General features: G+C 56.3%; 7 protein-coding genes across 10 annotated transcripts; 5 read left to right on the forward strand and 2 right to left on the reverse strand.

Annotated features, from left to right (window-relative positions):
- Nucleotides 1-5,165: 5,165 nt before the first annotated feature.
- Nucleotides 5,166-8,194, forward strand: ALDH3B2 (aldehyde dehydrogenase 3 family member B2). The gene is given in 9 exon segments (XM_021685137.1): nt 5,166-5,199; nt 5,404-5,520; nt 5,688-5,773; nt 5,896-5,977; nt 6,218-6,604; nt 6,936-7,102; nt 7,641-7,680; nt 7,683-7,739; nt 8,010-8,194. Coding segments are annotated over 9 exon segments (1,155 nt in total).
- Nucleotides 8,195-9,998: 1,804 nt separating this feature from the next.
- Nucleotides 9,999-20,736, forward strand: ACY3 (aminoacylase 3). Its single transcript, XM_021685274.1, is given in 13 exon segments — nt 9,999-10,089; nt 11,537-11,651; nt 16,600-16,682; nt 16,685-16,820; nt 17,039-17,048; nt 17,207-17,276; nt 17,279-17,326; nt 17,485-17,561; nt 17,564-17,608; nt 19,456-19,462; nt 19,509-19,607; nt 19,610-19,743; nt 20,587-20,736. Coding segments are annotated over 13 exon segments (1,065 nt in total).
- A 4,266-nt stretch (nt 20,737-25,002) lies between these two features.
- On the forward strand, nt 25,003-29,072 carry TBX10 (T-box transcription factor 10). Its single transcript, XM_021685273.1, has 7 exons — nt 25,003-25,430; nt 25,543-25,644; nt 26,079-26,250; nt 27,519-27,674; nt 27,979-28,046; nt 28,261-28,355; nt 28,783-29,072. Exons 1-7 carry the CDS (start codon nt 25,003-25,005, stop codon nt 29,070-29,072), a joined length of 1,311 nt encoding a protein of 436 aa, XP_021540948.1.
- Nucleotides 29,073-30,484: 1,412 nt separating this feature from the next.
- On the forward strand, nt 30,485-32,626 carry NUDT8 (nudix hydrolase 8). Of its 2 annotated transcripts, none has more exons than XM_021685135.1 (4): nt 30,485-30,803; nt 31,437-31,569; nt 32,103-32,180; nt 32,274-32,626. In XM_021685135.1, exons 1-4 carry the CDS (start codon nt 30,610-30,612, stop codon nt 32,499-32,501), a joined length of 633 nt encoding a protein of 210 aa, XP_021540810.1. In that variant the 5' UTR covers nt 30,485-30,609; the 3' UTR covers nt 32,502-32,626. The 2 variants fall into 2 exon arrangements, with proteins under 2 accessions (XP_021540810.1, XP_021540811.1); XM_021685136.1 differs by having other exon boundaries at nt 30,485-30,637.
- A 1,538-nt stretch (nt 32,627-34,164) lies between these two features.
- On the forward strand, nt 34,165-38,477 carry LOC110576204 (double C2-like domain-containing protein gamma). The gene is made up of 10 exons (XM_044919507.1): nt 34,165-34,972; nt 35,145-35,224; nt 35,301-35,372; nt 35,588-35,697; nt 35,790-35,925; nt 36,058-36,111; nt 37,485-37,636; nt 37,733-37,814; nt 38,000-38,096; nt 38,172-38,477. Exons 1-10 carry the CDS (start codon nt 34,567-34,569, stop codon nt 38,300-38,302), a joined length of 1,320 nt encoding a protein of 439 aa, XP_044775442.1. The 5' UTR covers nt 34,165-34,566; the 3' UTR covers nt 38,303-38,477.
- A 405-nt stretch (nt 38,478-38,882) lies between these two features.
- On the reverse strand, nt 38,883-44,477 carry NDUFV1 (NADH:ubiquinone oxidoreductase core subunit V1). Of its 3 annotated transcripts, none has more exons than XM_021685134.1 (10): nt 44,278-44,477; nt 43,118-43,200; nt 42,868-43,038; nt 41,969-42,152; nt 41,054-41,243; nt 40,224-40,436; nt 39,866-40,032; nt 39,519-39,600; nt 39,144-39,289; nt 38,883-39,042 (listed from the first exon to the last, which is right to left on the reverse strand). In XM_021685134.1, exons 1-10 carry the CDS (start codon nt 44,347-44,349, stop codon nt 38,956-38,958), a joined length of 1,395 nt encoding a protein of 464 aa, XP_021540809.1. In that variant the 5' UTR covers nt 44,350-44,477; the 3' UTR covers nt 38,883-38,955. The 3 variants fall into 3 exon arrangements, with proteins under 3 accessions (XP_021540809.1, XP_044775617.1, XP_044775618.1); XM_044919682.1 differs by having other exon boundaries at nt 44,305-44,426; XM_044919683.1 differs by having other exon boundaries at nt 38,883-38,982; nt 39,171-39,289; nt 44,278-44,426.
- A 13,831-nt stretch (nt 44,478-58,308) lies between these two features.
- Nucleotides 58,309-61,531, reverse strand: LOC110576050 (glutathione S-transferase P). Its single transcript, XM_021685133.1, is given in 8 exon segments — nt 58,309-58,571; nt 58,735-58,764; nt 58,766-58,843; nt 59,915-60,018; nt 60,391-60,478; nt 60,592-60,698; nt 60,986-61,021; nt 61,368-61,531. Coding segments are annotated over 8 exon segments (633 nt in total). The 5' UTR covers nt 61,369-61,531; the 3' UTR covers nt 58,309-58,382.
- Between the last annotated feature and the right edge of the window lie 5,582 nt (nt 61,532-67,113).

Below are 67,113 nucleotides of genomic sequence, written 5' to 3' on the forward strand. Positions count from 1 at the left end.
AAATAAAACATTTTTAAAAAATTTAAAAAAAAAAAGATCCTTTTCCCACAGAAGATCTCATTCACAAACTCCCAGGGTTAGGGCATGGACATGTCTTTGTAGGGGGCAGGGGGAGGGCACCGTTCAACCCACTACACTCACTGAAAAAAACAAAAAGTCTGAGAATACCAAGTGTTGGAGAGGATATGGGCCAAGGGGAACTTTCATACAATGTTAGGGGAAATTTCAATTAGTCAATCTCTTTGGAGGCAACATCCAGACCATCCTAGACCGGGAAAATTGAAGATGAACATACCACCTACACATCTTAATCCCAGATACACACCAAAGAGAAACTCCAAGAGACATATATCTGATGTTACTCACGGCAATGTTTGTAATCACCAAAAAGGGAGCACTCTCTAAATATCCACCATATGGATTTTGGAGGAATATCATTCAGTCCATAGGAGTCTGTCAAATCTCAATGGAAGGTCATAGCCAAACCTCCAAGGCCTCAACCAGAGCCGCTGTTCTGTCCTCAGATTTGTCACGCCCAACTTCCTCCCTCCCCCACTCTGGCTGGTGTTACATCATAGAAAACACAGAAGTCCCCAGAGGGAATCCATCCCTCATTTTCTGCCCCCAACTCTGTAAGCCCTCACCCCACATCCACACGCTCTGCCCCTCTACCTTCCCCCGACAAGGGCTTCCCACCTGGTTCATCCCCATAAACACCGATATGTACCCCCTGGATCTTCCCACTCTCCACCCATCCCACCCCTGAGCCACCACCCATTCTTGGCTTCCTTATAGCAATAGAACTCCTGGAGAGAATCATCTGGGGGCGCCTGGGTGGCTCGGGGAGTTAAGCGTCTGCCTTCCCGTGGCTGTACCCATCCAAGGATGTGCCGGGCCTGTCCCCCCACCTTCCCCCTGCTCTGTGTCACTGATGCGCAGGCGCGTGGGGCTTCCTCTTGTCCTGGGGGGTTTTCACTGGTGTCCCGTCTGCCCGGAACGGACACTCTTCCCTCCCAGCTGCGGATGTCTGGCGGGGAAGGACTCTGCCCTGGAACTGAGGGAGGAGGCATGACCCTGATTTGGGACTTCTGGCCTCCAGAGCCCTGAGACGATACATTTCTGCTGTCCTCAGCCAGCACATCTGTGGCCCTTTGTCAGAGCAGCCGCGGGAAACTGGTAAAATGGGGCAGCAAAGACGGCTTACAATGGTCTTCTTTTACGTTTTGCCAATCCCCGCGGAGGTTGAGCTATTCGGGCTTCTTGGTTCCGTTTCGTTTCGTTAAGGTACAATTCATCCATCTGAGGTGCGTATCACCCAATGGGTGGGGGGCAGGAGGCCTCCTCAGCTGCCACCCCCACCCTCTGCTCTCAGATGGGCCTTGCCGGCCCCGAGGCTCCCGTCCCGGTGTCCTAACACCACCCCTATCTCCGGCTCGGGGCCCAGACTCGGGCCTGGGGGCTGTGGTTCTTGGCGGCTGCTGCTGAGCTGACTCCAGTCACAGCCAAGGACGATCTCGGGGCATCCGGTGGGTTGGCCCACGCTCTGCCCACAGCCCTCCGCAGTGGGTGGCCTTGGTCAGACGCGACAGAACTCAGGGCTGGTGGAGGGACGGGGTCAGACAACTGGTGAGAGATGGCGACAGCGCCTGAGCTCGGGCTTCTGCTTCCCAGGACTTACTATGTGCTCAACAAAGACCCGAGGAAATATTGGTAGCCAACATTTAGGAGCACTGACCTATCTTGTCTATTCTTGTATCTTCCTGCGTGATCCCTCTCAAGGACTGTGTCGCTCACTGTTGTTACCTGGAGAGGCTCAGAGAGGTTAAGTAACTTGCCCAGGGTCCTGCCATAAATGAGAGAAGAAATGGGCCCTGCGGGTGCCCCACGCACCCAGGCTCTCTGCAGCTGCAACGGCCCCTTCCTCTGCCCCGAGGATGTCCGTCGGAGATTTCGGAGAGGGGAAATAAAGGACCCCTTGTGGCGTGGGGATGGAGGGGGTGGCGGACATGAAGAGTTGGTGCAGAGACCTGGGTGGGCCATAAAACTCTGCTGGCTGAGGGCTTCCTGGAAGAGGCAACCTTTGCTGCCAGGGTCCCACTGATATTTTATCGTGTAACCCCCTGGGGATTTTTCTTCTCAGATAACTCCCTGCCAGCCCCTGTCAGCACATCCAGAACAGCCTGCAATTCCCAGACCTGTTCTCTGTCCAGCTGCAGCCAACCCATGGCCCCGCCTGGGGAAGGTTTTAGAGCCGTGAAGTAGGAGGCAGCTTCTGCTAAGTCGCCCCCCCAGGGCCACTCCACTGCCCGGCATGGGCATGGGGGTCTGGTAGGAGCCGGGGGGCACTGGCAGTCAGCAGGGGCAGGGGTGAGACCGGGGATAGGAGCAGAGTCAGTGCCTCTGGAAGCAGAAGGTCAGACAAAGAAGGCAAAGGTGCAGCGAGGGATCCCGGGTCCGAGCCCACACTCGGGGTTTGTGGGGCCCGGGAGTCTCCAGAGTGAAACGGGGCGGGGGGCCACAGGGCCAGGAGCTGGGCGCCGGCAGCTGGCTCTGCTCAGGGAGGTAGGCACTGGCCTACTCTGGGTGTGCCTGGATTTCACGTTCCCCCTGTGACACACAGATCCTGGGAGCACCCTCGGAGGAACCCTCCCTCTGGGCCTGGGGGTGGGGGTGGGGACAGACCCCATCCTCCCTCAAGGAGCTCCTGGGCTGGGGGAGGAGGCAGCATGTGGACAGACTGGGACCAGCCAGATGTCACCAGGGCTGTGATGGGGACGGCTGGGGAGTCGGGAGAGGAAAAGGGGGAGCTGCTTGGGAGCCAAAGCCAGAGCTGAGCCTTTGGTTTATGGTTGTAAAAGCGACACTTACTGTCTGTTTCTGCTTCTGAAAGTATTGCAGTCTCACTGTGGGACCTCTGGAAGCTACAGAAAGATGCTAGCAAGTCACTTAAAGAAGCACAGGGTACACACACTGGTGCAGGGGCTCAGCGCTCGTGGGGCGAGGGGCTGTGGGCCACACGGACTGGGACCGAAGCCACCATACAGCAGCCGTGAGGAGGGTAAATCAGGTCCCCTCCCCCAGCACCTGGGGTAATAATCAGACCAGCTGGGTTTCCTGTCTAGCCTATGCTCCCTGGTGTGCCCACCGCCCACGGACTGAGCCCCAGCGCCCTGTGTGAAAGCCCTGCCTAGCTGTGCCTCGTTTCTCAAAATCAGGCCACATGCCAGTCCCTCTGTCCAGAACCCTGGCCCTCCAAGAGCCTGCCCCTGCCCCTCTCCCGCTGCAGCTGGAGCCCGCTGGTGGGGTCCTCACTGACCTTGAAGAGCCTGTGACCCACTGATCCATCTGTGAATTGTTTTCGGTGTCATCGTTCCTCCACGTTTAGACCGCGAGGTCCGGGGGCGACTGGCCAAGTTGGTCGTGTCACCTACATGGCCCAGGCCCAGCCGAAGCCTGCCCTGGTAAACAACCAGGTCAACGAGCCCTGGGTCCTTGCTCGCCTGCAGTGGGCAGGCAAGGAGGCACCTTGGATGAGAAGCAGGAACCAGCTGCCGGCTCCATTCCCTCTGGGCATGCCCGCACCCAGCTCTGCTTCCCTGTTTATTGGGCAAGAGTGGGGCTGGGCCTGGGGATCTGGCCGTGGAAAAGCTGAGTCTGAGGTTGTCCCCAGACACTCCAAGTGTGTGCACACTGAGGACACACCTCACCTGAGAAAGGTATGACTGAGCTGAGGCCAGAGTCTTGGGATGGACATCAGGACACCTGGGTGCCATAACTCATCCCAGACTCTTCCATTCTGGTCCTTATTCAGGGCTGAGGCCTTTGGGAGCCACGGACAAAGTTAGAGCAGGGCTGATAGGACCGGGAGCTGTTTGAACCCCAGGCAGGGAGAGCTGGATGAGGGAGGGTGATGCTGGCATTCCTGGCAGAGCTTGGGGCACTGCTCCAGGTGCTCCGGGCCAACTCTGGGGCTGAGGGTGGGTGGTACCAGTGGCCCACTCAGGCCTCACTCCTCCAGGAAGTGCTCAGAAGGAAATGGGAGGGGGGCGCCTGGGTGGCTCAGATGGTTAAGCGTCTGCCTTCGGCTCAGGTCACAATCCCAGGGTCCTGGGCTCGAGTCCCGCATCGGGCTCCCTGCTAGGCGGGGAGCCTGCTTCTCCCTCTGCCGCTGCCTCTCTCTAGCTCTCTCTCTGACTCTCATGAATAAATAAATTTAAAAAAAAGAAGGAAATGGGAGGGACCCATGTGTTGGAGGGGTGCAGGGGCAGCCCCGGCCCTCTGGGGTTACACGCGAGTCCTTGTAGAAGTGTCCGTGAGCCCATAGAGGTACAGCCAGGGGCGCGGGGAGAATGCCCATGAAGGTGGGGAGCCCCGGCCCACGCTGCCCCCTCCCTGCAGGATGGACCCCTTCGCGGACACCCTGCGGCGGCTGCGGGAGGCCTTCGGCTCAGGGAGGACGAGTTCGGGGCGGCGCAGCTCAAGGGCCTGGGCCGCTTCCTGCGGGACAACAAGCGGTTTCTGCAGGAGGCGCTGGTGCAGGACCTGCGCAAGGTGGGCGGGGCTGAGGGGGCTGGGGAGGCGGGGGGGGCGGGGCGGGGGGCGGGGGACGGGTTGGGGGGCTGGGGGGGGGGGGGCGGGGGGGACATGAGGAATGGGGCCCACAGCGTCCTCCCTGAGCAGGGGACTAAGCAACCGGCAAAGCCCACCCCCTGGGGGTGCCCCTAATTCATTCCTGTTTATTTCATAGACCCTTCCCGGGCATGCAGTGTGTGCCAGCATTAACCCGTCCGAACCTGTGAGGCACGGCCCCCATGTTACTGAGGGGGAAACTGAGGTGTATGGAGGTTAAGACACTTGCCCGAGGTCCCGCAGCTAGGAAGTGGCAGAGCGGGAGCCGGAGCCCGGGTCACCTGTCCTGGGGCCCGTGCTCCTCACTGCTCACTGTACTGTTCCCAGGGGCCTGGCTGTGCTTCCTCTGGAGGCTGTCTCCATAATCCCAGAGCTGGGACTTTTGGGGATCCTGAGCACTAGATCCCCTCCCTGCCCGGGCCCAGGCCTGACCCCTGAATCTCTCTCCGCTGCAGTCAGTCTTTGAGGCAGAGCTATCCGAGCTCATCATATGCCAGAACGAGGTTGACCTGGCGCTCAAGAACCTACGCACTTGGATGAAGGATGAGCCCGTAGCCAAGAGCCTGGTGAGCGGCTGCCGGGGGCGGGGAAGCGCCCAGCGGCAGCTCCAGCCCAGGCCTCTTCACCGCCTCCGACCCACGGCGAGTCTCTGACTTCCTTGGGACCCGTTTCCTCATGAGGACTCCAGTCCACAGGCCCCTCGAGGACCCTGGGGGGCAGCTTTGGGGTGATTCCCCCGCCACGCCCTACCACGTGTCCTGCACTACAGTTCTGTGCGGCTGGACCCGGCCTTCGTCCGGAAGGAGCCCTTGGGCCTGGTGCTCATCATCGCCCCCTGGAACTACCCTGTGCACTTGACCCTGGTGCCGCTAGTGGGTGCCCTCGCCGCAGGTGAGGAGAGAGTTCTGAGCCCATGCCCAATAGCCCTTCCCAAAGGGGGCCCCCAGAATTCCATTTATGTGGTACCCCCAGCCTCTGGCACGTTCCTTGCATCTCTGCCCTGGGTGTATGGGGGGGCACTGGCATCTCCCCCATGACATCCCCATCTGTCCCTGCAAGGAACTGCATGGTGCTGAAGCCATCAGAATTAAGTAAGGGCACAGAGAAGGTCCTGGCTAAGGTCCTGCCTCAATACTTGGACCAGGTGAGGTTGGACCCGCCCCATGAGCCCCCAGTGTCCCACATCGCCCCGCCCCTGTCAGCTGGGGAGGGCCAGCTGTCCCCAGGGCCTGCAGTGTCCCTTGAACCACCTGCCCCACCTTGCAGAACTGCTTTGCCCTGGTGCTGGGAGGACCCCAGGAAACCCGGCAGCTGCTGGAGCACAAGTTCGACTACATCTTCTTCACTGGTGAGAGTAGCTTCAACCAGGGTGTGTGTGGGGGGAAGGCTGTGGAGAGAGGAGCTGGTGGCCAGCAGTGGTGAGCGTCCCATATGGCAGTCAGCCCCTGGGCCTTAGAGGGTGGAATGCTGGGGCAGCAGGGCCTGGGACAGATCCCAGCAGACAAGGTACAATGGGCCAGAATAGGTGGTGCCTCGACCATCTGACCCAAGGCTGGTTGAACATGGGGGTCAACTCCCATATCCCCAGGGAGCCCCCGAGTGGGCAGGATCGTCATGGCTGCCGCCGCCAAGCACCTGACACCCGTCACGCTGGAGCTGGGGGGCAAGAACCCCTGCTACGTGGACGACGACTGCGACCCCCAGACCGTGGCCAACCGCGTGGCCTGGTTCCGCTACTTCAACAGCGGCCAGACCTGCGTGGCCCCCGACTACGTCCTGTGCAGCCCGGACACGCAGGAGCGGCTGCTGCCCGCCCTGCAGAGGGCCATCACCCGCTTCTACGGCGAGGACCCCCAGAGCTCCCCGAGCCTGGGCCGCATCATCAGCGAGAAGCACTTCCGGCGGCTCCGGGGCCCGCTGGGCTGTGGCCGCGTGGTCATCGGCGGCCAGAGCGACGAGAGCGACCGCTACATCGGTGAGTCCGCCCTGCCGCCGCCGTGGCCACCCTGCCAAGGCCCTTCCAGGACGCGGGTCCCGCCTGGGCCGCGAGCCTGGGCCCCGCCCCCGACACCTCGTCGCCCCGCCCCGCCCCGAGGCTCCCGGAGCTGGACCACCGAGGCCAGCCTGGGCCCCCGCCTCCCTGACCTCCGCTGCACCTGGGCGGGCCCCCGCCGGGGCTGGAGAACCCCTCACCGGCCTTCCCGGGGGCTGCGGGGACGCTCTCTTCCCCAGAAGGCCCCTGAGCCCTGCCCGTGCCCCCCCTCCCCCGCCCGGCCCCAGGGCTGAGCCGTCCCCTGTGCCCGCAGCCCCCACGGTGCTGGTGGACGTGCAGGAGACCGAGCCGGTGATGCAGGAGGAGATCTTCGGCCCCATCCTGCCCATCGTGAACGTGAGGAGCCTGGACGAGGCCATCGACTTCATCAACCGTCGGGAGAAGCCCCTGGCCCTGCATGCCTTCTCCAACAGCAATTAGGTGAGGGTGCTCGGGCAGGGCTGGGACAAGAGAGGGGCTGAAAAAGGTGCAGACCCGTGACCTTCCCCTTGACAGCCCACGTTGGGAAGGTTAGGGCAGCATCACCCGGACAGCAGTTCCCTGCACAAGGACTCCTGCCAGAGGGGGCTTGGGCAAGGCCAAAAGACTGTCAGATGTGTGGCTGGGGCAGCTTCCACCAAGAGAAGAGGTGCTTTTTTCTACCCAGAGAGCCCGGTCTTCCTAAACCAAGCAAAGGCCCTGTATGGGCAAGGAGACGCCCCGGAGAGGGGAGGGGGCAGAGCCAAGCCAGGACCCGACAGTCAGAGCCAGGCTGGCCACGGTGGGGCTTGTGCCCTGCTGATGCTGGCTCCCCTTCCTGCCACGGGCTCCCCTCTGTGTGGAAAGTGCTCACAGGGGAGACATCTCAGTAGAGGATGGGAACAGGGGAGGCTCCTCTGCTCCCCATGGAATGGTTGGGGACTCAAGTCCTCTTTACTGATGATGAGCCCACCACCGGGCCTCTCCCACCTCCCCCCAGGTAGTGACCCAGATGCTGGATCGGACCAGCAGCGGCATTTTTAAGGCAACCAGGGCTTCATTCACCTGATTCTGCCGTCCCTGCCGCTGGGGGGGGTTGGTGAGCCCTGCCCTCCTCCACTCTCCAGCCCCCACCCCCAGGGTTGGTATTCCCATCCTGGGAGGGCCCAGTTTTGCCTTCACCCTCTGTTCTAACTTGATCCAGGCGCTGGGTCTCTAAAGCCCTGTTTCCCTATCTGCAAAATGGCTCTTAGAGTGGCTTGGCTTTCCCTGAGCGCCGTGCCAGCTGGGGGCTCCCGCCTGGGCAGTGGGCTGCTGCGAAGGCTGGCTGGGCTGCCTGCCTCAGGCCCTCACCTCCGTGCCCATGCAGGTAACAGTGGCATGGGAAGATACCGCGGCAAGTTCTCCTTCGACACCTTCTCCCACCACCGTGCCAGTCTGCTCTCCCCCTCGGGCCTGGAGAAGCTCAGTGAATTCCACTACCCGCCCTACACTGACAGCAGGCAGCCGCTGATAGGCTGGGCCTTGGGCTCCCACAGCTGCACCCTTCTGTGAGCTCCCCGTGCACCTCCAGCGCCCTAACTCCACCACCCCTCTGTCCTGCTACTGCCCAGGTGTTCAGTGGTCCCTGAAAGGTGGGGGTCCTGTCCGGGAGTGCAAAGATCCTGCTCTTGGGGCTTTGTCTCAACAGGCCCTGGTTGGGCAGGACCTCTGGGCCGCTGGTGCCGCCACTTTCAGGGCCAAAGTCCCCTCTGCAGCCCCCTGACAGACTCACTGACCCGACCCTCTCTTTAGATATGTCTGATGACGGAGCTCTTGTGGTTAGAAAGGACCCCTTGTATCAGATCTATAATTAGGTTCCCAGAATACAGCGCCATGTCTTTTCTTTTTTTAATAGAAAAGTGGGGTGGGGAGGCAGCCCGTGGGTGGGTGGCTGCTGGGGAGGGACCTAAGGTCGGGCTTGGGCCAAAACTGTAGTGCTGCCTGTGGCCACCGCCACCTCCAACTCCCTGACCTGGGCTGCTGTCAGGAGGACCCCCAAAATACAGAGCGATTTCTAGCAGCTCCATTCACACCTGGTTTGGGGAGCTGGGTTTGTCTGACCTGAAGTGATCTGATCTTGAGCCCGGATCTGGCTAATGGCTGATGTCACCATAACGTGTGTCACTGGCAAGGACTCTGATGCCGTGGGTGGGTGGAATCAATAGGAGAGAGTGCAAAGTTTGATTAGTCATGTCTGCTATGGGCACAGGACGGGTCGTGCACACTGCGGACACGTCTATCATCCTGCCGTGGACTCCCAGAAGGAGGTCGTGGTGGGCAGAGTCTAAATCTAGCCACTTCATCTGACATATGGGGAAAGAAACTGAGGTCTAGAGACAGCACAGGGCTGAACTGAGTTTATACAGGAAAACAGAGCAGAGCTGAACGATGGGGGGTTTTCTGAGAAATAGGGAGGAGGGGGGATCAGTTAGCAGAACAGATCTAGTCCACTACTCTTTCCCTCGTCCTCATCCTGAGAGCCCACTTCCAACCTTCCCTACTCTTACCTCACTGAGAGCCTTGGGAAGATGGGGTTCGTGGCCTGAGATTGAGGGAAGAGGGAAGAAGGGCAGTATGATGGTCCTGCTTCCCTGGGAACTGTGGGGGATGGTTGTCTCCAAAAGGCCGCAAGGTGGACTCGAAGGACGTACATAATAGGGACTTGCTGAGAGGCGCGGACACAGGATGTTCTATTTGGGTAATGGCCCAGGGGCCTCCGTATAAGGCAATAAGGCCATTTTATTTCAGGGGACAGCGCTTCTCAGCGGAGACCTGTCAGTGTTCAGGAAGGACAGGCTCTGTTGGTTATCACAAGGCTTGCTGATTGAATTTGGTAGAGGTTTCTACGTGTGCTACAATTCCTCTAAATCAGTGAAGGGGACAGAGACAGAGGCCAGCTGATAGGACTAGGGGGAAACAGAATGTGCGCGGGCCCGGAGGAGAGGGAGGGTGGCAGCTTTAGAAACTTGACCTGGTTGTGCATTCCATACATGCTGGCTGGGGAAGGCAGGACAGTCGGGCGTGGGAGATGGACCGGGGGCGGCTATGCCAGACGGGGACCCCCACCTTCTCCCTTCTCTTGGCGGTGTGCGTTCCAATCCAGGTATAGTGTGTTTCCGTGGGTCCGGCTTGCAGCAGGACAAGGGGATCCTGGGGGAGACTGAGTGGGTCCCCTTGACCCAGGGTGTGAACTAACTCACCCATTCTGACGGGGGCGTCCCACTGTAAATCCCAGTAGATAATTCCTCTCCCAGGCGCGATGGGGCTGGGTGCTCTCAGCAGCAGAGCACGTCGATCTTCGGTGAGAGTCGGGGCGATGGCTGTCTCCCACTGCTTCTATACCTCCGCCGTGTTGGGGGCCTCACTGGGGGCCCCCAGTCTGGTATATGGGGCAATAGGCCCTACTGGTAGGTTATTTCAGTGCATCAAGACCTGGGAAAGTACTTTAGTTCACCCAGCCGAGGTGGTTTCACCTGTTAATAATTTAATTTGCTGCTTTCAGGGGAGCCACTGCCCCCCACTTTGGGCCGGAGGCACGTCCACACCTTTGTCTGGGCGGCGTTGGGCAGTGCCCTCCACCCCCAGACACGCTGCCGACACAGGGTTAGTGCGTGGGCCGATTAAGGCCGGTGCCGAGTGCCAGCCGGAGCCCCTTCTCTGCAAGCCTTGTGCTCCCATTTCCAGTCCTTTGCACAAAAGCTCCCCTGTGCCTTAGCGGTCCTGTGAATGAGTAATTACAAGGCAGTGGGGTTAGGGTCTAAGGAGATGCCGCCCAGAACCCGAGCACCCATCATCATCCTTATTATCAGGCATCATTGTTAACTTTTATTGAGGTGTAACACTCAGTAAAGTGCATAAATCTTTAAAAAATTGAGCGGCGCCTGGGTGGCTCAGTCTGTTGAACCTTTGCCTTTGCCTCAGGTCATGATCCCGGGGTCCTGGGATCGAGACCCGTGTCTGGCTCTCTGCTCAGCGGGGAGCCTGCTTCTCCCTTTCCCTCTGTCTGTTGCTCCCCCTGCTTGTGCTCTCTCTCTCTCTGTGTCAAATAAATAAATAAATCTTAAGAAACTACCAAGTTTCTTTAAATTTTTAAAAAATTAAAAGAAAATGGAATTTGCTGCTTTAATACTCAACTTTCCCCTTTCTACCAACCCTGCTGCTTGCAGGTTGGAGGGGGGATGGGACCTCCATTCGGTGTCATGCTTTATTGGCTGGTCTGGCAAACCATGACCTTTGACATGTGGCCCCCACTGACCGTCTAGTCAATGAAGCCATCTCTACTTGGTGGTCAGTTTCTCTAGTTCCCTGGTCTGCACAGCAACGAGGGGCAGCTTGGGTTAAGCCACACGCAGTGTCCACACAAACCAAGGCATATATAGAGGGAGAGGGCTGACAGAATCGATCAGCCAGCCGCTCAGTGGCTGGGAACTCTGGTGGATGGCCCCAGATTTCTGGCAACTGTCTTGGGCGTTGTTTAGAGCACACAGGACCTACTATTACTGCAGTAACCACGTCACTGTACCGAAGGGCAATCAGGCATCCTTGGCAGAGTGCCATCCTGCTGGGGCACGGTGGTGGCCACTCTCCCTGTACCCGATCAGCCCTATCCACTCCAGAGTCAGTCGCTAGGGCTCGGCTGCGAGCTGGAGCATCAGCTTCCGGATTGCGAGGGCTTGTGCCTTATGCACCGAGATAGGAAAACCGGAGAGACTGCCTCAGGCTCTTGCAGGTGAACCCAAATGTCTTTCCACATTTCCTGCCCCCACAAAGCCTCATTCCCGATCTTCCCCTCAACTTCGCATTTTCGGAGCCGTAAGGTTAATCCCTTTCGAACAACCTGCTGTCCATGCAAAGGGTTAAAGACCGTGGCTCATGTGTATCACTGGCCGGACTACTTTGAGCTCAGCCTACTGGCCACTGCTCCTGGCGGCTGCGGGAGGCTCTACCTGGAGGAGCACCGTGTACACAGGTAGGAACCAGGTGCTCTCCGGGGGCGCTGGGTTTCCTCCCTCTTCCAAAGCTGGGACCTAAACCCTCGGGGCATTGTCCTTTTCTGTTCACCCTGCCACAGTGCCTGGCTCATACCTTCCAGAGGCAGAGACACATCTAACTCAGACCGCAGCCCTGCCTGGGAGATGCCCAGAGCTTTAATCTGCTTTACTAGTAGTTTTGCTTTCTCAAGGTCGGCTTGCTGCACTGATCCCCAGTCCCACAGGTGCCTTTTCTTTACCAGGTGACATAAGGGACAGGGGCACTATGCCAGGTGGGTATTAAAAGCCATCCCAAACCCCCAAATCCCTACAAAGCCTTGCACCCCCTTCACAAGCTTAGGGGCTGGATAGGCTTGCCCCTTCTCAATTACAGCTTTGGGGACAACCTGAGTCTTATCAGTCAAAACCCCAAACCTTACAGCGGTGCCCGGGTTTTGGGTTTTCTGTAGGTTTAGCCCCATCCTCTCCTTTGCAGATGTTCCAGCGAAGCTTGCAGGGTGTCCTGCAGCAGAGGCAAATCTTCCCTTGCTAACATTATGTCCTCAACAGAAAGGGCCCATCTCACTGATGTGGGGAAGGAGAATAGGGACAGGTCCCCGGCTGCCATCCCACGACAGATCGTGGGGCTAGGCAGGTAGCCTTGGGGGAGCACGTGAAAGTTTCATCACTCTCCCTCCCACATGATCTTAGTTATCAGAAACCTCTACTTGTCAGTCTTTTCCAAGAATCTCCTGGAAGATGAAGCACTTTTGCAAGAATACAAATGAGAGTTCAGTATAATGCACCTGCCAAGGGAGCCTCTCCAGCAGTCTGTATTTTGTTTTATTTTATTTTAAAAGATTTTATTTGTTTATTTGAGAGAGGGGAAGAGAGAGAGAGAGAGAGAGGGAGCCCAACGCGGGGCTCGATCCCAGGACCCTGAGATCATGACCTGAGCCGAAGGCAGACGCTTCACTGACTGAGCCACCCAGGCGCCCTCCAGTAGTCTGTATTTTAAAAACCACTTTCCTCCTTCTTTTTTTTTTTTTTTAAGATTTTATTTATTTATTTGACAGAGAGATAGAGAGAACAAGTACGCAGAGAGGCAGGCAGAGGGAGAGGGAGAAGCAGGCTCCCCGCTGAGCAGGGAGCCCAATGCGGGGCTCCATCCCAGGACCCTGGGATCATGACCCGAGCCGAAGGCAGCCGCTTAACCGACTGAGCCACCCAGGCGCCCCGCCTCCTTCTTGCCTTCAGTCTCCGTGGCCGATGTTTTGGTTCTCTCCTGGGGTGTTTACATTTCAAGCCTGGACAAGACTTAGAACTATTTTCCCAGCACACAGGGGACAGAGAAAGAATGCCAAGTTTTCTCCTAGGATTTTTGGGGCCACTGGGGTCATTTAAAAATTTTCTTGATGTGAGGGCTCAGACAAGTGGCACAACATTCTTCTCCTCATCGTCCTCCCTTTCTCAGAGATTCCACCTCGTAGGGTCCCGGGCAGGCTCTGTCACGGGCCCGGGTCTTCACCTGGGGCAGCCTGCACCCTCCCAGCTCTGCAAGCAGCACGCTGAGCTCCCCCCACCCCCGCGAGCTGGTCTGCTGGCCTAAAGCCAGCTGAGCAGGGGACGCCGCACATCCTTCTCCAATCTCGGCAAGTCCCACTTCCCCACTGGGCGCAGGCTCTGGCCCCGGCCCCGGACTTACAAACCTTACAAACGAGACTTGTCTTGGGTAGCAGCAAGACGGGTGGGTCCCCTCTCTGCCCGCCAAATCGTCAAAGTTTATAGAGAAAGAGGCCTTAACTGGGCACAGTCAAGAAGACAGTGCTGGTTTTCAACATCACCCCATCGTCTGTCTCACAGCTATGTCCTCAGGGCAGCCTCTGGGAGCAGGAAAGGCAGGCCAAACCCACATTCCAAGGACAGGGGAGGGGGTGAGGAGCCTCCGAGTGCCCGGGTCCAGTGCGTGGCTCAGCCTGCAATCCCGTTTTTCCATGACCTTCCCCAGTAATGGATGGATGAGGCGATGGGCAGTTGGGTGACAGATGGGTAAAGTGATGAGTGGGTAGGTGGCCCAGGTAGAAGGGCCTGGGTCTAAGAGATGCCCTCCCTCCCCACCCTTGCCCCAGGAAGTCATTTCCTCAAAATAAACCCTGGACTGAGAAGGGAGCCGGAGGGATCGAGAAGCCATCAGAGGGTCTCTGGGCCACAGCCTGGGCAGTGGGGCCGCTGAGCAGAGAACAGAAGACCCTGCTCATTGAAGAGTCTCAAGGGGTTTTGCTGCCCTCACCACACCAGTCTCATCCCCTTCTTTGCCCTCTTGGCCATCGGTTTCTGGGGTTCAGATCGGGCACAAAGCTCCAAGGGAAATGTGGCTCTGGGGGGCCGCTCTGGGGACAAGCAGCCCCAGAATGAGACTCTCGATCACCTCTAACTGGTGGAGCAGGGTCGCATGACTGCCTCCTGTCTGCAAGAGCCTGCCTCCCACCTCCCACTTCTACCCTGGGGAGGCGGGTCCGAGAGAGGCCACAGGCATCCCCTATTCGCTCCACCCTTCCCAGGTCCCCACTGTTGCTCTCTCAGGCGTGGCTGCGCAGGCCCAGGCTAGAGACAGTGTCATCCAGACATGGAAAAAATGTCCTGCTGCTTATGACCCAGTAACGCAGAGCTGTTCAGAGAGCCTGGGGCTTGTCCAGGTCTCGGCTCAGCTGTTCCCTCTGCCCAGGGCGCCCTCCCTCTACCTCAGCCCCATTGCCACCTCCACTTGGGGTCTGCATCTCCCGCCCTCTTGCAGCCGCTCCCCCACCTAGAGGGCTGGATCCACATCGCTCCAGGCGGGTGCCCTGGGGCCTGTCCCTCGACTTCTCGGGGTCTCCATTCCTTTCTCTTCTACAAGGGGGTTCCCACTTCCCTCTTAGAATTGGCGTGAGGGTTAAATGGGACCCCCAGTCTGGGCCACAGTGGAACCCAGACTCCTCTGGGAGCTGCACCACAGTCCTGTTGCCCCGAGGCTGAGCTGTGGTCCCAGGAGTAGGAGAACCAACAGCACTGAGCCATCCTTGGCCTCCGTCTCGTTCACGTCTGCTCCATGACCTCTCTTGGGGCCACGTGTTCTGGGCGCCTTGGAGATCAGTACCCCTACCTTAGAAATACCCGCCAGGCTCGGATCGGGGCAGGCTGGCTTTGGCCTCCCATGAATCTCTTAGAGAGGACGTGGTGTTTCCCCTCCCGACGCACAGGTGGCACCACGGGGTCTCGTTAAAGGTCAGCTGTCAGGTGCACGCGAGCCCTTTGCGGGGTCCTCCTGGGCCTGCCCTCGTTGTGTGAAATCCGCGGACTAGGGTCCAGACTTCGCGGGAAGTAACCGCACAGCAGGGCCATCGTCCGCTCGATGCCCCGTCAGGGAGTCACCCTGAGTAAACTGTGTGGGGTGGCCGGCTTCGTTTTCTGGCCTCAAAGTGCCTCCTCAGTTTGGGGGATACTTTACTGCCCCTCCCCCACCTCCAGCACCAGGGCCCCTTCAGGCGCAGAGGTCAACGTCAGGCCTCGGGGCTGGACCCGCGGTGGTAACTGGTCAGTCCAGAGTAGGTCATGAAGAGAAGCCACATCGTGTCGTTCTCCCCCGACAGGTTCTGACCCCTCTCTGGGCCTCAGTTTCCCCAGCTGTTGTGAAGAAGTGGGACCCGTTAAGCCTCCCAGTGCCTCTGGCCTTGGCCAGGCCGAGGTCTGCGGTGCCCGTGTGTTTGCCCAGCTCGCGACTGCCTCTTCCTTCCTTCAGTCCCCGCAGCTGCCTAGGCCGGGAGAGAGTCACTCCCGTTCCACAGGCAGGAGCCAAGGCCCAGAGAAGGCACTGGATCTCCCCAAGTCACACAGCTCGTCAGGGATGGGTGTCAGAGCCAACCAGGGCCGGGGTCCCCCTCTGGCTCCTGGGGCTCAGAGGTGTGACCCAGCCCTGGCTGCAGGCCCCGGGGGAGCTGCAGAGACTCAGCGTCTGCACCACGCCCGTGCTGGCCAAGCTCCCTCCGTGCTCTCCCCAAGCGGCCTGCCACCGCTACACGGGCCGTGACCTCAACCTTCACCAGCACCTTCCTCACCTGCAGTGTCCTCGCTGCTAGGCGGCCCTGCCCAGGACTGAAGTCCCCGCCTCAGACCGGCCCCTTCAGCCACCAGCAGGCCACATCCTCTGCCCAAGATGCCCCTTCTTCCCTTTCCGGTTCAGAAAAATCCAGGCTTCCTTTTCCAGGAAGCCCGTTCTGACCTCAGGCTGGTCAGGGCCTCCTGAGTTCCCCAGACCCAAGTTTCGCCTCCGATCAGCCCCACAGGCTGTGGTTGCCTGTCTTGTATCCCCACCGCCGTTCACACCTTCCTCCGGTAGGTATTCGCTGAGCCCCACCTCTGAGCCAGGCTTTGTCCAGCTCAGGTGAAAAACTGGGGAATAAGACCGAGGTGTCCCCAGCCTGCTGGGGGAGATAGAGGAAGAACCCAGCAACCACAACGCAGGAGGCTGAATGTAGGGGTGGGGCAACATGAAGCATCTAAGGTGGCCACGGGTAGCCAGGGAAGGCTTCCTGGAGGAGGTGGTATCTCAGCCAAGCCCCAAAGGGTGAGTCGAAGTTAACTAGGTGAAGAGAGGAGAGGAGATTCCAGGAAAGGGCCCAGCATGTGCAAAGGCCTTGAAGTGTGGCTGGAGTGAAAGCTGATGGGGCAGGTGGGCAGGTAGGTAGGGCTGGGCTGAGGGTTTGGACTTGATGGGACCAGCGGGGAGCCAGCGAGGGCCCTAAGCAGAGCAGGAACGGCCACGGTGGAAGAGCCCTTGAGCTGCTCTGTGTCTCCTGCAGGGTCCTGGGGACGTCACTCCTGCGGGCAGCATGAGGCTGCCCTCCCATTAAACCCCTGATCCCTAACTGAGACTGTGAGGGGGCTGATATCCCCTTCCTGTTCCTGCAGTGCCAGGGCCAAGCTGGAAGGTCCAGACCAGGTGACAGGGGCCTGAGAGCTGAACCAGCTGCTGGGGCCCAAGGCTTCAGGCCAGCCTTCAACTTTGTCTTTGACCTGCACAGCACCATGGGCACCTGTCTCATCACAGAAGCTGCCCACAATGTCTCTGTCATGCCCCTGGGCTACCACCTACAGGTGGCCCTGCCCCCCGGAGGGCAGAGGGAGGGAGGGTGGGGAAGGGGGCACCTGGGATGTTTGCCACTGCCCCTTTGGCTTGGATCCCCTTCTCTGGGCTTCAGTCCCTGGGGCCCTGCCACTTGCAAGTCCTCCAGGCCCTCTGGTCCCTCCCTTCTCTGCTTTCTGTCAGAGGGTGGAGAAGGCTGCTCTGGGGTGGGTGGTGCCCCGTGCTCCCTCCATGCTCTCCCCATGCCACCCCTTCCGCCCCCAGCAGGAGAAGGGTTACACCCTGGCCTCCATGGCCAAGGACAGAATGCGTGGGTTGCGACCTCAGGAGAAACAGAGGAGGGGACGGGGCCTAGAAGGGCGGGGCCAGATGATGGGCGGGGCCAGGGCCAGGGGCCCTCTTGGGGCGCCAGCCTGACCCCTCCCCTCCCAGTCCCCAGTCCTGGAGCTGGGACCCCAGCCTCAGGGCGTGCTGCGGGCAGACCATTTCACCAAGATGAGGACCCTGTGACCGAAGTCCTGGACTTTATCGAACTCCTCAACCAGGCTGAGAGTTGTGGGGACTTCGGGGAAACTGAGGCCCAGAGAGGCGAGGGCCTGGCCCAGGGGCCAAGGAGCCAGGTTCACGGGTGGGCTGGAAACCAGCCCTGCGTGGCCCCCACGGCCCACTCTGCTCTGGGCCTGGAGCCAGGGACAGGCTCACACACCCAGCCTTTGGCGCAGGCGTGGCCTTTCCTGCTTTGGAGCTGGAAGCCGATAGAACCGCGGGCAGAGTGGACTTCCCACGTACACTGAGGCTGGGGACCCGGCAGCCACCGCGCATCCTCAGCTGCCAGTGTGTGTGTTATGGTGGGGAGACTCCTGGGTCACAGCTTTGGTATCAGGGGAGACTGAGGCCCAGAGGGAGGGACCGCAGGTGCCTCCCACAGAGTCATCAGGACCCGAGAATCAGGATCAGACAGGAGGCTGCCCCCGCCACACCCTGCCCCTACTGCCTCCCTGGAACCCCACAAGCAGGCCTGGCACTGAGGGCCACGGAGATCTGCACAGCACCTGCAAAGGGCAGGAGGGGGCCCCTCAGCAGCCTGGACAAGTCTCCCCTGGCCGCAGAAGGCGGAGGGCAGGGATCTGGGGCAGCCAGCGCCCAATTCACCTGCCTGGAGGCGCAAATATGGAACACTCTCTTTGTTTTCCAGTTAATTCCTGGAGCATCCCTCTGCACGTTAGGGAACCCAGCAAGTCCTTCTTTCTGCAGGCCTCCCCTTCCTGAATGTTCCAGGAATCCTGCTTCTACATCTGGCAGGGAGGAGACGGAGAACGGGCAGCCCACCAGCTACCGCTCTGCCTGCTGCCACGTGGGGTCGCTGTCGAACAAGGTGCACGCCCTCCGTGGCCTTTGTGTCCTGCAGTGTCCACGCGGCAGGGCTGCCCACGCCAGGTGCCCAGCCCTAGCCTCCTTAGTAACTGTTCCCCAAGACTCCCAGCTGGCCTTCGGGGGCGGGAGAGGCCTCAGAGGGGGCCACATGCTCTGTTGGCTCCAGCCCTCCCCCGTCAACCGCAGAGATCTGCCCCTGAGCCCAGGGAGCCGCCATAGCCCCTCCTTCTAAGATGAGTCCTTGTGGGCCACGGGGTCCTCTCCTGCCGGTGGAACTCAGGTGGGGACCCCCCAGTATGAGAGATGACCAAATGTAATACTGCGCTTCTGCAAAGATGGTTTTCTGTCCCAGGGCCCTCTACCTCCTTCCTCCATCAGCCCTGTCCATCCCTGTGGGGGGACAGCAGGGTGGGGTCCAGCTACCCCCGCAAGCAGAACACACACACACACACACACACACACACACCCCCCACCATGGGAATGGCCAAACCTGGGAGGGACCCAGCAGGCAGACCTGCCACGTGCTGAGGGCACCGCAGAGCACGGGCACAAAAGAAAAAGAAATATTGGAAAGACTTTGACATTTCAAAAATTGTTTAAAGAACCAAAGTAACACTTGTAGGAAAAATCAGAACTTGGTTGGATTTTTTTGCTCTTCTTACAGCTTGTGTTTTATCTTGAGGTGTTCTCTGACTTGTAACAACATTGTGGGGGAGGGGACACCATCTTTCTAGGGTTTAGGGCTGGGGCCCACTTCCTTACAGATGCTAAGCCATAACAGTTATTTTCAGTGATTTCCACAATTATTTCTTTATTTTTATTATTTATTTATTTATTTGAGAGAGAGAGAGCATGAGTGGGAGGGGCAGAGGGGGGGAGAGAGAGAGAAACTCAAGCAGACTCCATGCTGAGTGCAGAGCCAGACGTGGGGCTCGATCTCACGACCCTGAGATGGTGACCAAGAGTTAGTCGCTCAACCGATGGCCCCACCCAGGCGCCGCGACTTCTCCCATAATTTAAAAATTTGGTAAACTTTTATATTATATTTACTGTGTGTCAGACATTGTTTTAAGCACTATTAACGGTTTAATTTAAACCTCAGGATGATAGGAGAAGATACTATAGTTCCTATTTTACAGTCGAGGAAGCTGAGGACCAGAGAGGTTAAGTGACTTGCTCAAGGTCACACAGCTTGCAAGGATTCGAACGCAGGCTTACTCTCTGTGCCTTAACCACAAGGCTACACTTCCACAGTGACAACTGTCTTTCTAAGGCGACTTGTCTCCATTTCTAAACACAGGGTCCAGGGTAGAGGTCGGCCCCAGCAACCTTGGCCCTTGGCTCTCTTCCCACGACTGAGACTTCTAGCCACTGCAGCCCAGTATGGCCATCTTCCAGATGTTCAGGGATGAGGATGTGCTCTATGAGGGGGAGTCCACTGTGTACCCCGTGTTCATCACGGGGCCGCCTACTATGAGAGGGGCATTGCCCTCCTCCAGACTGAGAAGCTCACATTCTCTGTGCCTGCCCTTGCCCCCACCATAGGTCCCTAACCCACGCCAGGTCTGCCCAGGCTCAGCACTCCCATCCGAACAGTGGGTCCTGAGCCACAATCTGGAGCCCAGGGCCCCTCTTTGCCACCTGCTGTGTACCCTGTTTCTTGCCATGCCCCATACTTCTGTGCCTCAGTTTCCCATCTATAAAATGGAAGATGTCCAGGGGTTAATGGCTTGTGTCCTCTGTCCTGCATGATCTCTCTGTGACCTCAGGATCTGGGGCAGGTCCGGCTCAGCATGGTCTTGGACATGCTGCGTGTCCCGGGGCCAGCATGCGCTGTCTCTGTCCCCATTTGCCTATCAGTGCCCAGGGGGAAGATCCCACTTGGAGAAAAGCTGTCCTGGAGAAAACAGAGGGGTGCCCCCAACCTGCCTTCACTCCCAGGGCCAGGGAGTCCGTCTGAGCGAGCAGAGGCTTGTGTCCGTGTGCGTGCACATGTGTGTGGGGGACCACGGGTGTGCCTGCCCAGGTGCGGTGTGGGCGTGACTGCACGCACATGTGTTTCCAAGACCACAGTGCCTTGGGCGTCCTTCTGGGGGGATCTATATGTGGCTGGGCACGGGCCTGATGTGCGTTTCCGATGTGTAATGTGCCCAGTGACCACGGGGGCTCAGGGGGAGTCGGGCTGGGGCAGGGGGGAGCTCGACAAGGCTTTCTGCACCCAGGACAGACCGGCCAGGTGCAGGGACAGGGGAAGAGGTGCCCTGGCTTGGGGGAGGGGAAGTCCGACCAGGGAGGCTGCATGGAACTCCTCAGCCCCCCAGGAAGGAGCAGGCACAGGGTACGTGGCTGGGGTCCCCTCAGTCCTGACCCAGGCACTCTGCAGGGGGTCCTTGCAGGCCAGACTGGACACAGCGTGACAGCTTCCACACCCACCTAAGCCTGACAAGGTGCCTGGGGGGCCCGGCGCTCCGGCCACGGGCGGCGTCACTCGCCGGCCCCTCTGCACCCTTGCCTGGCCCATCCATCTCCCCGCGGCCACAGCTGCCACGCGGCCTCCTGCTATTGAACAGCAAGATGAGAAGGTGTGAAGGATATGGGGGCACCAGGGACGGGCTGGCAGGCAAGATGGATGAGGGGGCAGGGGGGCCAGCAGGCGCCTCGGGCAGGAAGGGCAGGCCGGCCGGGGAGGAGCTTGTGCAGAGAGGTGCGCCTGTGTGCACGGTGTGTGTGCAAGAGAGCTGTGTGTGTGTGCACGCAGGAGCCTGCACAGGGCACTGGGCCTTGAGTTCATCTGTGTGCGTGTCAGTGTGCTCACACACGTGTGGAGGGGGTGTTTCCCATCACACAGACCCAAACTGAGTGCAAGTACACACACACACACACACACACACATCAGTAGCCAACAGAACCCTGGGCTGGCCCACTCCTGGGAGTCTAGGCTGATGGGGAGCCACCAGGATTGGTGGGAATCTCCCAAGCCCCTCCATCATCTCTCCCCTCTCCCAACGGTCCCACTGTGGATCCCGGGACAGTGTGGCCTCGTTGGCCACACCCCACTGGGTGGCCCCTGAGAGCCGTTGCGACCTTCACAAGCACAGAGAAGCCCCGTATCCTGCCCTAGTGCAAACAGCAAAGCTGGGCATGGGTCTATGCCAGGGGTCCGCCCGCCTCTCCCAGCTCGCCTGGCAGGACCCTGGGGTATAGGAGACCGAAGCAGGCGGCATCCCTAAGCTGAAGGGAGGAGAGGTCGGCCCCCCGGTATGGGGCTCTGGGAGGAGCCGGGATGTCCTACTTGGAGAGAAGCAGCCCCTCCAACCCTCGGTCCCTCCATGGCCACTCTCAGGTATGGGCCTCTGCCTACCCCACGTCCCCAGTAGAGGAGGTGTGTTGGGGGAGGGGGTCTCACCTGCCTTGGGGACCCCAGCACACCCTGAGGTGCTCTCACCTAGAGCTGGCCTGGGGGCTCAAATACCCCCTTCCAGAACGGGCTAGCTTGGAGTCCAGCCCGATAACCCTCCCTGGGCTGTATGGCAGGGATGAAATTGCCAAAGAGCACTATCAAGTGATAGCAACTAGTTTGAGGGTGCCCCACCCCCCTGTGCCTTCCTGACTGGCGATCTATGTGTCCCTGAATGGCCGGCCTGGACAGGAGGGGCAGCCTGGAGAAGGTGCCGGGTCAGGCTGGGGAGAACAGACAGACCAGTGACCTCTGACCTGGGCCAGGCTCCCACCCTCTGGGGACTACGTAGGCCCTGTCAATCAGGATAGGAACAGCTTACTGCTGTCTATCCCAGATAGAAGAGATTATGCACTTATTACAGTTGGGGAAACCGAGGCACGGGGACCGACAGGAAGTCATCAGCTTTGCACAGCTTATGGGTCAGAGCCATCAGGGGCTCTGCCTCTGCCAGGGCTTGTCGACGCTGCCCCCTTGTGTTTCCTGCCCCAGTTGCCCAGGCCAGGCCGCAGCAGCAGCCCCAGGTCAGGGGTCAGGGGTCAGGGGTCAGGGTCCCCGTGAGAGGGCAGCACTGCTGCCATCCAGCCCTCATGCTCCTGCAGCCTCCCCAGCCTCCCCAGCCTCCTCCAGGCCCTGTAGGCTCCGAGCCCCTCCAGTCACCAGGCCAGGGCCCCTGCGGACCACCCAACAGGTCCTCAAGATGCGCCCCCACCCTGCGCCTTGGTCCATTGATCAGGAACGGCTGGGGGTCTCCTGGCTGGGGAAGGGAGGGAGCTGGGAGAGGGGACCGGGAGGGGGAGAGGAGGCTTTGCCACGTCAGAGCCTTCCCACCTGCCCTCCTCCCACACAGCACCACGCCTGGAGCTGGACAAGCCCCGCCAGCCTCAGTCCAGTGTGAGCGTGGCTTGGAGAAGGGGCCCTGCCTCCCCCCAGAACCAGGGTTCCACCTGCAGAGACCAGGTGCCTAGCTCCAGTGGAGAATCAAGACGTGAGCGATCGCTCCGAGGGAAGGACAGTCCTGCAGAACGGAGCCGCGCCGCTGATTGGGCCAGGAGACCCCGAGTGACTGACCACCCTCCCAGCAGGCAGGGGCCCCTCAGGTGGCAGCTGCAGCCGGCGCCCCGCTGAGCAGGGCTCCTCCAGCAGCCAACGTCCAGGCTGTCCCCATGGCAGGTACCGTGTAGGCAGCCGAGGTGGCCCCACGGCTGGGCTCAGGCTCCGGGGTGATGGGGCAGGGTAGGGATTGGGTGTGGGGACCAAGGAAATCCCGCTGGACCCAGGTCCTGGGCCAGAGGGTGGGGCAGGGGCACCCCACGCTGAGGCCTCAGATCCCTCCAGGGCAGGGCTGATGGGCTCACAGCCACCCAGGTACAAATATAGGGGTGCTGCCGGGCAGGGGTAATGAGTCATTCCTGAGAAGGGAAAGCCTTTTCAGGCATGGGCGACCTTGGGCCTGTCCCCTCCCCTCTCTGGGCTTCACCCATTGAGTATCAAGGTTGTGGGGGTGGGGGAGGAGCTGGACAAGAAGCCTCTAACTTCCTCTCCAGACCTGACTCCACGCTTGTGGGAAATCGTCAAATCCTGACCCCAAGGGGTGCCTACTTTGAGAGGAACCAGGCAGAGAACAGGCCCCTCCTGAGTTCCTGAGAGCACTCAAGGGTGGCCTGTTGACCAAGGTGGGCAGGGGATGGGCTCATCGAAGACTCGGGAGCCAGCGACCAGCCTGCAAAGGCCCCAGGCCCAGGGAAGCCCTGAGCCTCTCCCTTGGGGACCCAGCACCATGGATCCTGGAGCATTGGTTGCCTAGGTGATGGGCCTGCCCCCGCAGGGCCTTTGAACAGTGGACAGTTGCCCCCATCTGACAGCCTGGTCCAGGTGCTGAGGGACCTCAGCCCCTGTAGCCTTCCTGTCCCTCTGGGGAATGGAGAGCTGATGTGGCCCCTCCTTCAGAAGGAGGAGAGACGCACCCACTCCCAGACCGCAGCCCCCCCAGGGGCTTTTGTGAGGGACCCCAGGCCGAGCCCCACGCTCAGATGAGGCACCTGCTGAGTACTGGCTCTGGCTAGGGTGCGGCTAGAAACTAACAGTCCGTGTTTCGGGACTTTTTTTTCCTAGTGTTAATTTTTAAATTGTGGTAAAATGTACATAACATCAAAATTTCCATTTTAGCCATTTTTCAGTGTAGAGCTCAGGGGCATGAAGGACATCCACGCTGTTGTGCACCCAGCACCACCATCCGTTAGAACTCTTGCCTCTTGCAAAACTGAAACTCTGTCCCCATGAAATGCGCACTCCCCTCCCACCCCCTCTGCCCCCGGCAACCACCGTTCTCCTCCCTGTCTATGAATCGGACGATTCATGGAATCGCTCAGGATTTGTCCTTTTGTGTCTGGCTTGTTTCACTTAGCGTAACGTCCTCAAGGTCCATCTGTGTCATGGCACACCGCAGAATGTCCTTCCTTTTTAAGGGGGGACAATATTCCGTTGTCTGGATAGGCCATAGTTTGCTCATCCATTCATCCATCAATGGACATTTGCGGTGCTTTCACCTTTTGGCTATTGGGAACAGTGCTGCTGTGAACACTGATGTGCACATATCTGTCCAGGTCGCTGCCCCCAGTTCCTTTTGTGCAATTCTCCATTTCTAGGTAAATGCCTAGAAGTGGAATTGCTGGATCGTATGTATGGTCATTCTGTTCTCCAGCAGCCGCACCATTTCTCATCCCGCCAGCAATGCACACAGCGCTCCAACTTCTCCACATCCTCGCCGACCCCTGCACTTTTGCTTTGTTACTGGTTTTTGTTTTGTTTTTGGTAATAGCCCTCCTCATGGGTGTAAAATAGTATCTCATTGTAGTTAGGATTTTTTTTTTTTTAAAGTAGGTGGCGGCAAAACTTTTGGCCAAGGCTTGTACCAGGACTGCTTATCAAAAACTGGAATTTTTAGGGAAAAGGGAGGAGGCCAGAGCAGAAAGACGTTAGGATGGGCTGCTGGAGGCAGGGTTTGGGCAGGTTTTTGAGGTCAGACACAGGTGAGAGTCACTGGTGGTGATTCCAGGGTCTCCTCTCGGCTCAGATCTCCCGGAGCAGCACCAGACAGCTGGGTGTCCGCGGAGCTAAGACGCTCCTCCCCAACCCCACAACCTCACATAGCCTATCATGCATAACAGGTGTCCTTTTTGAAGGGTCTGCTGTGCTCCAGGCACTGTAATCCATGGACCCTATGAGGCAGGTATTAAGAACCCCGTGTGACAGATATGGAAACGGAGGATCCAAGGGGTGAAACAATTTGCTCAAAGCCATGAGGCCACTTGATGGCTCAAAGATTCCCTGGGGAACCAGACAGGCCCTGTCTCTGGCCTCCTGAGCTTTAAGTCAGCATTTACCTCATGAAGTGATGTTCAGTCAGGGGGACTCTGGGAACACAGGCCTAGCAGTCAGGGAGGGCTTCCTGGAGGAAGAGGCACTTAAGTGCCACCTGAAGGATGAGAGCTGGCTTGGTGGCAAAGGGGTGAGGCAAACAGGGGGACAAGAAGCCTTTCATCCTTCCTCCCCAGCCTTCCTCTCTGCTGGCCTTGGGGCACTTGCGTCCTCAGAGCCCTACACCCTGCCCATGACCAGCTCCAGTTGGGAGCCCCGGCTGGACTCCCCATTCCCGTCAGGCCCTTCCACCAGCTCCACAGGGGCCCAAGTTGTGGCTGAGCCCAGCAAGCAGGGCCCCAAGAACCCACGTGTGTCCAGTGTGACAGTTCAGCTGGAGATGAAGACTCTGTGGGAGGAATTCAACCAGCTGGGCACAGAGATGATTGTCACCAAGGCCGGCAGGTGTGAGCAGCGGGCGTGTGTGTGTGTGTGTGTGTGTGCGCGCGCGCGCGCGGCAGGGACAGGGGGCCGTGCTGGAGCTGCATTTGGGCTGCTGAGCACCTCTCTCCTGCAGGAGGATGTTTCCCACCTTCCAGGTGAAGATCCTGGGCATGGACACACTGGCTGACTATGCCCTGCTCATGGACTTCGTGCCTCTGGACGACAAAAGATACAGGTCTGGGGGCTGGCCAGGGAAGCAGCTCAGAGAGCAGGGGCTGAGCCAGGAAGGAGACCCCTACCTGCACTCTGGGGGGAGCCAGGGGCCAGTCGGAGCAGCATCAGGGAGGCCTATCCTGGGGCAACAGTGGAAGCCTGAAGGCAGGGCGGGAGCCCAGCTCAGGGCAGCCAACAGTCTCAGCAGCAGGTGGGTAGCGGGCTAGCCTGGGCAGGCAGAGTGGGCTAGCCCAGTGCAGCCACAGGGAACTCAAGGCCGGACAGCATTCTTGGGGTCTCCCGTTCCTCATGTGCAAGATGGGGATAGTGCATGGGCACTATAGTAATGTTGAGGGATGGCCCCTCTGCCCCGCCGGCCCTGGCTCCAGGTGGGGGCAGCAGATGAGTGCCGTGGGGTACAGATGGGGCCCCCCTGCCACCTGCTCTGCCCCCCAGGTACGCCTTTCACAGCTCAGCCTGGCTGGTGGCAGGCAAAGCAGACCCAGTCACGCCTGGTCGTGTGCACTTCCACCCGGACTCGCCGGCCAAGGGCGCGCAGTGGATGCGCCAGATTGTGTCCTTTGACAAGCTCAAGCTGACCAACAACCTGCTGGACGACAATGGCCACGTGAGGCCCAGCCACGGTGGGGAGGGGTTAAGCCAGGGCTGGGGACACTGGGGCCTGATCATAACGAAGCCTGGGACCAGGGCTAGCCATGTCGTTAATACCCAGGGGCCTTGGTGCCCAGCACCCTCACCCGCTACTGATGGCCAATGCTGGTGGCCAAGTTCACCTGGCCAGGGGTTGGACAGCACTGGGGACTGTCCAAGCAGGTGGGTAAGTGGGCTGGAGGTGTGGGAATGTTCCAGCAAACACTGTCCTCCTTGTAGACAGTGTTTATGGAATGCCCACCACAGGCCAGGCCCATGGTGGGTGCAGGAACACAGCATTGTTTCCACTTTGTCAAACAGACAAAGATCCCTACCTCCATGGGGCTCACCTCCTGGGGTAGGGGGCAGATGGTAAGCAAAGAATCCAGAAGGTCCTGTGTGTAGTGTCTCAGATGGTGATAAATGCCAGGAGAAAAAGGAACCAGGGAGGGGGTGCTGAGACAGAGGTGAATTGTCCATTCGGGGGGGGGGGTTCTAGAAACTGCTGAGGCAATATTTGAAGAGAGATCTAAAGGAAATGGGGAAGGCAGCCTGTGCACACAGAAGTGGGAGCTGTTGCAGGGGACAGAACAGCAAGTGCAAAGGCCCTGAGGCTGCAGAATTTTGGGCCAGTCCATGGGGGAAGTGCAAGGAGGCTCCCATGTGGCTGAAGTGGGGTGAATAGGCGAGATGGTTGGAGAGACCCTGAGGCTGCCAGGGCTGATCTGCAGAGCCCGTAGTCTATGGAGAGGGCTCTGGCTTTTACTCTGTGCAGTGGTCACAGGAGGCTTTTGAGCAGGGGGTGACAGGCATCAGGGAGGCCTCTCCTGGGGCCACTGTGGAAACCTGATGGCAGGGGGAGCCCAGCTCCCCCTCACTGGGGTTGCTGTGCACAGAATGGACAGAGAAGCTGGGTGGAGGCAGGGAGACTGGCCAGGAGGTGGCTGAGGAAATCCAGGGGGACATGATGGTGATCAGGCAGAGTGGAGGTGGTGGGGTTGGACAGGTGGTCAGATTCTGGATATTTCTGAAGGTAAAGCTGACATCGGGATGTGGATGTGAGAGAAGGCAAAGTGGCAAAAATGCTCAGGCATAAAGGGGCCCTGCCACAGAACCGTAGGCTCTCAAGGCCAGACTCGGCACCCCTATTATAAGAAAGGCAGTCTTCCCGCCCTGCAGAGGACTTAGCCTTGGGGAGGGTCTGCTGCTCCTCCCCTGCACACCGCCTTCTGCAACCCCCTCCAGATCATTCTCAACTCCATGCACCGCTACCAGCCCCGGTTCCACGTGGTCTTCGTGGACCCACGCAAGGACAGTGAGCGCTACGCCCAGGAGAACTTCAAGTCCTTCATCTTCACGGAGACCCAGTTCACGGCCGTGACAGCCTATCAGAACCACCGGGTGGGTTGGGCCACAGCTCACGAGGCAGCTGCCAGCCCACTTCACAGGCACGGAGACTGAGGCCCAAGGCTCTGAGCTCCCACGTGCTCACAGAGCCCTGCCCTTCTCTCCTTCTCTAGGACTCAGCGGACCTCTGCCCTCGATCATTCCCCTGCCATCATGCCCAATGGCTCCTGGGCTGAGGAGCCCAGGTCCCAGGGCCTCCTGATTGGGGTGTCCAGGGAAGATGGGGTGGCTGAATGTGGGGCCCCACAGCCTTTCCCTGGCTCAGGGCTGGCCCATAACCATACTTTCTCCTCTGCAGATCACCCAGCTGAAAATCGCCAGCAACCCTTTTGCCAAGGGCTTTAGGGAGACTGACTCGGACTCCTGGTACTGTCTGGGCCCTGACAGCTCCGCCCGGCTGCCCTAACCCAGCCCCTCACCCCCCATCCCCGGGGCCTCTCCTAAGGCCTTGGCTCCTGCCCTTCTCTGAGGGTCATGCCCACTGACTCGTCCTGGGGTCCCACTGCCTGACTGATCACGACCCTTGGCCTGGGCTCTCCCCCTGGCCTCCTGCCTCCATTCCTGCTTGTCGCATCTTCAGGACTGTATCTCCACGAGCCCTGCTCAGCATCCCGGCCCGGAGTCACAGCAGCCTCAGCTCCTGCCTGCTGAAAGGCCCCGCAGAGCAGGAAAAAGGTTAGCCCCCCGGAGGACCAGAGCATGCACGGTGGGCAGGAAGTGAGCTGACAGGGCCATAGGGCCTCCAGCAAGGGGCTTCAGAATGTTCAGCAAGCCCACAGGGCACCTGTGTGGACAAAGAGGAGGAGGTAGAGATTTCTGAGACAATTTGCGATCAAGGGCAGAGAGAACAGGACAGGGACAAGGTGCCAAGAGCAGGGGTGGGAGGTTCACGTGGGCTCGCTGGAGGAGGTGGCTCCTGAGCCGGGCCTTGAAGAACTGGGAAGGGTTTAGATAATGAGAGAGGGTGGGGAAGAGGGAAGGGAGAGGGAAGAGCAAGAGCAAAGGCTGAGAAGGGGAGGAATGGGATGGGAGCAGGGAAGGAACAAGGGAGGCTGAGGATGTAAGGGGAGGTCTGGGGTCTACTCACCATATCCTCCCTCAGACCCCAGCAAAGCTCTGGCCTCCAACTCCAGGACATCTGCCCGGACGCACCATCAGCTGCTGTCCCCCACTGAGGCTCTGCTGGCCCCAGCCACCTACCAGCCCCTCAACTACCAGGGCCTATACCCTGCAGCCTCAAGTCCCCTCAGAATCCCAAGGGCCCGACCAACACCATATCCGCTCCCCAATATCCAGGCTGACAGAGATCAGGAGGGCCTGCCCCTCCCAGCTAGGCTGGGGCTCCTGTCCCCCACTGCCATGTGCTTGGGGCCTGTCCAGGACCCTCAGTGATGATGAGGGCCCTGTGGACAGACTCCTCTTGCCCTGAACACTACCCCCTCCAGCCTTGCCTCTACAGAGGCCCTGTCCCCTTCCAAGGAGAGCAGGGCAGGTGGAAACCTAGAGAGGGAGGCTACCTGTCCAGAATCACAGCAAGGCTGAGAAGGTGCCAGGCTTGGAAACAGCCATCTCCCCCCAGCCTGTCCCCTTCTGCCTTGAGGGGTGACTCCTCCAAACCCTGCTTTACCTCTCCCTTTCTCCCAACATTAAACCATTTGGCATGAATAGTCCGAGCACTTCTGTCCCCGGGGCTGGGGGGGGGGGGAGGGACCCAGGAACACCCAGACCCCAGATAACGGGCTGCAGACATCCCAAAGCTCTGCCCAGTGCCACTGGTATCCCTTGGAGCACAGTGATGGCGAAGGTGGACACTAGCCAAGGGGCAGGGCTTTGAGTGAGGCTGCAGTTTCTGCTCCCGCCTTATGTGTCCAGATGAAGACTGAAACTGCAGCTCAAAGAGGCAGCTGCTCAAAGTCAATGCAAAGCATGGTGACACCTGCCATTCCACGTATAGGTGCCCTGCCCAAGACTGGGGTGGCCTGGTCCTGAGAAGCCGGGGTCTGGAGGGACGCAGAAACATGACAGGCAGTGACCACAAGGGCCAGGCCAAGATGGGGGGGGGGGGGGGGGGGGAGGGGGAGGGACTTGAGAATCCAATCAAGACTTGAGGCAGGAGAGGTTCACAGAGAGGTGACATTTAAACCAACACCTAAAGGAGCAGAAATTGCGAGGGAAAGGGGCGGGGAGGAGGGGAGACAAGCTCCTAGCGGTGGGAAAAGCAGGGCAAAGGCCTGGGGCTGGAACGGGTCGCTTGGAGCCCGACGGCGCGGCGCGCACCACGCAGAGGAACCAGGAGAGGAGCCCCAGGGGAAGCCGGCTGGGCACTCCTCCCGCAGCCCCTGACGTCCCCGGCCTCCAGGAGGGGCGCCCCGTGGATCCCCGAAACGCTGACTCCGAACATCCTGGAGCACTTCACGTTAGGTCCTTAGGAAAGGGACGGGCACACGTGGGCGTGGAGGGACGCGGGGCCCGGCAAAGCCTCGAAGCCTGACACCCCGACTCCCGAACCCCGCCGTCACAAGGGCCGGGTCCGGAAGCTGGACGCGCGCCACGCGAGAAGCTCCACGGGCTCTGAGGCACCCCCTCCACATCCTCAACGCCAGTTCCGCCCTCAGCCCAGGCCCGCCCCTCTGCCGGAACCCAAGTCATCGGGAATCGCCCCTTCCGGCCCCGCCCCACCAACTGGAGGCCAGGCCTCTCCCTCAGGCCCCGCCCCTTTCCGCTGAGGCCCCGCCTCTTGCGTAGGCCCCGCCCCCAAGAGGCATAGCCAGTGCGGCTTCGGAGCCCCATGGGGCGGGGCGGGGCGAGGCGAGGAGAATGCTCCCGCGGCCCCGCCCAGCTTCCCGGGGGACGCGGAGTGCGAGTGCTGTCCTTCCCCTTCCCTCCCGAGGCCCGGCGTCCTCCGTGTCCCGGCTGCGCGGGGCCGGACATGCAGCCCGACTGCCTGTCAGCGGAGGGTGAGCGACGCTGCCGGCGGCTGCTGGCTGGGGCCACGGCCCGGCTCCGCGCGCGCCCCGCGGCGGCCGCGGTGCTGGTGCCGCTGTGCTCGGTGCGCGGGGTCCCGGCGCTGCTCTACACGCTGCGGTCCAGCCGCCTGGCCGGGAGCCACAAGGGTGACGTCAGGTACACCGGCAGGGAACTCCTGTCCCTGCTGGGAGGACCGGAGGGACCTGAGCAAGGCGCTTCGCCTCTCCGAGCCTGGGTTTCCGCCTCTGGGGAACGGGTCTGGGGAGAGCCGCGCCCCGCGTCCCTCCGCCCCGAGCCTGGCGCCGCGGGTGCTCCAGTCCGGTCGCCACGCCGGACCCCTCGAGTAGCGTCCCGCACCACCTCGGGCTGGGGACACCTCTCGGAGCTGTGCCCGCCTCTCTAAAAAGGCAAGACCCCGCCCCCTGCCGGCGACTCAGGGTTGATTCGGATCCTGGAGCAGAAGCAGCTCGCGGGGCGGGGCTGCCTGGCTTCCCGCCCTGGTCCCGCCCCCGTCCCCGGTGGAAACTGGGGACGCACTAGGGTCATAGCGCCACTGGGGCCACCATAGGCAAAAGTTGCGTGTATGAACTCCAGGGCTTCACCCTTACCCCTGTCGTTCAGGGGGGTAAACTGAGCCTGGAGAGGTCATGTGGCTTGCCCGAGGCCTCACTACAAACTGGAGGCAGAGACAGAAGATGCTTAGGTGGATGACTAGCCCTCTGCCACAGCTGTCACCCCCACCCACCAAGGCCCCAACAGACCAAGGACCAGGCTTCCTGTGCTTATCAGTTTCCCAGGAGGCAAATGTGACCCCACTGACCAGGATGTGGTGCACACAGCCCTAAGGGAGACCCACGAGGAGCTGGGCCTTACTGTGCCTGAGGAGCATGTGTGGGGCGTCCTGCGGCCTGTGCACGACAGGGTAAGGCTGCCAGACCCTGAGGCCACCATCAGGGACAAGGAGGGTGGTCACGGCCTCTGGCAGGCAGACGGCATGGTGGAGCACCAGACACCTGCCTGGTGGTCCTGTTCCATCCCCACACAACCCATCAGGGAGGGGCCAGGGGTATCTTAGCTCCTTTTCACTGGGGATCCTGAGGCTCAGTTCTGGGGCTGGAGGTGGCCTCGGGGTAAGCCAGCTCTGCCCAGCTTGGTGGAGGAGAGTTGGGGAAGGCTTCACAGGGTAGGCAGGGATTGGATGATGAGTGGGAGATTTTAGGGGAGTAGAAGTAAGGGAAGGTTATTCTAAGTGGAGGGAACAGTCTGCAAAGGCCAAGAGGGCTGGATGGCTCTAGCGAGTTTGAGGGCCCTGAGTTAGTCAGCATGGCTGGAGTGAGCTCAAGGGCAGGGGCCTCCAATGCTGACAGGCTCTGGATGGAAAGGTGGGGGTCTCCCTCTAGGCTCCCCTCCCCAAGACCAGGCCTCCCCTGACTGCCTGTCACCCTCCTGCCCCAGCAAAAGGCCAGCGTGGTGCCAGTGCTTGCTGGTGTGGGCCCACTGGATCCCCAGAGTCTCAGGCCCAACCCTGAAGAGGTGAGTGGGGAGGAGGGTGGGGGGGCCAACCAACTGGGGGAGGCTCTGTCCACAGCAGTCTTCCATCCGCCCTCTCACTGCCTCCTTCCACAGGTGGACGAGGTATTTGCACTCCCCCTGTCCCACCTGCTGCAGGCGCAGAACCAAGGGTATACACACTTCTGCCTGCATGGCCACTTCAGCTACACGCTGCCTGTCTTCCTGCACGGGCCCCACCGTGTCTGGGGGCTCACGGCCGTCATCACTGAGTTCACCCTGCAGCTGCTGGCACCTGGCGCCTACCAGCCCCGCCTGGCCAGCTCAGAGCGGCCCACGGGCTGAAGTCCTGGCCACAGGCAGCCCCTTCCTTCACCCTGCCAGGCCAGCTCCATTCACGGACTGAATAAAGAGCTTTTACCAATTCTGTGGCAGCTGCATCTTCTGCACTGGGGCCTTGACTTTGGGCAGACCCCATGGGACAACTGGCCTCCTGGCTGGGGTGCCTCTGTCCCATCACACTGTTACCCACTGACCAGTGGGCACTTATTAAGTACAGGTACTTGGCTTTCACCACAGCCCTGAGGTGGGGCCAATGCTGGCCCTGGCCGGTGAGACGAGGGCTCAGAGAGAAGAGACACCTTGCCCAAGATCACCCCAAGCTAGGACTTGGGCCAAGCCCTCTCTGACTCTAGAGGCCACACTCAGCCACTACTCAGCCAGTTCCTGCTCCCACCTCTGTGTGTAGCTGACCCCATGCCAGGCTGCAGGAATCCAAAGAGGAGCCCCACTTGTTACTGCAAAGTTCCAAGACGCCCAGCTCCTACCATGCACCAGGTACTATGCTGGGGCCTTATCTTCAGATGCTGCCCTGGCCTCTGGGCGTGACTCAGTTCCTGGGGAAGACCTCAGAGCAGGTCCCACATAATCATGTGATTGTATATTAATTAATCACAGATAATAGTGGAATTATACATCAGTTATGTAGACCAGAGAGAGGTGGTAAGCAGTCTGACCTTGTCATGGTGGACTGGGCAATATTAGCCAGGACAGGTGATAGGAAACTCCACCCACTAGCCGACTTTGCCAAAAGAGGATAAACTCGAGATACACTACCTTCAGGCATGGCTGGATCCAGGGGCTCAGGGGCTCTCTCTTACTGCGCTTTCCACTGTGTCAGCCTCACTCTTGGAGAATCTCTCCTCTGCAGGGGTGAGAGGTAAGGGGAGGGCAACAGCTGTAGGGTGGCACAGCACCAGTGTCCCATCAACAGAAAACAGAGTTCCTCTCTCTGGCCGTTTAACCCAGTTGTACTTCGTTGGCCCTCCCTGAGCCTGTCACATGACCTGCTCTAGTTGGAATTAATTGTTTGGCAGGGTCTGTGGGCAGAGAACTGGGGAGCAGGATGAACCTTCTAGACTGAGACTAGGGAAGGGGCAGTCCCCAAAGGACCAATGGGAAGAGAGAAGAGAAGGTTGAGTAGGTAAAAAACCAGCCAAGTTCCCCTGCAGAGTGACCTTGAAACCAAGGGTGGGCAAGAGCAGGCCAGATCAAAGGGCAAAGGAGGGAAGTTGGAGCAGAAGGAGCAGCATATGCACAAAGTTTGGGGTGTTCGAGGAAACAAGACTAGCAATGTGGGGGTGGGGAGGGGCTCCACCACTCAGGGGCCACCATGGGGTGTCAAGGGGACATGCTTCAGTGGTGGGTTAGGATTTTGTTCCAGGCTGGGAGAGGGGCAGACAGGTGTTGAAGTGATATGATTCGTGTTTTGTAAAGCTTGGGCTGCAAGAGGCCCGGATTGCAGACGCCCTCCTCCTTGGAGTCTCCTCCCTGGGCGCCCATCCCCGCTCCACAGGAGCCCTGTCACCTCCACCTCCCGTGCGCCCCTTCCACACCTCCCAAAGTGTCCCCCCCCACCACCATCCACTCCTACATACCTCCCCACGTGCACCCTCCCCCAGCATCCCTCCTGCCTCACCTACCCCTTCCTTCACGGGCCCCTCCCATTGCCCCTCACACTTCACACCCCTTGTGTCATCTCTGGCCCTCCAGACTCCTCACCTGGGAGCAGGGCGCATGATGGTAGTAAAAATAACTCTGACAGTGTGTGAAGTGGGGGTGAGGGAGGTGGGCGGCTGAGCGCCTGCACTAAAGAAGGGACCCTTGGGGTTGAGGGCAGAGAGGTGCCAGCCTCCCGAGCCCCGCCCCTTCCCCCTCCCTCACGGGTTCTGGGAGGCCCTTTGCTCAGGCTCTTGCTCTTGAGGGTCACCCCAGTCTGGCTTATACTCAGCGAACCAAACCAGGTGGAGGAGCTCACAGAGCGGTGAGTAGCCAGGGGCCTAACTACCAGCACCCCGGGGGCCTCCTTCAGGTTGGAGCCCCCCACTTCTCCCCCACCCCACCTGCTTTGATGCTGCACTCTGTCCTCAGGTCCTGGCTGCCACCCAAGACCCCCCTCAGCGCCCTCAGGGATGCCTCTTCACCCTGGCTCCTTGGCCCGCTGCACTCCCCCCGTCTCCAGCCCGTGGGGGCTTCTCTGAGTCCCTGCCCCCATGTCCAAGCCCCCATGGCAGGCACTGCGGCAGGGAGCAGGGGGCAGCCACAGCGGGTGAGCATGCAGGAGCACATGGCCATCAATGTGAACCCCGGCCCCATCCGGCCCATCCACTGCATTTCCGACTATTTCCCACACTTCTACCCCTTCACTAAGCACACCCTGTGCACCCCAGAGCCGCACCCTGCAGTGACCCCGGCCATACGCTCTGCACCCCAGCCGCAGCCTGACCCAGAGCCAGAGGGAGATTCAGACGACAGCAGTGAGTGGGGGCAGGGGACCAGGGGAGCACTCCTGGCCTGGCCTGGCCAGGGTAGGGTTTGGGGCATCCCAAGCATCCGACCGGGGAGGGGCAGGGCAGGAGCCATGGTGTCATTTGGGGTACGGGGCAGGGGTCGAGGTAGGAGCTGACCCTGCCTGCCACCTGCCATTAGCTGCCCTGGGAACACTCGAGTTTACACTTCTTTTTGACACGGACAACAGCGCCCTGCACTGCACGGCTCACCGTGCCAAGGTGAGGATGGGGGCGGGGGTCTATGGGCAAAGGGCCTGGGCCACAGGCCTGCCTCACATTCGTTGTCTCTTTTCAGGGTCTCAAGCCACCTGCCTCGGGCTCTGTGGACACCTATGTCAAAGCCAATCTGCTGCCAGGGGCCAGCAAGGTGTGGGTGACACCCAGGCCCCTACTAATGCCCCTTGGCCACACCCAGCCCAGAACACCCACCTGGCCCTGCCCTGCCCCTCCCCGCCAAAACCTGGACATCAGGCATGGAGCTCCCCATTGCTGGGATGTGCAATGGGGGGCCTACCAGGGCGGTGGGCCAGAGTGGGGCTCTGGGGCCCAAGGAGGCCCTGATCCACCCTACCTTGCCCCCAGGCCAGCCAGCTGCGGACCCGCACGGTTCGGGGCACAAGGGGGCCTGTCTGGGAGGAGACACTCACCTATCATGGCTTCACCTGCCAGGATGCGGGGCGAAAGACTCTGCGGTGAGGACCTGGCCTGGGCCACAAGGCGACAAGGCTGAGGTGGGGGGTGGGGGGAGGCTTGCCCGGCCAGGGCTGACCCGGGGGGCCACCAGGTTGTGTGTGTGTGAGGACCCACGGCTGCGGCGACGGCGGCGGGCGCTTCCCCTGGGGGAGCTGCGGGTGCCCCTGAGGAAGCTGGTGCCCAATCGAGCCAGGAGCTTCAATGTGTGTCTGGAGAAGCGGAAGCCGGTGAGTGGGGCTGGCAGAGGTTGGGGTGTGGGTACCAAGATCCTTGTGGTGGGGAAGCTGGAAAGGGGAGGAGCAAGGAGGGGGACCCTGGGCAATGTCTGGCCAAGGTGACCAGGCTCTCTGCTCTTTCAGACCAAGAGGCCCAAGAGCCTGGACACAGCCCGTGGCATGTCCCTGTATGAAGAGGTGGGTAGGACGGTGGGACCAAGCAGGGATGGGGGGGGCAGGCCTGGGGGCCCAGGCTGAAGTGCATCAGGCAGGGCCTGAGGTGGGCTGAGGGGGTGTGTTCAGGCCCAGGTGGGCTTGGGGAAACTGAGGCCATCTCTCTCACAGGCCCTAGCATTCGTAGCCCCAGGGAACAGCCAGACCCCAGTGCCTGGGCAGGGAGGGTGACACCCCGGCCAGAGCAGCCCAGAGCAACTACTGGGTACTGGGTCAAGCAAAGCCCTCAGAAGCAGACACACAAGCCAGGTGGAAGCAGAGGCTGAAACTGGTGGGCTCTGTCCATGGCCCAAGTTGGGAGGGCAGGTCAAGGTCCAGGAGAGAATGGACAGCAGGTGGGGCTCCCTGGCTTCTAGGTCGATCCCTAGGGCATTGTGGGTACCATTTCTGGGGCTAGTAGCCCTAGACAGGCCCTTGTCGGGAGGCAGAGATGACTGCAGGGGGCCCTATGCCAAAGACCAAAGGCATGGCCAGAACCCCAACCCCACCCCCAGCTCAGCTGGGGCGAGGCACCTGCAAGGCTGAGGGCAGGCCCTCCCCAGCTCCTCTAGGACAGAAGGGCCAGGTGCTGCTGTCTGCCCCCTGGTGGAGCCGCAAGTTGCTGCACCTGCCAATTAGCCAAGGCCAGGCTGGCAAGTCCCACCCAGGTGGGGCAGGCCCCCTGAGAGGCGCACTTCCTGTCCCAGCCCCGCGACACAGAAGCACCACTGTGCCAGGCCGGTGCTTTTATGGAATATCCTTTACTGAGAAGTGAATGTGAGCAAGGCGGTTAGGCTTTCTGTAAACTGAATCCTATGTTAAGTACGGGAGAAGCACATTCTTCCTGGGCATCCTCCCCAAGTCCTTTGCAAGCACCAGGGGCTGAGGGTGGCAAAGGCCATTCAGTCCCCTGGGCGGTGGGGGGGTGAAGAGGGTGGGGTTTGTAGCTTTTTAGTGACCTCTATGTCAGTCGGGTAGAGAACAGCCTCTTGGAGCTGCTTCTGTGACACGGGGGAGGGTGGCGATGGGCGCTTAGTGAGAGGCCACTTAGGAAGCTCCTAGCATGTTTGTGCCACTCAGACACCAGCCCCCTTCCCCTCCGTGACAAAGATGCCCTGGGCTGACCAGTACCGTGGTCTGAGCAAGCCCCTCCCCTTCGCAGGCCCTGGAGGGTCCGCTGGATCTGGAAGTTCCCTTCCAGGGCACCAGGCCAGTGACTGGTTTTGGAAGCAGAATCATGACATCAAATTGTTGGCCCCTGATCTTTCTGCAGCCAGCTCAAGTTGTCCCGTGGGGGCTGACAGTGGCGGGTGGGCGGGCTCTGGGCTGCCCCCGCTGACCACAGCCCACCCCTGCAGGAGGAGGTGGAGGCCGCAGGGGAGGAGCGCGGGTGCATCCTGCTGTCCCTGTGCTACAGCTCTCGGCAGGGCGGCCTGCTGGTGGGTGTGCTGCGCTGCGCCCACCTCGCCCCCATGGATGCCAACGGCTACTCGGACCCCTTTGTCCGCCTGTGAGTGTACACGGTGGACAGGCAGGTGGGCAGCGGGGCTTCCCCAGAGCCCCTCTCCAGGGCCACACCTAACCTGACCCCATCTTTCCCAACCAGTCTCCTGTGTCCAAATGTGGGGAAGAGATCTAAATACAAGACCAGTGTTCGGAAGAAGACCCTGAACCCCGAGTTCAATGAGGTAGGCCAAGGTCAGATGGAGGCAGTCCTAGCTGCTCTGGGGTTGGGGAGGTCGGTGTTCTGTCTCACTCAGAAAGCACAAGTCCGGTCCCCTAACCAGAGCAACTCACCTCCCTGAGCCTGTCTCTGAACCTGTAAAGGACTCAAGGCCCCCTCCTTCCTGCCTTTCTGCCCCCTTCCTTGCAGGAGTTCTTCTACGCAGGCCCGAGGGAGGAGCTGGCCCAGAAAACGCTGCTGGTGTCTGTATGGGACTATGACCTGGGCACAGCTGACGACTTCATCGGTGAGAATGCGGGGGAGCGGGGTGAGGGACCCAATGGGCTCCCACATGGCTCCTGACCCCTGTCCCCCGACCCAGGCGGGGTACAGCTGAGTAGCCAGGCAGGCGGGGAACGCCAGCGGCACTGGTGTGAATGCCTGGGCCGCAGTGACCGCCGACTGGAGCTGTGGCACCCACTGGACGGCACGCCCCTCGAGCTCAGCGACTAGAAGGGGTACCTGGCCTGGCCCTGCTCACCACCCTCCCCAAAACTGACCCGTAGAGCTGGGAGGACCTGGAGCTGCCCCACCCACCGTGCCCAACCCCATGCCAAATTGTTTGCTTCCTTACCCCCCCTTTCAAATTCACCCCACTGCCAATCATGAAGCAAGAATAAACCTGCAAACCAGACCAGACCGAGTCTGCTCTTTTCCCTGCCCATCACCTCACAGGGCAGACTGGGCCCTGTTCTCCTTGCTCCCACCCTCCAGAAGCCCACACTGGGCCAGGCCCAGGTCTGGACCCCAGGCCACTGTTTTCCCCTCGTCACACTGGGAAAGCCCCGTTCCCGCCGCCGCTGCCATCTGCACTGAGGGATGGGCGCTCAAGATGATCTAGGACAGACTGACCAGACTGACCCACAGGAAGCCAAGGTGTGGATTCATGACATGACCTTGAGTTGACCTATCCCCACCCACAAGTGGGGTCCAAGCGGGGTATGGGAAGCCTCTAACTCTGTCTGGGAAATAGACTTCCATGAGTAATGGGCTACAGTGGCAGAGTAAAGAGCAAGGCCACAGAAAAGATGCATCAGGAGAGTGGGCAGCAGTGACTTTATTGTCCAGCCATCTGGACAGATGGACATCAGCGCAAGGCAGCAGGCTCAGGAGGCAGCTTGCCTGGCCTGGTGCTGCAGGGCAAACCTCTGCATCCGCTCCTCAAGCTCCGGCCGAAAGTGGCGGATCAGGCCCTGGAGGCGAGTAGGAGACACGGTGAAGCAGAGCTGAAAATCCCAGTACCCTAAGCCCTCAGCACCCCCACCCCAGTGCCCACAAGCAGGGCAGCGAGTACCTGCACAGGCCAGGCGGCTCCATCACCCAGGGCACAAATGGTGTGTCCCTCTATCTGTTTGCTGATCTCCCAGAGGGAGTCGATCTCGGCTGGCCGGGCGTCCCCCTTCACAAAGCGGGCCATCACCTTGTTCATCCAGTCCACACCTGCAGCCACGGCAGCAAGAGAGGGCCCGATGATCCTCAGCCAGGGCGTGGGGAATAGCCCTCCAAGGGTGTGGGCCATGGGGAGGGTGGGGCCGAGAGAAGCTACGGCCGGCGGGGAAGCAGCAGCTGTCCATTCAGTGTCCAGAGCCCACCCAACCTCTGCCCATGTGCCCAACCTAGGCCTAGGGTGAGCCACAGAGAAAGCCCCCACCCCGCCCCGGGTGCTCACCCTCGCGGCATGGGGTGCACTGGCCACAGCTCTCATGCTTGTAGAACTCAATAAGGCGGGCGATGGCTTTCACAACATCTGTCTGGGGTGACCAGAGACAATGAGCAGGCCCCTAGGCCGGAGCCTCAGCCCCCCAGCAGCACCCCGCTGATTCCGGCAGTGTTCTGGCCGCCTCCTCTCCGACCCCGGACATCCGGCACTGCCCAGACCCCAACAGGCATTCTCTCGGGGACGATTTCTCTCCTATCCCACCTGACTGTATCTCAGGTCACAGGAACTGGGATCCAAGAGCTGGCAATGCCCCAGGGAGGGGTACTGACTGGGTGGGGAGCAGAGGCGGCCCTTACCGAGCGGTCCATGACAATCACAGCGGCCGTGCCCAGGCCCGTCTGCGCCTGCACCAGCGCGTCGAAGTCCATGAGCACCGTCTCACACACTGACTTGGGGATCAGTGGTGTGGATGAGCCACCGGGGATCACAGCAAGGAGGTTGTCCCAGCCACCTATGACACCCCCTGGGACCACAGTCAGTCCCCAAAAGGATGGATGGTCAGGGTTGGGACCAGCACACCTGCCTAGTCCTGACCCCAGGACCTGTCAGCCCCTGCGCAGAGCTGCCTCAGGAGGCCATCCCACCCTGGCTCTCTTCACGGACATCCTGCCCTGCTCCTGCCCTGCTCCGGCCCTGGGTGGCCCCAGGCCTCACCAGCATGCTTTTCAATCAGTTCCTTCAGCGGTACAGACATCTCCTCCTCCACGGTGCAAGGGTGGTTGACGTGGCCAGAGATATTGAACAGCTTGGTGCCCGAGTTGCGCTCACGACCAAAACTGGCAAACCATGCACCCCCACGGCGGCAGATGGTAGGGGACACAGCCACTGTCTCCACGTTGGCCACGGTTGTGGGGCAACCGAACACTCCTGTGGAGGAATGGGATGAGGGACTGGTGGCCACCAGAGGGTGGGGACAGGTTCGATGAGGTTTCCCAGCAGTGGGGTCTGTCCTAGGGTCCTGCTCTGTGACCCAGCTCCCCTTCACCCTTTTGTCATCCCATCCCCGATTAGACCCCGAACTCTAGCAGGCACTGCACTGCCTTTTCACCCCTCTCCCCCTAGACCCTAGAGGGCTGGAGAGGAGCTTGGTGTCTGACATGGGGGCATGAGGGACTGAAGGCAGAGCCTCTATGTTGTTACCACCCTACTCTGGCCCCCAGTCCAGAAGGAACTCAGAAATCCCCTAAGAATGACCAGCGGGGGGGCGCCTGGGTGGCTCAGTCGTTGAGCGTCTGTCTTCGGCTCAGGTCACAATCCCGGGGTCCTGGGATCGAGCCCTGCATCGGGCTCCCTGCTCGGCGGGAGGCCTGCTTCTCCCTCTCCCACTCCCCCTGCTTGTGTTCCCTCTCTCGCTGTGTCACTCTCTGTCAAATAAATAAACAAAATCTTTAAAAAAAAAAAAAAAAGAATGACCAGCGGGGACCCGAAGCCAGATGGGATTCCACAGGACACAGCACAAGGCCCAGGATCAGGCCAGCTCTTACCCACGTCAGCAGGGAAAGGTGGCTTCAGGCGGGGCTTGCCCTGCTTGCCCTCGATGGACTCGATGAGTGCCGTCTCCTCCCCACAGATGTAGGCCCCAGCTCCACGCACAACAAACACATCAAAATCATAGCCAGAGCCGCAGGCATTCTTGCCAATCAGACCAGCCTCGTAGGCCTCTCGGATGGCCACCTGTGGGACAGGAATGTGAGGGCACCACTCCCGCCAGCCCAGGAACACTGTGTGGTGGGGAGGGGCACAGGCCCAGGAGCCCATGTTCACCAAAGTCCAGGCAAAGCTCCCCTTGGACATGAGCAGAGGATGCTCTGAGAGAGGGGTGGGGACTTTTACAATGTGTGTGCTACTTTTGTAATAACAACACTGAACAAATTCTCCAACTACATGTATTTTTAAAAGAAAGGCTGAGAAAATCATGAAAATTTTAATAAGCAGTTTCCTACAGATAGTGGATCTGTGGAAGATTTGTGTACGGGTACGGTTTCCTATCTTTATAATGAGCGAGTACAACTTCTGCAACAGTGGAAAAGACTCTTGAGGTTGGTTTTTAAATATGTAGCAATAACACTTATACATAATTGCTACTATGTGCCAGGCACTGTCCCAGTGCTGTTGCCGTATCCCTCCTCACTGTTAAGGCAAGAGCCTAATAGAATGGTGTGAGACTCTGGCCCTAGACCCATCATTACAGGGGCCACCAAGCTCAGAATGGCTGAAATGACCCCTTGACCCTTCTGCAGGAAAAATGCCTGCGAGCCCACCCCTGCCCCAGGAGTCACAGAGTCCTGAAAGCCTCCCAAGTTGAGGCTTTGAAACATACAGAAAGAGCCTGGAGGTGGCTTTGGGGGCCACACACACTGAGCACCCTCCCCTCTGCGGAGGCCCCTCCCCTTTCCCACCTGCAGATTGGAAGCCTCATTGTAGAATTCCCCTCGGATGTAGATGTAGGCAGCACGGGCGCCCATGGCCCGGCCCCCGACTAGGCAGCCTTCCACCAGCTTGTGGGGATCGTGGCGCATGATCTCCCGGTCCTTGCAGGTGCCTGGCTCCCCCTCGTCTGCATTCACAACTAGATACTTGGGCCTGTGGGTACCAGCGTATCAGTGAGGCTATAGGGCCACCAAGGCTGGGCCTTCAACTACACGCCACCCCACTCCACCCAAGGAGGCCTCAAAGAGGTCTCCTCTGATAGCCAGTCCCTCCCTGTCCTCCCAACATGTTCCCAGGGGCTCTGCTTGCTCACCATCGATGACAGAGAGCTCACTGCCTATTACATCTTTGGATGGCTATGACCACAGGAAAGGTTGTTCTGCTCGGTCCAAATGTCCCCTTGTGCTTTCCTAAGAGCCCAGAATCTGCTCTTGGTCACACAGAACCTTCCTGAACCTCTGCCATGTCTCTGGGGTCAAAAGGAGGTAAAGCAGCTGACGTATAACATTTGCTTTCTATGTGCCATCAATGTGAGGGCCAAAAGCTGTATGAATACTATCTATTTAATCCCTGCACAATATAATATCTACTTACAAAAAAGAAAACTGAGTTCAAAAAGACCAGGAGACTGCACAAAACTATATAATTAGAAGGCAGAATTGACCAATGCCTGAGTCAAAATCTTGTGTTGATTCTGCTACCCCTGAGGAAGACCAGATAGAACTAAGTCCCACCTACTTAAGCTCTGGTGACATTTTCTCATTCATTCAGTCTTAAGTTTCCAAGGAAAACAGCCCCAAGGCCCAGGTAAGCCACAGCTACCTCCAAGGCTTCTCCTGCAACCCCAGCTCTGCCTCCCTACACATACCTGCCATCTGAGGGTTTATTCATGAAGCTCCATTTGAGGCCAGTGGGGAAGCCAGCACCTCCACGGCCCCGCAAGCCAGATGTCTTGACCTCACCCAGGATCCAGTCAGGCCCCTTCAGCAAGATCTCCTTTGTCTTGTACCAGTCACCTCGACTCTGGGCACCTTTCAGCCTGGACAGAGTGGGAAAGGCACTGAAGGGGAGGCTCTGCTCCAGGACCACCCACCAAGCTAAGGACACCACCATCTCACCTCCAGTCATGACGGCCATACAGGTTGGTGAAGATCCGGTCTTCATCCTTCAGCGAGCCAAATGAGGTTTTCTTGGGTGCTGTCTGAAGACACAAAGGGTCAGGAGTCCCAGGACAGTTCTGGGGCCATGAAGGGCCTGGCCATAAGTTACAGATTCTTGGGTCCCCCTGATTAGATGGGGCTGGGCTGAGGAGAGGTTAGGGGCCTAAGCCTCAGAACCCTTCGTGGCATCATACTACCACCACCACTTAGTAAGCACTTCCTGATTAGCAGGCGTTAGGCTAAGCATCTGACATCCAAAACCCCATTTCATCCTCATAACCTTAAGACATGAACGATTTCCCCTGTTATAGAGGAGGAAACTGAGGTTAAGAACAAATAGAACTTATGGAGGGGCACACAACCAAAAGCAGTAGATGGAACTGGAACTCAGGCCTGTTGTAGTCAAAGCCCACACCTGAACCACAGCACCATACTATCTCCCTGCGCCCAGTGTGAAGTGTCCATTCACTTGCCTGGTTATCCTGCTGGACCAAAACTTGGTCAGACCAGGGCCTTACATTACTAACTCTGCTGGAAACAAAATGTGTTTACTGATGGAAAAGGAACGCTTCACTGGGCTGGGATACAAGGTGATGGAGGGAGACCCACTTCAGATAAAACTGATGAGAAGTGGGGTCTGGAATTCCACATCACCCAGTGGCAAGCACCCCAGGTGAGGGCTAAGGGTACCTGGCTTCCAGACTCCCATCCCCTTAAAGTCATTACAGGGAGCAGAACGCTGTATGGGGCATCAGGAGACGCACATCCTCCCCAAAGCTTGTTTTCTGCATCTGTAAAATGGGGCAATGACACCTTTACCCTGCATAAGGTTATGCCAAGGAAGGAACGAGACAAGGACGCTTCCCACCTGCAAAATTTTCCGCTATGTCGCCTGGCTGTTAAACAGGGAAGCCAAGGAGCCGGAGGGTTGGGGAAGTCAGCCTTCCACTGGGACCCATTCCCCTCTACACCTAGGCTGGAGCGGCAACCTTCCTGCTGGGCTGGGGAAATGAGGGTTCTCTAGAAGGCACTACAGACCGAAGAGACGGCGCGCGCAGAGGCACTGCAGCGAGACCGGGCCCTCGGACACCCCTGGTCGGAGTCAGGCCGGGCCTCACCGTGTTGCCGCTGAAACGCACAGACACCCGAGCGGGAAGCGACCCGCTGAGCAGCCGCCGTGTCGCCAGCATCGCGGGAGACCGTTCAGTCACCTCCCGCTGTCACCTTCACGGCCCCGAAGCTGAGGAACCGGCGCGCCGGGGACGCTATGCGGCGCACAGGAAAAACGTCACGCGCCCTGGCGCCGGCTGCGCGCCCAAGCTGCCCTGCGCCTCTCTCGCCCCGGCCCCGGCCCCGCTTCCACGTAAGAGGAAGTCTGGCGCGGCTGCTGCTGGGAAATGTAGTCCCATCGGCCTCGAGGCCCGCCCTCCACCCTCTGGAAGTTGGCGCTTAACCTCTCGCTCTTCTGTCCGGCCTGTTAACGTGTGCTCCCGGACCCCAGACTTTCTCTTTTTCTTTCTTTTCTTTTCTTTTCTTTTTTCTTTCTTTTCCATTTTATTTTAAACGCCAAGTAAACAAACGTGGCGTGACGCTTTCTGCTGGGTTCTGGTGTCTTCCACATTCTACAGGTTCTGCATTTAATGTGCACCTGTTGTATGCACAGGTGTACGGCCCAAGGAGAAATCAGACTGGTTACGGCCCGACGACCGTCATGATTGCGTTGTGATTATTCTGTCCTAGTCCAAGCCTTGACTGATCTCTCCCCAGCCCCACTTTGGGCACCCTTGGGCTCAGGGAAGTATTGCTCAGTAGGGGCAGAGAGCAGGGACAGCTCCAGAGGCAGGCAGGGGATAGTTGGTGGAGGTCTTAGGTTGCGGTGAGGCGGAGAGAGTGGAGAGAGTGGAGATGGTGGAGATGGTCAGTGAGTGGCACATCCTCTTGCCCGCGGTGCTAAGCTCTCCCAGCCAATTCCATCCTCAGCCCATCAGTAGAGCCTGGCACTTGACACTCTCGCTTGAAATCTTGGGAGTGGCCCCTACAGCCTTCACAGCCAGCCCCCCCTGGCATTTAAGGACTCCGCCTCTCCCCCAACAGAGTCATCAGGCCCAGACAACCTCACCCACGCAGCCCCTGCCCAGGACCTCCTCTTCTTGGGACTTTACTGTCCTCCCCTTACTCTGTGCTCCCCGGGCCTGAGGAGGTCATGCGTCCTTTGCTTTCTCTGGAAGTCTCGGAAGACTGATTAGCTCTTGTCTTTTCAGTTTGCTGGCACGCTTTGGCTGTGAGACGTTACCCTGGTCCGGTGACAAGCATGACCTTTTCAGTCTTTTCTTTCTGGCTCCTCTATTCTCTTGTCCCGTTGCCGTCCTTTTTTTGCTCTCCTGCTACTTACAAACTCATCTGTTCTTATTTTCTCAAATACTCCCCACAGCAGCCTAGAACAGAGTTAACTTTATACATGAGAAAAAAAATGGAGACCCATGGGGGTTTCATCTCTTGTCCATGCGCATGCGGCTGCCTAGTGGTAGAGATGGAATCAAATCGAGGCCTTTCTTCCTTTCTGGGGTGCCCTGTCCCCACCCCCACCCCCACCCCCTCACCACAAATGCACAGAACAACTAACACACGTGTGACACTCATTGCAGATGTCAGTGGTAGTCCCAATAAAGGCACCAAATCATCGGCACCTTGGCTGAGGTCTGAGTACCAGGCCCAGGGCCCAGCCGTTCTGGCCCCCAGCCAGCAGGCCCCCACTCCTGGGCAGGGAAAGAGATTGCCCAGACAGAGCTGGGGATTACACAGCTAATCCGGGGCTCCGACCTGAGTCCATGGATCCCTCCCTCTGGGGCAGGAGAAGGGGGGCAGGATGGAGCCAGAGGGTGGATTCCTTCCTCATCCCTGTCTAAGTGGGTCAAGGGAACACAAGGCCATTGGGGATGGCTGGGCATGGGGCGATGGGAAACTGAGAGTGAGGGGCAGGATCTCCTGTTCATCTAGTACCAGGCTCTGTGCCAAGCACTTGCCATGTGTCTTAATCTCCTTAATCCTCCCACAACCCAGGGCGGAGGAATGATGAGCCCCCGTTTTCAGAAGAGGACAGAATGTATTAGCAACGCTGAAGGGCTTGCCCAAGACAGAACAGCTGGCCACCCGAACTCAGCCTGAGGCTTCCTGACCTCACCCAGTCCCCACCCATCCAGAGCACCCCCTCGCCCACCAGCCTCCAGACCAGAAGCCACTGCGTCCAGCCAATTCTGCCTTCCAAATGCCTCTTGTTCCTGTGTCCTCCTGCTGGTCCCATGGCCATGACCGGTCAGCTTTCACCTGGAATTTTCCAAAGCATCCTTGAGGTTTCCCGGCCTCACCTCGCGTCTCAGCCCTTCCGATTCCTTCTCTACACCATGGAATGAGTGGGATTAAACGTCAGGTCCATTTTGTCTCTCCTTTGCCTGAGACCCTTGGTGGTTCCCCGGTGTCCTCAGGACAAAGCCCAAGATCAGATGCTGACCTCTCCAGTTCCAGCTCTACCCACACAAGCTGGATTTGCCCCAGAGGATCCATCTTCCTCCCGCTCCTCCTCCTCCTCCTGAGGAGCCCTTTGAATGTCACCTTCCCGGGGAGTTTTCTTCTACCACTTGATCAACTGTTGCCACAGGTCCGGTGTGATGATGGTACTATCGCATCTTCTCTCTTCTCCAACCCCCAGCCCAGAGCTTCTCAAGGGAGGTGGTTACTCAGTGTTGTAATCCAATTTTGTATCTGGAAAAATGAAAAAAAAAAAATCAGCATTTTTTCCTTTCTTGGGAATTTAAGATATACAGAAAAACAAAAAGAAAGTAGTAACATGTTTTCGCCACTCTGACTTAATCCCCATTATCATTTGTTTCCACTCTGTTTTCTAGGTGATTTCTAAACACTTCACAGTAGCATATGCATCTACCGATCCTTAAAAATTTAGACCTTAACGACAACAGCCAAATGCTATTGAATCCAAAATTGTTTTCCAATCCTTTAAAGAAAAAAAAAAATGCCTTTACTTGTACATGCACTTCCAGCAGAAAAAAATATGAGCGTTTGGTGCTTTTTACTTGTAGTAATGATTTCTTGCTAAGCCACGATTTTTCACCTTGCTTTTTTTCATTCAACACTATATTTTTGAGAAGAGTCCATGTTGCTACAAATAGATTTAGAAACATGATTATCTACAGGTAACACCAGAGCTTCAAGGTTAAGGACCTGGATTCAAAATCCTGCTTTCACAACTCATGACCTGTGTGATTCTGTGACTGGTGCCTCAGTTCCCTCTAGGGGGAAATTAGGATAACATATGCCCTAAAGGAGCATCTGCTAGGATGGAGAACCGTATATGAGCAGTGCTGGACACACAGCAAATGCACAAGGATTGTTTAGCTAAATGCCCTGGATTACAGATTAATTTGGAGAAGATCCACATCTTTGCAATATGGAGTCTCTCCACCCAGGAAATGTGATGTCACTCCTTATTTTTCCAGATCTCTTAGGTTCTTCACTAAACATTTAGAACTTTTTCTTTAAAAATTGTGCACATTTTTATTTTTTTTATTTTTTTTATTTTTTTAAAGATTTTATTTATTTATTTGAGAGAGAGAATGAGAGACAGAGAGCATGAGAGGGAGGAAGGTCAGAGGGAGAAGCAGACTCCCTGCTGAGCAGGGAGCCCAATGCGGGACTCGATCCCGGGACTCCGGGATCATGACCTGAGCCAAAGGCAGTCGCTTAACCAACTGAGCCACCCAGGCGCCCCGTGCACATTTTTAAATACAGGAATTTTATGTGATGCCTTGTGTTTTTATGTTTTGTGATCCCTGTTTTAATAACATTTTCTAATTGGTTGTTGTTTGTGAATAGAGCACTATGGATTTGCTTTTATTAGTTTTTTTTTTAAAGATTTTATTTATTTATTTGACAGAGAGAGACACAGTGAGAGAGGGAACACAAGCAAGGGGAGTGGCAGAGGGAGGGGGAGAAGCAGGCTTCCCGCGGAGCAGGGAGCCCGATGCAGGGCTCGACCCCAGGACCCCAGGATCATGACCTGAGCCGAAGGCAGACACTCAACCATCTGAGCCACCCAGGCGCCCCTGCCTTTATTAGTTTTGATCTGGATCCCTTAATGGACTCCCCTATCATATAAAAGTTTGTCTGTCGAAGCTTTTCTGTTTTCTATGCCGATGGTCATCATGGTGAAAAATAATGAGAGTCTACTATCTTGTAGATAGTAGATGTCAAGTTTCTCTCTAATATTAGGTGTCTAGTTTCTAATCTTAGGTGTCTAGTTTCTCTCTCTCTCTTTTTATTATTGAATTTTAATTGACATACTCTAGTTTCTTTTTCTTATTGCACCAACTAAGAGCTTCGGAATAAGTTTAAATAGTAGTGGGCTTCCTTATATGGGACGTGGCTTGAATGAAAGTATGTAAAAACTTAATATTCAAGTCCCCAATTCCATTTGTTAGAATGGTTTCTCCTTTTTGTTTCCCACGCTTTAGATTTCCTTAGGGCAGCCGTTTTCCACTGGCTACTCAGACACGGCGTTCCGGTGGCAGGTGTCTAACTGCTTTCCCCTAATAAGCGGTAGCTGCTTCTGAACAGAAAAGCAGAGGGGCTGCAGAAAAGTATCGGTGATGCAGACGCCAAAAGAAATGGAATTGTAAACAATAATACCTTGAAACCTTCTCAGATAAAGCTGGAACTTCGAAACCTTCACAAGAGTATCTGTCTAGGCTTCTCTCCAACACTGTTGCCTTCCTCTGCAGTAGAATATCTTCTGCCCCAATCATTCGGAGGATCTTTCGTGACACCTGCTGCATCCTGAGGAATTAACCTCCAAATAGCTCGCTAACAAACTCTGCTTATGGAGGGTCCTGGCAATAAAATTTGAATTGCCCTCTCAGATCTGGGTGTGGCTTGGTTGATTGCCCAGAGGCACCTTGGAAATGGGCTTCCCCTCCCATCAACAGGAAGAGAAAACTTCCAGAGGACTCTGATCCATTTCTTATCTCAAGATGGAGCGTAAGTGTCTGTCTTGGCACGCTGTAAGTATGAGGTTTGCTGAGGCTTTTGGTAGAGACCTTGATCGTACTAAGGAAACTCCTTTTCAAGGCACAGTGTTATCACGAATGGGGTGCTCAGTTTCCTTGAATGCTTCTTCTACATCTCAGATGGTCATGTTGTTTTTCTTCTTTCTTCTTAATTAAATCAATCTTTTTTCTAATCTATTAAACTATGGTTGACCTAAAGGGGTGGCAGAGTGAGGCAGCTAAGAGAACAGTTTGAAGCCAGTTGGGACTAAATCTTGGGCTCTACTGCCTATCAGCTGTGTGGCATTTGGCAAGCTCCTTGACTTCTCTGTACTGCATAGTATCATTGCGATGATTAAATGTTTTAATCTCTGTAAAGCCTTACAACAGGGCCTGGCACATAGTAAATGCTATGTACGTGTTTGCTGCTCTCATTTTTTATTATTCCAGGGACAAACCTTTTGGTCACACTGTATTATTCTTTCATTGTAATGTTGGATTGGTTCTTACTTCAGTGCTCATAAAGGAGGGTGGCCTATAGTTACATTTTCTCCAGGGGATCTTGTCCAGTTCTATTAAAATGACGTGATCACTTTCCACCTTTTCCTATTCATTGCAGGAGTTTGCTGAGGGTTAAAATGCTCCCTTCCTGAAGCATGGCTAGAATTCATGGTAAGACCAGCTGGACCTGGGACCTCTGCTTAGGGGTGATCTGATCACGGTTTCCATTTCTTTTATGGTTGTTTCTTTCCTTGAGCTAATTTTGAACCATGTTTTTTGAGCCGTATTTTAAAGGGTATTTTCTTGATGGATTGTTCCTTTTTTCTTTTTTTTTAAGATTTTATTTATTTATTTGCCAGACAGAGAGCACAAGCAGGGGGAGCGGCAGGCAGAGGGAGAAGCAGGATCCCCGCTGAGCAAGGAGCGGGCTGTGGGGCTTGATCCCAGGACCCTGGGATCATGACCTGAGCCAAAGGCAGACGCTTAACTGACTGAGCCACCCAGGCGTCCCAGATTGTTCCTTTCTCTAATATGAAATATTTCTCCAGTCTATTGTAACAATTTTGCCTTGAGGCCTCGGTTCTCTGATACTGCTATTGCTACACAGGCTTTCTTTCTATTTGAATTTGGTATTTTTTTCTTCTCTTTTTATTTCCAATCTTTCTCTTCTTTTAGGAATGCCTCTTAAAAACAACATCTAATTAAATTTCATTTTGTTTTATTTTAATCGAATTGGTGTCTGTCTTTTAAAAAAAAAGTTTGGCCCCTTTACATTTATTGGTATTGCCACTGAGACTTATCCTTGCCGTATTATAGTATGTGTTCTAGTTAGCACTCTTTCTCTTTATTTCTTGTTCCCTCTCTCCTCCTGTCTTCTGTTGAATTAACTGAGTTTTCTTTGTGCTATTCCTTTCTCCTCCATGATAGTTTTGGAAGTTACACACTTTGTTTCTATTCTTAGTAGTTACCCTTACATTTTTAACAGTCATACAAAGACAGTTTCCTCCCAAAATATGAAACTCAGAGCCACAAAGGACATATGGAGGGGGCTCTGTTGCTGCAACAGGTCATGACACGATAGCCATTATTTATGGTTTCCTTCCTTCTCCATGAATCCCATACTCCCTTTACCTCCATCCAGCACGTCAGCTGCCCAGGGGGCTTTACCAAGTGGGGTGACTTAATATCGTAAAGATGTCACGTCTCACCAAATTAATCTATAAGTACACTTGAATCCCAATCAAAATCTCATCAAAGCTTTTCATGAAACTGGGAAAACTAATGCTAAATCTATATAGATCGGGGGGCGCCTGGGTGGCTCAGTCGTTAAGCGTCTGCCTTCTGCTCAGGTCATGATCCCGGGGTCCTGGGATCGAGCCTCGCGTCGAGCTCCCTGCTCCGCGGGAAGCCTGCTTCTCCCTTTCCCACTCCCCCTGCTTGTGTTCCTGCTGTCTCTGTCTCTCTCTGTCAAATAAATAAATAAAATCTTAAAAAAAAAAAAAAACCTATATAGATGGGGCACCTGGGTGGCTCAGTGGTTAAGCATCTGCCTTCAGCTCAGGTCATGATCCCAGGATCCTGGGATCGAGCCCCACATCAGGCTCCCTGCTCGGCGGGGAGCCGGCTTCTCTCTCTCCCACTCCCCCTGCTTGTGTTCCCTCTCTCGCTGTGTCTCTCTCTCTGTCGAAAAAATAAATAAAATCTTTAAAAAAATAAAAATAACATCTATATAGACGAACAAAGGGCCAAGAATGGCCAAGCCAGTTTTGAAGAAGAACAAGTTGTGGGGGACCTGCCATGCCTGATAGCAGGACTAATTATCAGGCTAGTGTAATCAAGACATGCAGGTGCTTCTGAGCTTGACCAAAGCAGTGATGAGGGTGGCCAGTACATGTGGTGTGAGTGGCAGGTCTAAAAAGAAGGGAATGTTTTCTGCTTGGTGTTTACTTTGTCCTCGGGCTGCTCAAGTGAACAGTAGGTAACTGCTGTTAAGGAACCAGCCCATGTTGGCTGGTTCAGTTTGGAGTTCATTTCATCCCCAGCTGTGAGTGCCTTTTGGTCTGGAAAGTTGGCTTGTCTCATAATACCCACGGCTAGGACATTCTCTCTGTAATTATGAGTTGTCCTTGTTTTACGTTAACTAAGAGAGAATGTCTTTGATTGCTAGGATTTGTCGGTGTTGGATTGTTTCCACTGTGAGGTTCTTAAACTTTTTTCCTTCATAATATTAAAGCAACTCATGTTAGAGACCCTTTCAACATGAAAGTTGTGTAGTTGAGGGCGCCTGGGTGGCTCAGTTGGTTAAGCGACTGCCTTCGGCTCAGGTCATGATCCTGGAGTCCCGGGATCGAGTCCCGCATCGGGCTCCCTTGCTCGGCAGGGAGTCTGCTTCTCCCTCTGACCCTCCTCCCTCTCGTGCTCTCTGTCTTTCATTCTCTCTGTCTCAAATAAATAAATAAAATCTTTAAAAAAAAAAAAGAAAGTTGTGTAGTTGAGACATTACATATATTTTATTGTTTATAATAAAAATCATCTATACAGAAGTCCTGGGTGTTAATTTTTGTATTTGCACAAGACCTGTTTTCCATGATATGTTAACACCTACACTTTCCCTAACTATTGATGCTATTTTCTATTAAGATTCTGGAGCTGGGCGCCTGGGTGGCTCAGTCGTTAAGCGGCTGCCTTCGGCTCAGGTCATGATCCCAGCGTCCTGGGATCGAGTCCCACAGTGGGCTCCCTGCTCTGCAGGAAGTCTGCTTCTCCCTCTCCCACTCCCACTCCCCCTGCTTGTGTTCCTGCTCTCGCTCTCTCTCTGTCAAATAAATAAATAAAATCTTAAAAAATAAAAAAAGATTCTGGAGCCTAGGGAGTTATATATTTGTTTGTTTGTTTTCATTCTTACTTCCCTGAAGCAAGAGACTTTGTATGGCCTTCAGTGCAAAGACTTCAGACCAATTCTTTGTATTACACGTGGTTGCCTCTTGGCTATATAAATTCTGAGTGCAAATCATTGAACTCTTTAATGAAGTATTGTAGAGAATAAATCATAATGGGTAAAAAAAGTGAAATATGGTGCTTCTTTATCATAATTTGCTAGAAGTTTTGCAATGTTGGTTTTGATTTCTTCTTTGACATGTGACATTGTAAGAGAGATTTATAATACATAACTATTATAAACTAGTATCGTTAACCATAAGCATTAGGGTCTTTCTGTCTCCTGGCTTTGTTATTTTTCATTGTATTGCTTTATAATGAGAGACTGGTGTCTGTCCTATTTCTCTCTTTTCTTCTGGAATGTTCTAAAACGTTCTCTAAGCCATGATATATGGCTATTATAGTAAATGTCCCGAGAGCAATTGAAAGGGTGGCACCTTCTCTGTCTTCCTGTTGCAGAATTTGAAATTTGTTGTTTCCAGCTCCCAAAGTCCTTGCCTCCCATCAGCTTTCACTTTATGAATGTTGGGGTCTATTATTTGGTACATAGAAGCTCTTTATGGAACTCACTTCAGATGTCTCCAACTTTCATGCCAGATGGTGTGTGTGTGTGTTGGTTTTTTGTGGTCTTTGTGGTTTTGCGGGGATTCTGAAAGATTAGTGGGAACTCCAAGTCCAACGTTAGAAACCACAGGTCCCCCCCCACCCCATCAGATGTTGCAAATATTTCCTTCGAGTATATCATCTGATAATCTGATAAACACTAACCATCATTGGACAAGAGAAACCCTCAGTTTTGATGTAGTAAAGTTCATTCATCTGGGAACCAAAATTCATCCCCAGCCCACGGTCATGAAGAAATCTCTTACTATTTTTTGCTGTTAATATTTTCTAAGTTTATTTATTTTAAGTAATCTCTATATCCAAAGTGGGGCTCAAACTCACAACTCCAAGATCAAGAGTCACATGCTCTTCTTGACCAAACCCCTTTATCTGTTAATGTGTTATTTTTCTCATCACATGCAGGTGAACCCTACTGCAGAGTTTCTCGATCTTGACACTGGACATCTGGGGCTGGATAATTCTTTGTTGTGGACAGCTGTCCTGTCTGCACATCATAGGATGTTTGGCACCTTCTCTAAAGTGCCAGAAGCACCCCACAAGTTGTGATGACAAAAATATCTCCAGACATTGCCAAATGTAATCTGGGGTACAAAATCACCCCAGCTGAGAACCATTCATCTATTTGGATGTTATTGTTTTACATGGTGTGAGATAAGGATCCAGTACGTTTTCTCAATATGATGTATCAGTTTTACTAATACTAAATCATTCTTCTTCTCAAACTTATTCACCATTCCACTGCTATTATATGCTAACTTCCTATATGTGTGTGCATCTGTGACTGTATTTGGTAGACACTGACTACATACCGAACTCCTTTCCTCTTCCTGGGCACAGAGCCCCCTTGCATCCAAACGGGGCAGATGTGAAGAGTGTCACTTCCAGGTCTGAACAGCAGAGAGCAGGTGTATCTTCATGACCTTCTCTTCTCTCTCCCTCCCCCTTCCACAAGATATCTTGTCAGAGTATGAATCTGGAGATTGAATGGGCTCACCCAGTTCTTTCTCAGGGTCTCATGTGATCACAGTCAGATGACAGTTGTGGTTGGAACCATTTTGAAGGCGTCTTCCCTCACTTGGTGGGACAAGGCTGGGAGAGGAGCTGGAGTCTGGAACGATCTGGCTGGCTGGCCGGCTGGCTTGCTGGCTGGCTCTCGCCCTCACCAACCCCCTTCTACCCTCTCTTATCTCTCCATGTGAGCTCTCCCTGTGGCAGCTGTACGGTAGTTGGACCTTTTACGCAATGACTGAAGTGAGTTGTCTCAAGAGAAACCGCAAAGCTGGGTGACCTTTTCTAACCCAGCCTGGGAAGCCCCACAGTGTCCCTTCCACTATGTTCTCTTCATCCCAGCCGCCACAAAGAGGGCATAGAGATGGCTGAATGTCAAATTATTTGTGGACAAGTTTCAAAATCACAAGATATCTGATGCAGCTCCAGATTCCTTATCCCTTGTGTGTGTGTCTGTTTCTCCCTCCGGAAGGTTGCAGGGTCTTCACGGCCTCTCCAGGGGCTCTGGGATTTTATGATCTCCTTCCTTTTTCATTCGATGTGTCTGGCACTCACTGTGCCTTTCAACTCAAAAGCCCCTCTTCTTCAGTCCTGGGAAAATTTATCGCATTATTCATTTGATAATCTTCTTCTTACTATTTTTTTTTCCCTCCCCGCTACTCTCTCCCTCTCTCTGGACCTCCTGGAATAATACAGTTTTTCTTATCTTTCCATGCTTTTATCCTTTTGTTCTATTTTCATATGTATTTTTCAACTTTATCTTGAGATTTTTCATTTCTATCACATTTTTAATTTCCAAGAGCTCCTTCTTTTTCTCTGAATGCTCTTTGTAAGAGCCTCCCTTTCTCATCTCCTGGATGTCATATCTTTTATTATCTCCCTGAAGATAATGATTAAAGCTTATTTGAAGGCTTCTTATGCAGCTTGTGTGGTCTCTATTTTTTCTGAGTTCCTTTTCTTTCCCCCCCGTTTATTATTGTCTCTCTTTTATGTTAGAGATTTCTCTGAACTAGCTGGAAGTTATTTGTTGTCCTTTGATATTTGTCGTGTCAGGAGTGAGCAGGAAAGTTGATGGAAGTTCTGGGTGACAGAGGGGCTCGTAAAGCTCACAGCAGGTTTATCAAACATAGACCCTGTCATTGGGGCCCCCCAGTGTCAGTTTCCACTTCTCCCATAGGACTCCTCCACTCTCCCACCTCGGGTATGAACCTCTCTGCACATGCTCCAGAAGCTGGGCTGGAGGGCTGGGCATGGGGTCTCAAGGTTGAGTGTGGAGACCCTCCCCTGGCCTGCAGGCTACCCAGTCCCACCCACTGAATATGGCCCAGTGAAGAGCCACCAAGTTTATTATGCGACAACAGGTGCCTGAAAACCTGCCCAGTTGGCACTGGGTCGTCTGGGGAAGGGCAAAGCAATGCTAGCCTGCTGAAGGCCATCAGCCCCGACTGTCTGGATTTTTCTGCAGCTGAGTCCTCTGGGCAAGGCATTACAGGCCAACCCCAAGGCCCACTCTTAAACCTTTTTACCAATGCCAATCCCCCAGTCTTGCCTCTTCCAAGTTCCTGCAATCTCCTGGGGCCTTGGGACCCACTCAGCAGGTCCTGCGGTAACCACGTGCTCTGGGGTGATGCTGTGTGGCCCACCATCTCTGTCTTGTTTTCCGATGCGTGACTCAGACTCGTCCTCTGGTGCCCCATGATCAAGCGTCCAGTCTCCCCCAGGGCTCAAAAATGTGTCAGGAGCTGCTCCCAGAAAGGAGGATGTGTGGGCTCCTGTTCTCTCCCTGCAGGATGTTTCTCCACTTGAGTTTTAATCAAATGCCTGAGGCAGAGGCTTCCCTTGGGTGTGGCTGGGGTCACATGTCTCCGGAAAGATGAGACCCTGAGTACACAACAGACCACGGCCAGACCATGTATGAAGGCAGAACTCTCGCTCACAACCTGCAGCAATCTGCCTAGAAAACTAACCTCTTCTCTGCACTAGCCAGCCAGGACGCCGGCAGTCATGGGTCACCTTGGTGGGAGGTCAGACTGCTCTTTATAGGAATAATGCAGGCAGCCAGACAGTAAGCCTTGGAACGACCGCCCAGAATGTCCAGGACTTGACTAATAAGTGAGAGCTTCCCTGGTTTTTATTCCTTTTCCTACTTAGGACCAACCAGAAAAAGCCAAATCTGCTCCCCAGAGCAGTGACATAGGACACCCCACTTTCCTGAGCCCACCCACTACTTCCCCAGGCTGGCGGCCTCCAGTCAGGGCACACCTGAAGTCTTCTCTGTCTCTCCAGAAACCCTCCCACTCCTCTGCCTGCCCAGGCTCTGAGGAACACAAGCAGCAGCAGCCAACTCCCTTGCTAGCAAGTCTGAGTAAACAGCGCTGCTGACCCCATCTGCGGGTCTTTATTTTCACGGAGGACAGCCAGAACCGGCTATGAGGGGAGAGGCTCCCAGATGAGAGAGGAGGGAGGCGCTGGTGTGGAAGAAGACGGAGGAGACCAGTCTCCATCAGTCCGTGGGGACAGGGCCTTTGGGATTCGGTGGATGAGACGTCCGAGAGGAATTTACTGCCCTAGGAAAGGTGAAAGGAGCAGGCCCGGCCTAGCTCTGAAATCTTCCTGTGCTCGCCCCCCGACCAGTGGCCAAATCATGGGGCCAGGGTCTTCAGGCCAGGCGCTGCCCCCAGAAGCAGCCCCCGTTGTGCCTACAGCCCTGGGATAGGGTTCATCCGTCTGTTGCACCTTCTCCTGGCCTGGAGCCCCATGTCCGGTCACCTCCCTCAGCCGGGGGTCTTCCTCCACTCCCAAATGAGGGAATCGTCTGAGCTGCCCATCGCTGACCACTCTCAGGGTCTGGTCTGGGGGCCAGGGGGGCCTGGTCTCGGCGCGGGGAGAGTACTCCCACAGCCCTCTCTCTCAACCCCTCCGAGATCACCTTCGGAGGCGGGACGAAGCTGGGAGGGGACCAGATGCCCTTAGCCTGAGAACCAAGGGCGGACCAGACAGGATGGGCCAGATCATGCTGTAGTAATAGCAGCTCTAAACACTGGCACTTAGGGTAAAACCACAAGGTCACTGCTCAACTACACCATGATCCGCCACACACGAGTGGGGGCTCTGCTCCATGTTGTCCCTGTGCAGGGCGTGGAGACAGCGGGGGACAGTGTCGGGTTCTTGCCCTGGCAGCGGCCGGCACAGAAGTCTGGCCCAGAGGGCCCCTCCCAACTGCAAGGGGAACAGAGAAAGGTCATTCTCCCGGCCCACCAGTGAATGGTAGAAAAAGGTCTCTCGCAAAGAGGGCTGCACTCAGTTGCCCCAGGCCTCTCTGAGCCAGAGAAGCCTGCTCCAGGCCTCCCTAGGCTCTCGAATGGCAGCATAATCCACGGGGCGTGGCCTCCGATGCAGCCGGTCTCCTGTGATGGACACCCATGAACAAGCCTCCTACCACTGCAGACAGGCCGCCACCAACCTCCCAGGCTGCATTGTTTCTCTTTGCCCGACTAACGTGGATGGTGAGAGAAGGCGGTAGGAGAGCCACCCGGACCGCCCTGTGCCCAAAATGCAGGAGAAAGCCAGGAGGGCCCCGCCTGAGCAGAAGTGACTGACCCTCTCGCCAACCCAGCCTGGGCTGCCTGGAGCTCCTGAGCTCCTGCTCACACCCCTCCTCCCCCCAGGCCCCTCGGCCCCTCAGCTCCTGGGCTCTCGGTCCCGCGCAGAGGCCCCGTGGCAGGTGGCCTGCTGAAACTAGAAAGCATGTTTATATACGGGAGCCTTTCCTCCCTCTAGACTGTGGGCACCTCCAGGGCAGAAATCATACTTTTCTTACTGTCTTTTTATTTTTTCTGTCTCTTTATTCCTACTCCTGGAGTTCACTAAACACAGCCTGGGTTGAGGGCTCTAAGGACAAATTCCAATGTGTTTTAGGATTCCAGCATCCTGGTTGGCTGCCCCGTCCCTCCCCCGAACCTGACTGCTGAGGGTCTGAGAGCCCCTACCCAAGAAATTTGATGCTCACAGCACTGCTTCTTGCTTAGAAATTTTATTGGTCCTGGGGAAAGGAAGGAAGGCAGCCCCCGCTTCCCACGGGGGGCTTCCACAAGCTCTCACTGTTTCCCGTTGCCGTTGATGGGGCGGTTCACGTGCTCAGGGGAGGCCAGGAAGGCCTTGAGCTTGGGCCGGGCGCTGAGGCGCGTCACATAGGCTGAGAGCAGGGGCAAGGAGTCCAGGCAGCTGGGGTCCAGGACCTGGTGAATCAGCAGCAGGTCCAGCAGGTTGTAGTCGGCGAAGGAGATCTGCAGGACAGGGGGCCGGGGACTCAGGGACAGGGAGCCGGAGGTGTTCCCTAAGTCTTGCCTAGTTTTGCTGAGTAATGGGCTTATGAGTCCCCTCTGTACCTGTTTTCCACCTTTAAGAAGAGGATGGTGCAGAAGGGGCAGGACAGGGCCAGATGCTCACCTGGTTGCCCACGATGAAGGCCTGGCCCCCCCTCGTTCTGGGACAACAGCGTCTCAAAAGGCTTCAGGTACCCTCGCAGTGCCTTCAAGTACTCCTCCTTCCCTGCCTCCTGCCAGAAAGACACCGCTGTGTTACCCTCCTGACCCTCGCACTGCTGCTTGCCCCAGCCCCTACCTCAGCCCGGAGATGCCCCTTCTCTCTGCCCCATTTCAGTGAATTGCCACCCACCCGGGCTGGGGCCCCCCCATGCTCCTCTGCTCATCCCCCCCACCCCCCGGCTACTGCCACATCCTATCCAGGTCAGCCGCTGAGTCTTCTCTACCCCACTCCCACCTTTCCACCTCTTCCATGATCTCCCTGGACTACTCCAAAGGCCTCGGAAGATCCTCCTAGGGGCGCCTGCGTGGCTCAGCTGGTTAAGCGACTGCCTTCAGCTCAGGTCATGATCCCGGAGTCCCGGGATCGAGCCCCGCATCGGGCTCCCTGCTTGGCGGGGAATGTGCTTCTCCCTCTGACCCTACCCCCTCTTGTGCTCTCTCTCTCTCAAATAAATAAAATCTTTTAAAAATATATATATATCCTCCTAGACCCACATTCGGACACGGCCCTGCTTAGACTCCTCAGTGGCCCCCCACTGCCAGCAGGGGAGTATCCAGCCAGATGGTTCAAGGTTCTCAGGACCTGGGCCCGCTCCCCTCCAGCTCCAACTCCTGACTCTCTCCCTCTCCCTCTCGACAGGCACACACATGCCTTGCCTCTGCTAAATTGGTCCCAGGTCCCCAAATGTACTCAGTGTCTTCATGCTTTGTGCCCCCCGAGGTGCCAGCACCCCTTGCTGGAGGCTGGCTACAGATCCTTCTCCTCCCCCTCCACCTGCTCTAGGAAGCCCTGCCCTCCACAGCCCAGGCAATCTGGTACACGTCTGGCTCGAGGTTTCCTGCCCTTGCAGGTCATGCCATTGACCGCTACTTGACTGGGTCCATCAGCTGGCAGTTAGGGTGAGAGCTAGGTCTCATCCGTAGCAGCTCCTGGTCCTCAGCACAGAGCCCGACCTAGCCCGGGACACCCTGACTTGGAGGGAGGGGTGGGCCAGAGCCGCCTGAGGGCTGAGGAGCAGGGCGAGAATACAGGAAGCCTTCCTTCGTTCTCCCCCGTGCCCACCCCCGGTGCCCGGACTCACGTAGTTAGTGTAGATGAGCATGACGTATTTGCAGCGAAGGTCCTCCACACCATCGTTCACCACATCCAGCAGGGCTGCCTCCCGATGGTCCTTCCCGTACAGCCCTGGGCAGCAGGAGAGCAAAATGCAGGACTGACACCTGACACGCTACTGACAGGCATGCGGCTGCCTGTGGGCACAGCCAGGGAGGCGGAAGGAGAACGGGGACAGAAGGGCCAGTCCTGATGCACAGTAAGTGCTCGGAACTCAGCGAGAGGCAGCGTGGCAGAGTGCAAGAGCTGCGGGCAGACCTGGGCTTGGCCGTGGGCAGTTTATACAACCTCCTCGTGCCTCCTCCTGCCTCCCTTCCACGGTGTCACCAGACAGCTTGACTTAAGCGCAAGAGGGTCAGAGGGCAGGCACCAAGCAGATAAGCGGGAATGCTGGCTGATGCCTGCCCACCCCCGCCCTGGACCACCCGCAGCCTCAAGACTCACCGAGGGAGCGGCCCAGGTGTCGCAGGATGGCATTGGACTGGTACAGGGTGAGGTCTCCGTCCTGGAACTTGGGGAGCTGCCCATACAGCTGGGGGGGGCGTGGCATGGGTCAGTAAGAGACGCTGAGCTCAGCTGCCCCCCACCCTGGTTTTGCCCCACGAAGGCCCAGCACCTGTCCCCTGCCAGGGCGCAGTCACTCACACAGGAGGCCTTGAGCGGGCCCTGCAGCCAGCTCTCCTTGGTCACCACCTCCTCCTTCCAGCTCTGGCCCTGGTCAGCCAGCAGCATGCGCATGGCCTCGCAGCGCCCTGGGGGAGGGGAGAACGGGGTGGTGGGATGTGTGCAGAGACCCCAGCCTCACAGCACGCTGGGGAGGGGCCACGGGGGCAAGGACTGCTCCGATGACCTCGCTGGACCCTGGGGAGGGGACAGGCCTCAGGGAGCAGGTTGGATACTCCAGCCTTGGGAGCTCAGGGGCAAGGGAAGGAGGCCCGGGCTAGTACCCACATAATGGAGGGATGGGGTGGGGGTCTTGGGGTCTTGGGCTGCAGGCCCAACCTCTGCCTCCCCCAGCTCCCAGTTCCAGGGCCCCTACCTCGCACAGGAAAGTAGACAATGGTGTAGGGCGGCACTGCAGCAGACGGAGACAAGTTTGTTAGAGGCCAGGATATCACGGAAGGGAGACAGCACCAATCTATTCTCCCTGGGGTCCCATTTCCTGCTCTGCTCACTCCGGGACCCTAGGAGCAGGCCCGTGCGCTGGAAGGGCCCGCACCCCACCCCCCACCCAGGGCCCCAACCGCGCGCTGCTGGCCTCGTGGGTCCCCTGGATCCCCATCTCGTCGCAGGGATGGGGGAACCGGGGAAGTGCAGGGCCTTCCACGAACTCTGGCCCGAAGCAGGCGGTCCGGCCTCCAGCCGGGAGCGCCCCGAGGCTCCTGGGAGCACCCCCGGGAGCCCGGGCGGCGGGGACTCACTGGTTGCAACGCGGGTGGAGGCGGCGGCGGCGGCGGAGGTTGGCGGCGGCGGCGGCAGCGGAGGTCGGCGGCACAGCTCAGGCCCGTCGTTCCGCCCTCGGCGGTCCCGCTCCGCCCAGCTCCGCCCCAGTGCTGATTCACTGCGCTCCGGAAACCGCGCTCCCCCCTCCCCTCCCGAGCCTCAGCCCCGCCGGCGGCCCTCCCAGCCCCCGGCACCCCTGCAGCAGGCGGGAGGTGCGAACTTCGGCCGCGCCCTGGTCGGCTCACTGGCAAGGGCCAGGGTACCAGTTGCCCGGTTTTCCGGACACTTTAGTGTTTGCCCAATCCTGCTTCTTTCCCTGCTTGGCTGTCGGGCCTCGGAGGCACAAACCCTTTGTCCACCTTCAAAATAAAACAGGCAGTGATTTTACCAGCAAAGTGGGTTTATTCAGGAGTAGCAAAGCGGTATCATTTGAGATCAGCAAGCTGTGGTAAAGCCACAGACAAGGCCAGGGGATTAGAGAGGAACACTAATTTAGAGAGAGGGGGGGGGAGTCAGAAGGGGCTGCTCTGAAAGAAGGTCTATTGGAAGGAAGGAGGGGGCGATGGTCTGTCCTTGGCTGAGTGTGGCAGTTCCTCATTGGCTGGGCTATTGGCAAGGGAGGAGAAAATCTCTACTTTCCTCCTGCTGGGGTAGTAAAATGGGAGTCTGTCTTCCCATTGCCGTCTGCAACTGAGGAGGACTGGTCCTAGGTGAGAGCCCCCCCTCCCGTGCCCACCGCATTTTAAATGAGGTCTTCTTTTTTTTTTTTTAAAGATTTTATTTATTTATTTGAGAGAGAATGAGATAGAGAGCATGAGAGGGGGGAGGGTCAGAGGGAGAAGCAGACTCCCCGCTGAGCAGGGAGCCCGACGTGGGACTCGATCCCGGGACTCCAGGATCATGACCTGAGCCGAAGGCGGTCGCTTAACCAACTGAGCCACCCAGGCGCCCTTAAATGAGGTCTTCTTTATTGAATTTCACATTTACCCCTTTTGATCAAGATCTTCACCCCCACCCCCACCCCAGGCATCCCTGGTCAAGAGTCAGGTTTTCCAAATCCAGCGACTTTTGTCCCTCGGTGACAGGAAGGGCCTTTCCTGGGTGTCTTGTCCCACACCAGAGGGAAAGTACACAGATCCGAAACCACTGAGGCCACATGCAGGTAACAAGGAGGGGTAGGAGGGAGGACTCAGGCATTTCCCATCTAATGTCTGTATCTTTTCAAGGTCATGCACGTTGGAAATCATTTCAAAGCATTGAATAACACCACCTTATTGGGTACATCGTTTCTATGATGATTGGACAGGCGAAAGCTACAAAACTTAAAAGTAATTATACAAAGTATAATTAAACTACACGATGCATAATTAAACTATACAAAGTATAATTAAAGGCAACATGACAACTCTAAATTGTAAGATGGGTCTGAGCCATGACCCTAGGCCTGAAGGTAGCCCAAGAATACATGAAAGGATGATGGAGATTCAGGTGAAATTTACTGTAGCCAATGTACTTGTTCCCTAATTTCGTACAACTGGGTTTCTACTTGCCCTGAAGAGTTTATCCACGAGCGAGCGGCAAGAGGTGGTGTTTGCAATCACACAGATGCTTCCTTGTTCAGCAAGTAAATAAGGGCTATGGGGTTGTCTCAAATCACCTTAGGCAACAAGTTGTCTGGCTGCCACTCTTTTGGCTGTGGGATTGGCCTGCCCTCTTGATGTTCAGGAGAGATTTCTTTTTTTCTTTCTTTCCTTCTTTCTTTTTCTTTTCTTTCTTTCTTTTTTTTTTTAGGGAGAGATTTCCTTTCTTTTCTTTTAAAGATTTTATTTATTTATTTGACAGAGACACATTGAGAGAGGGAACACAAGCAGGGGGAGTGGGAGAGGGAGAAGCAGGCTTCCCGCGGAGCAGGGAGCCCGATGCGGGGCTCGATCCCAGGACCCTGAGATCATGACCTGAGCCGAAGGCAGACGCTTAATGACTGAGCCATGCAGGCGTCCTATTAGGGAGAGAATAAGTGCCAGTGAAAACATGATTAGAAACCCAGAATCACATCCATCTCCTGGGAGCTCCTGTTTAAGGCAGCTGTGGAAAACCAATGGGGTAGACCAATGAGAGGCTTCTGATTTGTCGTGGAAAGAAACTAGACCGGTCAACACAGCAAGAGCACAGGGCCCTTCTATCCTCCAGCTGTCAAGACAATGAGTTGCCCCAGCATAGACATCACTGTCAAAACCTCCACATTTAGAGGAGTAGCCAGGGGACGTGCAGAGGGCTCCCTCGTAAGTAGTAGCACTGTGGACCCATCGGCCCGTATAGAAGGGTTAGCACCATTCAGCCAAGACTTAGATACTCTATTTAATTACATAGTGAAAGACTACCTAGATTTATGGGTATGTCAGTAAACTTACAAATGGCCCTATTTATATTGGTCACCCTGCAGTGTCCTATGTATACGTGTGTGCGTGTGTATATATGTGTGTGTGTGTATTATATATATTATATAATATATATTTGAGACATCTTTTTTTCCCAACCCAGGGCTGGGTTAAATAGAAGCAAGGACTAGGGTTAGGTGGGTTCGGTGCGCTAACCTTACAAAGGCACCCGAGGAACAATCTAGGTGTACAGTGGCATTTGGGATTCCAGCAAAATTACTCGAAGAGTGAACTAAGGGATCACTGTTGTCATACACGGATTGAGGTTTCTGGGGACAAATCTGACGATTTTGCCTTTTTTGCAATGACTGGGAAATGCGGATGAGAGCCTTATCTGTCCGAGGAAGAGAGGGAGAAAATAGAGTAAGAAACAACAGTGAGTCAAGTACACACAGGCCCGGCCCACTCACCTTGGGGAAGCTGTCTACCAGGTGTCATCTGCTTCAAATACTGGAAAGCTTTATTTCAGGTCACCCATCCGTGTGCAGGTGCAAATGGGCTTTGGTGCTTTCTTTAGATGTGACCTGTGAATCCTGGAGTGGATTCCCTGAAGTTCGGTGACACCCGGGCTAGCTAAGGGTACCTGGTAGGGTCCCCCACAGTGAGCTTGAAGAGAATCATAGAGGTGTCTTTTCCAGTAGAGGAAAATAATCTCTGTGTTGCAAGGTGTGAGGCTTAACGTCTTCATCTCCCGGGAACATGCTGGAAAGAGATTGCTCAACCAAAGCGTGGTTGTTTTCAATAGAAGCCATTGGGCCTTTATAGTATTGGGAAGTAGATCTCCTTTTACTAGCTGTGGATCGAAGGAGGCAGGGGCCAAGTGCATTGGACATCCTGTGACTATCTCAAAGGGTGAAAGTCTGTGAGTTCCAAAAGGGACAGATCTGAGATTTAGAAGGACGAAGGGCAATGCTTTGGGCTAAGATATTGGAAGGGTCTTTACAAATTTTGCCAGTTGTGTCTTAATGATGCCCTAGTGTGTTGACTGGCCCGAGGACTAAAGATGGCAAGCACGGTGAAAGCTATTGGGCTGGCGAAAGCACAAACCTGTCAGGATACCTGGCCAGTGAAGTAAGTGCTTCCGACCACTATGAAGCATCGGAGGAGCCCCCCGGGTAGGAATAACCTTTTTAAAATAGGATTTTAGCCACAAAAGAGGCCATGGCCTGTCTACAAGGGAAGCTTCATTCCAGTGAGAAAACAGGCCACCCGTGACTAAAGCATATTTATATCCATGGGATGGGGCAAGCCGAATAAAAATCCATTCGCCAGACTGTAAATGGTCCATTTGGCAATTTTAAATGTCCAGGGGTGGTATGGATAGACTTCCCAGCACTGTATTTTGGACAGGTGGGACAAGCAAGGTGGGCATTTTAATATTTCCCTGCCAGTATCGGCTCCTACAGGCTATCATTTTATCAATAGACCAACAATTTAATGCAGTACAATGGTTAGCAATGGGAATTTTAGAGTGTCTGGCAGGACTGGATTGTATTTGGCTCAAGGCAAAGTCATCTCTTTTTATCAAACCAACAATTATTACATTTCCTATATTGTTTTCCCCTCTCTGGGGCCGGTTGTTGGGCATCTCTTGTCAATTTTTTCTAGATTGTCATCTGGAAGAGCATCCCTTTGGACCATGACAAAGGTTGAGCTCTTGGTTTCCTTGAGCATTTTTTTAAAAGATCTTATTTATTTATTTATTTGAGAGAGAGACAGAGAGAGAAAGCAAGAGCAGGCGGAGGGGCAAAGGGAGAGGGAGAAGCAGACTCCTCACTGAGCAGGGAGCCTGACGAGGGGCTTGATCCCAGGACCCTGAGATTCTGACCTGAGCCGAAGGGCGGACGCTTAACCGACTGAGCCACCCAGGCGCCCCTTCCTTGAGCACTTTTGATAGAAACATCAGCAAGGTGGTTTCCTTTGGCCTCCAGGGTGTTGGGTCTAGCTGCCCAGGAACCTTACTAACAGCCAGAGCAGCTGCAAGCATGCAATATCTAATACATTTTGGACACAGGAGCTATTTAACATTTTATCCCCACTGGAGGTAAGGATGCCTCATTGTTTCCGTAATATTCCAAAGTCAACCCTAAAACATACCAGCTGTTGGTGTAAATGCTTGTGGTTTGCAAGCCCGAGGAAGGGCATGTAACCCAGCCTGTGGGGCCGAAGGGGCCAAAGACCAAGGTGCTGCCCCCTGACTTCAGAAAGAGTTGCAATTAGCATAGTGTTTACTGTTTTCATCCTTTAAATAAGAGCCATCCGTAAACCACAAACAACTCTACTAAACCACAAACAACTCTACCCTGGTTCAAGGAGTTTCTTGTCAATTGTCATGGAGAGTCAAAAGGGTGATCCGTCAGCATCAAGCAGGGGTGAGGGGGTCTCATCAGTGAAAAGGGGGAGAGTAGCAGAGTTGAGGTTATTGCAGTGAGAAAGAGCTTTATGAGGAGCAGTTAGCAGGACGGTTTCATAGCAGGTGAGGTGACTGGCCAGAAGGTGTTGAGCATGAGGAGAATTGGAGGGCTTCTGCTGCAGGGGGCACGGGACAGTTAGAGGGGACCCCATGACTATTTCGGCAGTGACCTTAACTAAAAGGGCATCAGCAGGAATAGCTCGGAGGCAAGGGCGTATTCTCGAGCCATGGGTCCAGCTATTGGCTACCATACCCTATGAACCAATGGGTCCACGGTGGTCCCATGTTTTGGGGGGGAGCATTCCCTTCTTTATTGCATACAAAAAGGAAAACAGGAAGGTGATAATCAGGATGGCCAAGGGCAGGGGGCTTTATTAAATTTTTCTTTAGGGGCTCTTGGCTGGCTCAGTCAGAAGAGCATGTGACTCTTGATCTTGGGATTGTGAGTTCGAACCCACACTGGGTGTAGAGATTACTAAAAAATAAAAAATAAACTTAAAAAAAAAAAAACACCTTCTCTTTAAAGTCTCAAAAGTGGTGTCATCCTGATCTTTCCAAATAATAGAACCAGGTTTTTTTGTTTTGTAGGGGGCTGGGCAGTAAAAAGTTTGGAATACAATTTCAACAATAGCCAGCTAGCCTGAGCAAACCTTGCAGTTGGTGCTTAGTCTTGGATTTGGGGGAGTTCAGGATGCCATGAAGCCTAACTGGATCTAAATGCAGCCCCTGCTCCAAGATCGGGTGCCATAAAAATTGAACCTGGGTTTGAGCAAACTGCGATTTTTCTTTGGAGAATTTACGTCCCTTTTGGCTTGAAGTCTTAACAGGTGGATGCTGTCTTCCTTTGAAGAGGTTTGAGAAGGAGAGCAGAGA

Source organism: Neomonachus schauinslandi, chromosome 11 (genome assembly GCF_002201575.2).
Source record: "Neomonachus schauinslandi chromosome 11, ASM220157v2, whole genome shotgun sequence".
NCBI classification, from domain to species: Eukaryota; Metazoa; Chordata; class Mammalia; order Carnivora; family Phocidae; genus Neomonachus; species Neomonachus schauinslandi.

Coding starts and splice junctions, on each gene's coding strand:
- TBX10 (XM_021685273.1), top strand. CDS start 25,003: ATGTTCAGTCAGGGGGACTCTGGGAACACAGGCCTAGCAGTCAGGGAG. Junction 28,047..28,260: donor GAGACTGACTCGGACTCCTG/GTACTGTCTGGG, acceptor TCGCATCTTCAG/GACTGTATCTCCACGAGCCC. Junction 28,356..28,782: donor CCCCGCAGAGCAGGAAAAAG/GTTAGCCCCCCG, acceptor ATCCTCCCTCAG/ACCCCAGCAAAGCTCTGGCC.
- NUDT8 (XM_021685135.1), top strand. CDS start 30,610: ATGCAGCCCGACTGCCTGTCAGCGGAGGGTGAGCGACGCTGCCGGCGG. Junction 31,570..32,102: donor TGCGGCCTGTGCACGACAGG/GTAAGGCTGCCA, acceptor CTCCTGCCCCAG/CAAAAGGCCAGCGTGGTGCC. Junction 32,181..32,273: donor TCAGGCCCAACCCTGAAGAG/GTGAGTGGGGAG, acceptor CTCCTTCCACAG/GTGGACGAGGTATTTGCACT.
- LOC110576204 (XM_044919507.1), top strand. CDS start 34,567: ATGCTGCACTCTGTCCTCAGGTCCTGGCTGCCACCCAAGACCCCCCTC. Junction 35,225..35,300: donor GCACGGCTCACCGTGCCAAG/GTGAGGATGGGG, acceptor GTCTCTTTTCAG/GGTCTCAAGCCACCTGCCTC. Junction 36,112..37,484: donor GCATGTCCCTGTATGAAGAG/GTGGGTAGGACG, acceptor CCACCCCTGCAG/GAGGAGGTGGAGGCCGCAGG.
- NDUFV1 (XM_021685134.1), bottom strand. CDS start 44,349: ATGCTGGCGACACGGCGGCTGCTCAGCGGGTCGCTTCCCGCTCGGGTG. Junction 42,153..42,867: donor AATAAACCCTCAGATGGCAG/GTATGTGTAGGG, acceptor TGGTACCCACAG/GCCCAAGTATCTAGTTGTGA. Junction 39,043..39,143: donor GAGCCGCCTGGCCTGTGCAG/GTACTCGCTGCC, acceptor ACTCGCCTCCAG/GGCCTGATCCGCCACTTTCG.